Raw genomic sequence first — 71,570 nt, 5'->3', positions numbered from 1 at the left:
ATTTGTTTGCCAACCACGTTTGGAGACGTACATCACTCCAGCCAAGTTCTACACTTTGTGTTCATTCTCAGGATTGCAATATCGTGATATCATCTTTTGGTTTGGATTCCAGGATTCATCTGCAGCTGAGGCTTACCATGTTACTGATGTGCACTCAACCCCAATTATCCACGTGTGCTATACCCCTGGTGTATTCAGATTGTTGGGTAAAGCTCACCTCCTGGAATTATCCATTTTTTTTCCATGTATGGTGGACCAGCTTAGTTACATATAAGTATCTGGATGGATGCCGGCGATGCAGAAATCGGCCTTTTCTACATGCAATCATCTGGTCTCTTCGGGGTCTTGCCATTGCTGGAGCTCAGCTGTAGACCGAAGAGCTCACATCTCTTTCTTTCATCCAGTGACCCTCTGTGCTGCTTTCTTTTCATTTACGAGTATAAAAGAAGAGTACTCGCCTATGTTTGGTTACATTCGGCCTCGACTGCTAGGACAGCCTGACTAATAGGGACCTGTCATTACTTTGGGTGATAATGTACCTATTTCTTGTCCTCTATGAGAAGCCATTGCTCCTACCTTCAGGTGATCTGCATCCTAGGCAAAGGTGGTGTCTACCTAAGAGTGGCATTGTGGGTATTTCATGTCATTAGAGACTGCATAACTTACCCAAACAGCCCTCATATGTTTCTATCAACTTGTTATTACTTGAAATAAATATTCCTGACGTGAACAGCTTTGTGCATATAAACAGAAGGAAAAAGGAAGGAAGTAGGACTTGGTATTGTCCACCTGGTTTTGTTTCCCCTTTCATCAATGGTGTGCTCAGGGGTCTATTTATAAAGCTCAAATGCTGTTAAATGCGGAAGTTGACCCTCACTTTGCACAGTTAGATCTGCTACAGTATTGAAATAAACATGAAGAATTTTTTCTTTAATAAAAACCTTTTTCCATCCATTGATATTTCAGTGCAGCTGATCTCCTTGTGCCTCTTTTGGCTGCTTCCTATCTATATGCCCTCGTTCCGGCATCAGCTTGACTCCATTGCTCTGGGCCCCCTTCCTGATGGTCACAACAGTGGACCATGCTCGTGTAAAGTGTGTTGGCAAGCCTGCTTGTTGTTGCCACCCAGGGCAGTACTGATGTATGGGGTCCATTCCCATGTCCGACAGGGGCTGTCAGTGTCATACAGAGCAGCATCATTTCTAGGGTTGCCACCTCATCTCCTAAAATCTGGCCTGGCCAATCTAAAGCTCCTCTGAGCTTGATTGCTGAGAATTCTCCCAGGCCTAGGTTCAGACCTCGCCAGTCTACAGCTCCTCTGGACTTGATTGCTCAGGTTTCTATCAGGCAGCCAATAAACAGTTCCTCTGGGCTTGATTGCTTAGAATTCTCCCGGGCCTGGCCGATCTACAGCTCCTCTGGGCTCGGTTGCTCAGGTTTCTCCCAGAGCCGGGCCTGGCTAAATCACAGCTCCTTTAGTCTTGATTGCTGAGGATTCTCCTGGGCCTGCGCTTGGGCCTGGCTAATCTACAGCTCCTTTGAGTTTGATTCCTCAGGATTCTCCCAGGCCTGGGTCTGGCCAATCTACAGCACCTCTGGTCTTGATTGCTGAGGATTCTCCCAGGCTTGGGCTCAGGCCTGGCTAATTTACAGCTCCTCTGTGCTTGATTGCCCAGGTTTCTCCCGGGCCTGGCCAATCTACAGTTCCTCTGGGCTTGATTGCTCCGGATTCGCCCAGGCCTGGCCAATCTACAGCTACTTTGGGCCTGGCTGCTCAGGTTTTGTCAGGGCAGGAGCTGAGGAACGGACAGGCAGGCCTAACAATGTAACGCACTGGCTGACGACAACCACCACCCACAGACCAAAGTCCCTCAGGGCGCGGAGTCTAAGTCCCAGGCTGCCCTTCACCAGGGCCCCTGATGGTGGGGATGGACTTGACGCAGCCAGGAACCAGGTCGCGGCCCCCGAGACACCTCAGCTGCGGTAATGGCCGCCGCCAATGGCGTGTAGCTGGTGGAAGAGACAAAAGAGTAGTCAGACAAGCCGGGGTCAACAACAACAGGACAGAACAGTACAGGACAGCAGACGAGAATCACAGGTCACAAGCCGGGTTCAGCAACAGAGGGTCAGATCAAAGGAGAATACAAAGAATAGTCAAGACAAGCCAAATCAGATACCAGGAGAGTCACGAGAGTCAGAACAGAGTAACAGCAACACAAAGACACAAGACACAAGTGCAAAGAGCATGTGCGGGCCACAGGCTTATATGTCGCCAGCCACACCCCTCTGGAGGATGGACCACAGAAACCTGAAGGCATAAAAGGGCTCCCATCATGCACAGCAGAATCCAAGATGGACACCAGCACATGAAGTAACATAACCACAGGGAAAAGGTAGGACCTTGACAGGTTTCAACTGGGCTTGGCCAATCTACAGATCCTCTGGGCTTGATTGCTCAGGTTTTTCTCAGGCCTGGCCAGTCTACAGTTCCTCTGGGCTTGATTCATCGGGTTTTTCCCAGGCTTGGCCAATCTACAACTCCTCTGTGTTTGATTGCTCAGGTTTTGCCTGGGCCTAGCCAGTCTACAGTTCCTCTGGGCTTAATTGCTCAGGTTTTACCTGGGCATGGCCAATCTACAGTTCCTCTGGGCTTGATTGCTCAGGTTTCTCCCAGACTCTGGACTAGCCAATTTACAGCTCCTCTGGATTTGATTTCTCAGGTTTCTCCTGCACCCAGGCCTGGCCAATCTACAACTCCTCTGGGCTTGATTGCTGAAGATTCTCCCAGGCCCAGGCTTGGGCCTGGCCATTATACAGCTCCTCTGGGCTTGGTTGCTGAGGATTCTCCCAGGCCCAGGCTTGGGCCTGGCCAGTCTACAGCTCCTCTGGGCTGGATTGCTCAGATTTTGCCGGGGCCTGGCCAATCTACCGTTCCTCTGGGCTTGATTGCTCAGGATTGTCCCAGGCCCAGGCTTAGGCCTGACCAATCTAGGGCTTCTCAGAGCTTGATTGCCTAGGTTTCTCCCAGGCCCAGGCCTGGCCAATCTACAGCTCCTCTGGACTTTATTGCTCAGGTTTCCCCCAGACCTGGGGCTGGCCAATCTACAGCTCCTCTGGACTTGATTGCTCAGGTTTCTCCTAGACATGGGCCTGGCCAATCTACAGCTCCTCTGCTTTTGATTGCTCAGGTTTCTCCCAGGCCTGGGCCTGTCCAATCGGCAACTCATCTGGACTTGATTTGGACTTGATTGCCCGGGTTTTTCCCAGGCCTGGTCAATCTACAGTTCCTGTGGGCTTGATTGCTCAGGTTTCTCCCGGAACCAGGCCTGGTCAATCTATAAACTCCATGAACAGCTCTAGGATCCAGTGAGCAGGCACTATAATAACCAGAAACCCAAGACAGATATGATTCACATAAAAAAATGGGAATCCAATTGGGATGTTGGAAGGAAGACTGAGGTCAGGATCGGGGTAGGGGGGCACAGCGAGCACTGGGGCGTGACAGCTCCTCTTAAAGTATAGTGAGTGATTGAGAAGGTATATGGGAGTTATTCAGGAGCAGGGGCCTGTCAGGTAGGCTGTTTGGGGTCTCAGTCCCCACTGCTCAGGAAGAGTCCAAACAAGTATCTTCATGCCGGGATCACTAAGGATTATTTTATACTGAAAGCCACGCGTCTAAAACAACTTTTAAATGACACATTCAAATGCTACAGAGGAAGCCAATCAGTTGTGCTGTGGTGCTTATGTGTTAATGAGGAGAATGCTGATAGGAGGAGAGAGCATGGTGATGGAGAGCTTAGCTCTTGAGTCTGCTGCTGCTCCATTCAATGGCTGTTTGTGAAGAAGTCAGCTTTAAAGTGGAGCAAATGTTTCGATTTTGGTGAAAATCAGGTGGAAAAATGTTACAAGCGTAGCTGAACAAAAACAAATACTGGACCATCCTTATTTCAGTACAAAATATGTTTTATGCTGAAGCACTGAAACCACAAAGGATCACGTCTTATAGGCCTTGATGAAGCCATGAAAAATCAAGGAAACGTGTCGGGATATGGCGACAAGAAAGCATTTGTATTGTGTGTTTGTGTGTGTGTGGGGTTGGGCGGGGGTTGGGCGGGGGGTGATATGGAGGAGAGAATTTAAGATACTGCTGACCACCAATGATTGTTGGATTGCTGTGGGGTTGGGGTTTAAAGTTCCACTGACCACCACTTACTGTCAAATTTTTTTTTTTTTGGGGGGGGGAGGGTTTTAACTACTTACCTACCGGGCACATTTACCCTCTTCATGCCCAGGCCAATTTTTAGCTTTCAGCGCTGTCGAAATTTGAATGGCAATTGCACGGTCATGCAACACTGCGCCCAAACAAAATTTTTATCTTTTTTTTGAGACAGATAGAGCTTTCTTTTGGTGGTAGTTAATCACCTTTGAGCATTTTATTTTTGCTAAACAAACTAAAAAACACTGACTTTTTTTTTAAATTCTTTTCTTGGTTTCTGTTATAAAATTCTGTAAATAAGTAATTTTTCTCCTTCACTGATGTACAATAATGAGGCTGCAGGAATGGACACTAATAGGCTGCACTGATGGGCACTGATCGCCGGCAATGATGGGCACTGAAAGGCAGCACTCATATATGGCACTGATGGGCGGCACTGACTGGCACTGATTGGCGGCACTGATTGGAGCTGTTAGGCTGTACTGATGGGCACTGATAGGCGGCACTGACTGGCACTGATAGACGGTACTGACTGGCACTGATAGGCAGCACTGAAAGGCAGCTCTGATGGGCACTGATATGTGGCATTGATGTACACTGATGGGCTCTGGTATGTGGCATTGATTGGCATTGACAGGTGGCAATTATGGTCACTGACAGGTGGCACTGAGGGGGCTACACTGATCATCAGTGCCCTGATGATCAGTGTAGATGTCCCCTCTGAGGAATGCCGATTACCAGCTCTCCTCTCCTCACGTGCTGTCAGCATGAGGAGAGAACTGCTGATAACCAGCATTTCCTATTTACATGTGATCAGCTGTGATTGGACACAGCTGATCACATGATAGAGCCTACGCCATCAGTTCTTTACTGCGATCGGTGATCCTGGGACACAGTGGATCACCGATCGCCACACCGCACACCCCCAGGGGCACACATGTGCAACTGGAGCGTGAGGACATAATAAGACGTCCTCTCAGAACAAGAGAACCGCCGCCCACCCATCATTTTCTCATATGGCAGACGGGAGGCGGTTAAATGCCTCCAACCTACCAATGTTGTGACATTGTTTTTTTTTTTGTGGGGGGAGGGGGGGGGAATGGGTGCTTAATGTGCCACTGACCACTAATAACCATGGGATTGTTTTGGGATGTGGGAGGGAAGAATGTTTCAGGTTTATTTGTGACATTTAGCCATTGCACAGAATGCGATTGCACTTGGGCTAAGGGCAACTTTTAGGGCTCATGTACACTGCAGCTGATAAACTCACGTTTAGGAGCTGTTCAGCGTTTTTTTCAGCAGCCCCTGAACTCTCCCTAATGTTTTCCTGTGTGTCCGTGTACACATCGTCCTTTACAGGCAGTTGAGTTTACAGTCTTTTTTTTAAACGCAACAAACTTGCGTTCAGACGTCGATTTTATCAGTGTTTCAAATGCAAAATGCTTGTAAATGTAGCTAAACGCGTCTAAACACGGCAAATTGCGTTTATAAGCGTTTGCCATTTTTTTTAACTCTTCCAGTTCCCGATGCTGTCCAGAGCCTTTTTTCATCATAAAAAATGCATGCAAAGCGTTTTCAAGGTGCTCAGATGGACAAAACACTGAACACAGGATGTTCCTACCAAGCTTGTCACACATTGTAATGACCAATTCACACCTCAGACCTCTCCCACCCTTGGAAACAATAGATATGTTAATGACCATTCACACCTCAGACCTTTCCCACCCTTGGAAACAAAAGATATGTTAATGACCATTCACACCTCAGACCTCTCCCACCCTTGGAAACAAAAGATCTGTTAATGACCATTCACACCTCAGACCTCTCCCACCCTTGGAAACAAAAGATATGTTAATGACCAATTCACACCTCAGACCTCTCCCACCCTTGGAAACAATAGATATGTTAATGACCATTCACACCTCAGACCTCTCCCACCCTTGGAAACAAAAGATATGTTAATGACCATTCACACCTCAGACCTCTCCCACCCTTGGAAACAAAAGATATGTTAATGACTATTCACACCTCAATTTCCTCATGAAGACCCCCTGACAGGTGACCTTAATGATGCCACCAAACACCTTTCCCACCCTTGGAAACAAAAGATATGTTAATGAGCAACTCACACCTAAGCTAATCTCAACACATACTGCTGTCTCTGCTTCTACTCTCTGTATTTCCCTGAAACAGTCTGAAATAGTTAATAATTTACCACTTTTCAGTGCATTCTGGGCATTTGGGAGGTTCTCCTGTGCTTATCTTTAAAAAACGCTTCTAAACGCAAACACGCGTAAACGCGTTATGCAAACGCGGCTAAAAAGAGGTTTTTTAACCTACATTTTCCAGCAGTCAGTTTCCATCGTTCAGAAACGTCCCGTGTACATGGGGCCTTAAAGTCTCAGCTCACCTTCATTCCCGATTTAACCTCTTCAAAACTGGAACGTTTCTTAAACTCCCCCCAAAAAAAGTGGCAACTTAAGAGATCTCCTTGAGAAGTCCGCTTTACACATGTGGGGGGTGTTTGTACTATCCTGATGTCGGTATTTGACATGTTTTATAATAGAAAGCAAGAGAAACATCTTTTTTTTTTTTTTTTTTTTAATTTTCAGGCTTTTTGTTCATATTAAAAAATAATAATTAAATACAGCCAAAAGAAAGGTCTGTTATATGAAATGTATTTGTTGTATGACGGAGTCATTGTCAGTCAAGGTATCACAGAGTTGAAAACTTGTCAGGGCAGGGGCCGAGGAACGGACAGGCAGGCCTAACAATGTAACGCACTGGCTGACGGCAACCACCACCCACAGACCGAAGTCCCTCAGGGCGCGGAGTCTAAGTCCCAGGCTGCCCTTCACCAGGGCCCCTGATGGTGGGGATAGACTTGACGCAGCCAGGAACCAGGTCGCGGCCCCCGAGACACCTCAGCTGCGGTAATGGCCGCCGCCAATGGCGTGTAGCTAGTGGAAGAGACAAGAGAGTAGTCAGACAAGCCGGGTCAACAACAACAGGACAAAACAGTACAGGACAGCAGACGAGAATCACAGGTCACGAGCCGGGTTCAGCAACAGAGGGTCAGATCAAAGGAGAATACAAAGAATAGTCGAGTCAAAAGCCGAATCAGATACCAGGAGAGTCATGAGAGTCAGAACAGAGTAATAGCAACACCAAGACACAAGTGCAAAGAGCATGTGGGGGCCACAGGCTTATATGTCATCAGCCACTCCCCTCTGGGGGATGGATCTCAGAGACCTGAAGGCATAAAAGGATTCCCACCATGCACAGCAGAAATCCAAGATGGACGCCAGCACATGGAGTAACATAACCTCAGGGAAAAGGTAGGACCTTGACAAAACTAAACCAACGGCCTGGAAATGAAGGGGGTGAAAGATGGCAGACCTCCTCAAATGATTAAAGAGAAAAGGCAAAATTACAATAAGTTCTAGAAAAATAGGAAATACCGGAGGAAGACAGAAAAGTTACAGTGGGCCTAAGAAAGAAGAAGTGAGATAAAGAGGTTTCTAAATATAGTCGCTCTTGCTAAATTGAAATGATGTAAATAAAGCGAAATGAACAAAAAAACACAAACTAGATAAAAAATATGGAAGTCCGGACTTTGACTAGGCCACTCCAAAACCATCAATTTGTTTTTTTTCTGAGCCATTCAGAGGTGGACTTGGTGGCGTGTTTGGGATCATAGTCCTGCGGCATAACCCAAGTGTGCTTGAGCTGGAGCTCAGGAACTGATGGCCGGACATTCTCCTTCAGGATTTTCTGGTAGAGCGCAGGAATCATGGTTCCATCAATTATGGCAAGTCATCCAAAGTCTTGAAGCTGCAAAGCAGCCCCAGACCATCACAGTACCACCACCATGTTTCACTGTTGGTATGATGTTCTTTTTATGAAGTGCTGTGTTAGTTTTACTCCAGATGTAACGGGACGCACACCTTCCAGAAAGTTCAACTTTTGTCTCATCAGTCCACAGAATATTTGTCTAACAGTCTTCAGGATAATCAAGATGTTTTTGGCAAATGTGAGAGGAGCCTTTGTGTTCTTTTTGGTCAGCAGTGGCTTTGGCCTTGGAACTCTCCCATGGAGGCCATTCTTTCCCGGTCTCTTTCTCTTTCCAAAGCTTTAGAAATGGCTTTGTGACCCTTTCCAGACTGATACATGTCAATTATTTTGTTTCTCATCTATTCTTCAATTTCTTTAGTTTGCAGCATGATGTGTTGCTTTTTGAGATCTTTTTGTGTGCTTCACTTTGTCAGACAGGTTCTACTTAAAGCGGAGCTCCACCAAAAAGGGGAAGTTACGCTTTAAGGACTGCTCCCCCGCTCCCCATTAAGGATTGGCACCTTTGGGGGGCGGGGGGTGGGGGAGCGGGTACCCGAATTTGACAGGTACTCGCTCCCACTTCCAGTCCAGTCGCCTAGGCGATTGGAAAACGGAAGGTGTCCTCCCTCCCTGTAGTCTTTTGGGAAACATGACAGGTCCCAGAAGACTACAGGACCATTCATGAAGCGCAGGCTACTCACGCATGCACAGTTTGGGTACCCCGCTGTGAAGCCGCAAGCTATCACAGCTGGGTGCCCACACTGAAGATGCTGGCCTCCTGGAATACAGAACGGCCGGTGAAATGGGCTGCGGGGGGAAGCTACAGTTTTTGTAGCTGCTGACTTTTATTTTTTGACAGGGTGAGTGGAACTCCGCTTTAAAGTGTTACTAAACCCACAACACTACAATCAGTCTGTAGATGCAGTAAAGCGTGCTTGTTATACTCATTGTGGAACCTAAGGGGTTAATCCTCTGAATTGTGTAAAAGGGCTGCTTGATCCTGAATTCTGTGATCCTCCCCTTCTTCAAGTGTCCCCCTCTTATCTCCAGATAAGACATATCGTGTGGCGTCACTCTGCACATGCTCAGTTTGGTGTGTATTGCAAGGGAGGTTTTTTTTTTCCTTCGGAGAGTGTAAGTGATGAGCACAGGGCCAATCAGCACTGTCCAGACAGGGGTCAGGTGTCCTGCATCCTCCTAGAGGAGAATGAAAACTCCTCCTACAAGCTTTAACCAGTGCTTTGCTGGAAACTGATAGAAGTCACAAGACAAATATATACTGTGATGAGAAAAGGTATTTAGCAGTTTATATAAATGGTTAGCACTTCCTCCTGGCAGTACTCGGGTCGTTGGTTCGAATCCCAACCATGGCACCACCTGCCTGGAGTCTGCATGTTCTCCCTGTGCCTGCGTGGGTTTCATCTGGGTACTCCAGTTTCCTCCCACACTCCAAAGACATGCTGGTAGGTGAATTGGCTCCTGTCTAATTTGGCCCTAGTATGTGTATGTATGAATGTGAGTTAGGGACCTTATATTGTACACCCCTTGAGGGTTAGGGACTGATGTGAATGTACAATATATATGTAAAGCGCTGCGTAAATTGAAGGTGCTATATACAGTGAAGGAAATGCGTATTTGCTCCCCTGCTGATGTTGAATGTTTGCCCCTCACAGAGTAATGATCGGTCTAAAAATCGAATGTTCGGTGTATTGTAACACTGAGAGACAGAATACAACAACAAATTCAGCAGAAATGCGTCTAACAAATGATGACGGATCTGCATGTTCATGAGGGAAAGAAGGATTTGATCCCCTATCATTCAGCAGGATTTCTGGCTACCAGGTGTCTTTCATACAGGTAACAAGCTGAGAATAGAAGCAGTCTCTTAAAGGGAGTGCTGCTAATCTCATTGTGTTACCTGTATAAAAGACACCTGTCCACAGGAGCAATAAAACCATCAGATTCCAAACTCTCCACCATGGCAAAGACCAAAGAGCTGTCCAAGGATGTCAGGGACAAGATGGTAGACCTACACAAGGCTGGACTGGGCTACCAAACTATGGCCAAGCAGCTTGGTGAGAAGGTGACAACAGTTGGTGCAATCATTCACAAATGGAGGAAACACAAAACAAGTGTCAGTCTCCCTAGGTCTGGTGCACCATGCAAGACCTCCCCTCGTGGAGTGTCAATGATCATGAGAACAGTGAGGAATCATCCCAGAACTACACGTGAGGATCTTGTCAATGATCTCCAGGCAGCTGGGACCACAGTCACCAAGAAAACAACTGGTAACACACTACGCCGACAAGGACTGAAATCCTGCAGTGCCCGCAAGGTCCCTCTGCTCAAGAAAGCCCATGTCCAGGCCCGTCTGAAGTCTGCCACTGAACATCTGAATGATGCCGAGGAGGACTGGTGGGAAGTGTTGTGGTCAGATGAGACCAAAATCCAGCTCTTTGGCATCAACTCAACTCGCCGTGTTTGGAGGAGGAGGAATGCTGCCTATGACCCCAAGAACACCATCCCAACTGTGATACATGATGGTGGAAACATTCTGCTTTGGGGGTGTTTTTCTGCTAAGGGGACAGGACAACTGCACCGCATCAAAGGGACGATGGACGGGGCAATGTACAATCAAATCTTGGGTGAGAACCTTCTTCTCTCAGCCAGGGCATTGAAAATGGCTCGTGGATGGGTGTTCCAGCATGACAATGACCCAAAACACACGGCCAAGGCAACAAAGGAGCGGCTCAAGAAGAAGCACATTAAGGTCCTGGAGTGGCCTAGCCAGTCTCCAGACCTTCATCCGATTGAAAATCTATGAATGGAGCTGAAAGTTCGAGTTGCCAAACATCAGCCAACAAACCTTAATGACTTGAAGAGGATCTGCCAAGAAGAGTGGGCCAAAATCCCTCCTGAGATGTGTGCGAACCTGGGGGCCAACTCCAGGAAACGTCTGACCTCTGTGATTGCCAACAAGGGATTTGCCCCCAAGTACTAAGTCATGTTTTGTGAAGGAGATCAAATCCTTCTTTCCCTCATGAACATGCAGATCAGTCATCATTTGTTAGACGCATTTCTGCTGAATTTGTTGTTGTATTCTGTCTCTCAGTGTTACACCGAACATTCCATTGTTAGACCGATCATTTCTGTGTGAGGGGCGAACATTCCATTGTTAGACCGATCATTTCTGTGTGAGGGGCGAACATTCCATTGTTAGACCGATCATTTCTGTGTGAGGGGCGAACATTCCATTGTTAGACCGATCATTTCTGTGTGAGGGGCGAACATTCAACATCAGCAGGGGAGCAAATACACATTTCCTTCACTGTAAATACCTGAAATAAATAAAATAAAAAATATATTTACTAAAATAATTGCATTTCCATGTTCTGTGTACTGTGGGAGACCGGATATAGTGAATGCGGGGTCCGGGGTTTAGTAACGCTTTATGTGATATCTTGATTCAACAGGTCTGGCAGTAATCAGGCCTGGGTGTGGTAAGTGAAGTGTAACTCGGCTTTCCAAAAAATGTGGTTAATCCCGGTTCATTCATGATTTAGGAAGGGGGTGGGGATTACTGTTTTACATCACTGTCAATCTCCCCCTTTATCTCTGTAACCATTGGTTACATGTATTTGCTATTTCCCTCTAGCGTTCTCTAGAATTGTTACATTGCATCTCTTGTTACAAAGACCTATGAAACACCTGTAGACTCCTTAGCTCCATCTAGTGGCAGTAATATGGTATTTTGCTCATAATAAAAGAGTATTTGATTAGAAGAGAAAATAGCTTAACCCCTTCAAGTCCGGACACTTTCACCCCCCTTCCAGTCCGGACACTTTCCCCCCCTTCCAGTCTGGACACTTTCCCCCCCTTCCAGTCCGGACACTTTCACCCCCTTCCTGTCCGGACACTTCCCCCCCCCCCTTCCATTCTGGACACTTTCACCCCCTTCCTGTCCGGACACTTTCCCCCCCTTCCTGTCCGGACACTTTCCCCCCCTTCCAGTCCGGACACTTTCACCCCCTTCCTGTCCGGACACTTTCCCCCCCTTCCAGTCCAGATACTCCCCCCCCTTCCAGTCTGGACACTTTCCCCCCCTTCCAGTCCGGACACTTTCCCCCCCTTCCAGTCCGGACACTTCCCCCCCTTCCAGTCCGGAAACTTTCACCCCCTTCCAGTCCGGACACTTTCCCCCCCCTTCCAGTCCGGACACTTTCCCCGCCTTCCAGTCCGGACACTTTCACCCCCTTCCAGTCCGGACACTTCCCCCCCCTTCCAGTCCGGACACTTTCATCCCCTTCCAGTCCGGACACTCTCCCCCCCTTCCAGTCCGGACACTTTCCCCCCCTTCCAGTCCGGACACTTTCATCCCCTTCCAGTCCGGACACTCTCCCCCCCTTCCACTCCGGACACTTTCACCCCCTTCCAGTCCGGACACTTTCCCCCCTTCCAGTCCGGACACTCTCACCCCCCTTCCTGTCCGAACACCTTCACCCCCTTCCAGTCCGGACACTTTCCCCCCCTTCCAGTCCGGACACTTTCCCCCCCTTCCAGTCCGAACACTTCCCCCCCTTCCAGTCCAGGCCAATTTTCAGCTTTCAGCGCTATCACACTTTGAATGACAATTGCGCAGTCATGCAACACTGTACCCGTATGAATTTTTGAGCATTTTTTTGAGACAGATAAAGCTTTATTTTGGTGGTATTTATTCACCGCTGGGATTTTTATTTTTTTGCTATATAAATGAAAAAGTCCCAGGGAGCACGCACAGGCAGTGCATGCGGGAGGATGTTTATAAATGGCCACCCGCCCCTGCACTGCTCCCATCCGGCCGTTTATATACATGGGCCTGATGGGAAGTGGTTAAAGAACATAAATTTTTGCCCAAAAAGAAGTGAAACCCCCAAATACAGAGTATTGTGATCAGCATTACAATCTCTTTGGGGTTCAGTAATAAAAACGTCAGTCTAATGAATTTTTTGCCCATCACAGATGAAGAGCCGACAGTTCCCAGTTCCTCATTGTAGGCCTGCGAAGGTTCATGTTTTAGTCGTTCTTCTTTTTTATGATGAAGGTGCTGGCAGATGAGTCTCTGAGACGTGTTCCTGAGGAATTCACAGAAGCGTGATCGGGGGAGGTGTGACTGATCCTCAAAAATACTTTCTCTGCGGGCGTTCCTCTTCCCGCCTGAGAAAGCTGGAGGTGCGGGGCTTCCCCTCCTCCTCTCTCATCTCCTGTTTATTAATCTTGGCTCCAAAAACCGGATTCATCTCTTTTGTCACTGAGCCCTCGCTGTGTTCTTTGTTTAATTACCTGAATATAAAAGCTCAGCGTCACGCGGCACGGAAAAGACAGCAAACAAAGCTGGAGCCAAAGTGGGGCAATGTCCTCCAGAAGACAGCTAGACCATTGCTGCATCTAGGAGATGGAACCCCATAGAACCAGAATCAGTGAGGGGAGCCCAACCATAAAATGATCTCCTGAAATCCTAACTCTCCTCTCCTGAAATACTCTGCGCTGCTGGAGGACTCGGCTCCTTCCTCTATAACTCTCCTCTCCTGAAATACTCTGCGCTGCTGGAGGACTCCGCTCCTTCCTCTATAACTCTCCTCTCCTGAAATACTCTGCGCTGCTGGAGGACTCGGCTCCTTCCTCTATAACTCCTCTCCTGAAATACTCTGCACTGCTGGAGGACTCGGCTCCTTCCTCTATAACTCCTCTCCTGAAATACTCTGCTCTGCTGGAGGACTCCGCTCCTTCCTCTATAACTCTCCTGAAATACTCTGCGCTGCTGGAGGACTCCGCTCCTTCCTCTATAACTCCTCTCCTGAAATACTCTGCGCTGCTGGAGGACTCCGCTCCTTCCTCTATAACTCTCCTCTCCTGAAATACTCTGCACTGCTGGAGGACTCCGCTCCTTCCTCTATAACTCCTCTCCTGAAATACTCTGCACTGCTGGAGGACTCCGCTCCTTCCTCTATAACTCCTCTCCTGAAATACTCTGCGCTGCTGGAGGACTCCGCTCCTTCCTCTATAACTCTCCTCTCCTGAAATACTCTGCGCTGCTGGAGGACTCCGCTCCTTCCTCTATAACTCTCCTCTCCTGAAATACTCTGCACTGCTGGAGGACTCCGCTCCTTCCTCTATAACTCCCCTGAAATACTCTGCGCTGCTGGAGGACTCCGCTCCTTCCTCTATAACTCCTCTCCTGAAATACTCTGCTCTGCTGGAGGACTCCGCTCCTTCCTCTATAACTCTCCTCTCCTGAAATACTCTGCGCTGCTGGAGGACTCCTCTCCTTCCTCTATAACTCTCCTCTCCTGAAATACTCTGCGCTGCTGGAGGACTCCTCTCCTTCCTCTATAACTCTCCTCTCCTGAAATACTCTGCGCTGCTGGAGGACTCCTCTCCTTCCTCTATCACTCTCCTCTCCTGAAATACTCTGCGCTGCTGGAGGACTCCGCTCCTTCCTCTATCACTCTCCTCTCATCCTCTGCACTGCTAGAGGACTCCTCTCCTTCCTCTATAACTCTCCTCTCATCCTCTGCACTGCTGGAGGACTCGGCTCCTTCCTCTATAACTCTCCTCTCCTGAAATACTCTGCGCTGCTGGAGGACTCCGCTCCTTCCTCTATAACTCTCCTCTCCTGAAATACTCTGCGCTGCTGGAGGACTCCTCTCCTTCCTCTATAACTCTCCTCTCCTGAAATACTCTGCACTGCTGGAGGACTCCTCTCCTTCCTCTATCACTCTCCTCTCCTGAAATACTCTGCACTGCTAGAGGACTCCTCTCCTTCCTCTATAACTCTCCTCTCCTGAAATACTCTGCACTGCTGGAGGACTCCGCTCCTTCCTCTGTAACTCTTCTCTCCTGCAATACTCTGCACTGCTGGTAGATTCTGCTCTGTCCTCTATCTATTTTACAGTATCTCTCCTCTCCTTTTGGATTTCCAAAATATATTAGAATGTGTTTTTAGCACATTTTTAAAACTCAATTTGTATTTTGCTGTTTTTTTCTGTGAGTTTTCTGTAGCTCCCTCCTAGATAGCTAGGGGGAGCTAGAGTAAAATTGTTAGAGACTGAGCAGCAGCCTGTAGAGATAGTCAGATCGAGGGTCAAATTTAGGTCAGGGCTGAGAGGCTCTGCAGACCAGCTCTCTGGAACTTCCCCCTGCTCTAGAATTTCGGAGAAGATTCTAGAAGCAGTGGGAGGATGTGAGGAGTGGCTGGTTTTCAATCTCAAGGGATCCTGGCCAATCCCTAGCAAGATGCTTGACATGGGGCCAGGGCAGCTCTTAAAAGTGACTCAGCCTGCTCAGCAGCAGGAGAGTTTGGGGGAAAGATGGAAAATTGAGGCTGGAGGGCCTGGGAGGGGGCCCAGATGGGAAGGGGCACACCTACAGGCAGATGAGCTGGAAAGGAGGAAAGCGCAGGACCTCATCAGCCCCCAGAGCGAGGAACACCTGTGCAGCAAGGAAGGAGTGGCCCAGAAGAAGGCCTGAGAGCAGCTACTGACCCAGCATCTCATAGAAGGAGGACTGAGAGCAGCTACTGACCCAGCATCTCATAGAAGGAGGACTGAGAGCAGCTACTGACCCAGCATCTCATAGAAGGAGGCCCGAGAGCAGCTACTGACCCAGCATCTCATAGAAGGAGGACTGAGAGCAGCTACTGACCCAGCATCTCATAGAAGGAGGACTGAGAGCAGCTACTGACCCAGCATCTCATAGAAGGAGGACTGAGAGCAGCTACTGACCCAGCATCTCATAGAAGGAGGCCCGAGAGCAGCTACTGACCCAGCATCTCATAGAAGGAGGCCCGAGAGCAGCTACTGACCCAGCATCTCATAGAAGGAGGCCCGAGAGCAGCTACTGACCCAGCATCTCATAGAAGGAGGCCCGAGAGCAGCTACTGACCCAGCATCTCATAGAAGGAGGACTGAGAGCAGCTACTGACCCAGCATCTCATAGAAGGAGGACTGAGAGCAGCTACTGACCCAGCATCTCATAGAAGGAGGACTGAGTGAGTAGACCTGCCCTCCCCTGGGCCAGTAAGCAAAAGCAGCGCTCTGGAGAGAAACTGGATTAGCTGCTACCTGGAACTGTCTTCCTCTGAAAGTGACAGGCAACGGATCCCCGGCCCAGGAATTCACCCAGAACAGTCTAGGGTGGTGCAACAGGAGATGCTGGCGAGCTCCCTAGAAGATTTTTTCTGTAAATAGACTTAAACCTGCATTTTCTTTTACAATTTTTAAAAATACGTTTTTAATTTTTTATTCTGTTGTTTGCTGCATGTTCTTAATTATTTTTTTCACTTTTTTTTCCTGGAGGGGGGGGGGGGGGGGGGGCAGTGGATGGTGTCAGTAGAGCAGTGGACAGTGTCAGTAGGGCAGTGGATGTTGTCAGTAGAGCAGTGGATGGTGTCAGTAGAGCAGTGGACAGTGTCAGTAGGGCAGTGGATGTTGTCAGTAGAGCAGTGGACGGTGTCAGTAGGGCAGTGGATGTTGTCAGTAGGGCAGTGGATGTTGTCAGTAGAGCAGTGGATGGTGTCAGTAGAGCAGTGGATGGTGTCAGTAGAGCAGTGGACAGTGTCAGTAGGGCAGTGGATGTTGTCAGTAGAGCAGTGGACGGTGTCAGTAGAGCAGTGGATGGTGTCAGTAGAGCAGTGGATGTTGTCAGTAGAGCAGTGGATGTTGTCAGTAGAGCAGTGGACGGTGTCAGTAGGGCAGTGGATGTTGTCAGTAGAGCAGTGGACGGTGTCAGTAGAGCAGTGGACGGTGTCAGTAGGGCAGTGGATGTTGTCAGTAGGGCAGTGGATGTTGTCAGTAGAGCAGTGGATGGTGTCAGTAGAGCAGTGGACAGTGTCAGTAGGGCAGTGGATGTTGTCAGTAGAGCAGTGGACGGTGTCAGTAGAGCAGTGGATGGTGTCAGTAGAGCAGTGGATGTTGTCAGTAGAGCAGTGGATGTTGTCAGTAGAGCAGTGGACGGTGTCAGTAGGGCAGTGGATGTTGTCAGTAGAGCAGTGGACGGTGTCAGTAGGGCAGTGGATGGTGTCAGTAGGGCAGTGGATGTTGTCAGTAGAGCAGTGGACGGTGTCAGTATGGCAGTGGATGGTGTCAGTAGAGCAGTGGACGGTGTCAGTAGGGCAGTGGATGGTGTCAGTAGGGCAGTGGATGTTGTCAGTAGAGCAGTGGATGGTGTCAGTAGGGCAGTGGATGGTGTCAGTAGGGCAGTGGATGTTGTCAGTAGGGCAGTGGATGTTGTCAGTAGAGCAGTGGACGGTGTCAGTAGGGCAGTGGACGGTGTCAGTAGGGCAGTGGATGGTGTCAGTAGGGCAGTGGATGTTGTCAGTAGGGCAGTGGATGTTGTCAGTAGAGCAGTGGACGGTGTCAGTAGGGCAGTGGACGGTGTCAGTAGGGCAGTGGATGTTGTCAGTAGAGCAGTGGACAGTGTCAGTAGAGCAGTGGACGGTGTCAGTAGGGCAGTGGACGGTGTCAGTAGGGCAGTGGATGGTGTCAGTAGAGCAGTGGACGGTGTCAGTAGGGCAGTGGACGGTGTCAGTAGGGCAGTGGATGGTGTCAGTAGTTTTTTATTATTATTTTATTTTTTAATTTTTAGAATTTTATTTTTTGAAGGCGCTTTGATGAAATGTCGGGGGTCTAGCGGACCCGCTCATTCACACAGTAAGCACAAGAAAACATGTGCGAATAAGTGCTTAATTTTCTTATATAAGTTTTTAAAATGTTTTAATTTATTTTTTACATTTTTTCATTATTTGTTGCAATTTTTTTTAATAGTTTCATTTTTTATTACAATTTTTTAACAGCCTGCTTGAGGGCTTTGCTGAAATATCAGGGGTCAGCAATAGATAATAAGAAAAAAGCTTTTATTAAATATGAAAATGAAGGAAGGCGATCATCGTTTACACATTACAAAGAATAGAACAATTAACAATATAATATAAAAAGGAGCATAGGGGGGGCTCTTGTCCATAATTGGGGGGTGGTACTGACAAAGCTCCAGATGATCCACATTGGCTCACAATTGATATGATCCAGAAGTATTTAGACAGAATAAAGGTGAATAAAGCCCCTGGACCGGATGGCATACACCCACGGGGGCCTTAAAGAATTCAGCTCTGTCATCTCACAGCCATTGTTTTTCATTTTTAGGGACTCTTTAATGACTGACATAGTACCACTGGATTGGCGTAAGGCCAATGTGGGGCCAATATTTAAAAAGGGGTCAAAATCTTTCCCAAGTAATTATAGACCTGTTAGTGTAACTTCTATAGTTGGGAAGATACTGGAGAGTTTAATAAAAGACCACAGAGAGGAGTTCTTGCTGGAAACAAATATTTTAAGCAACAGACAGCATGGATTCATGAAAGACAGAAGTTGTCACACAAATCTGATTTCTTTTTATGAGGAGGTGAGCAAAACCTTGGACAGAGGGGTGATGGTGGACGTGGTATACTTGGACAGAGGGGTGGCGGTGGACGTGGTATACTTGGACAGAGGGGTGGCGGTGTATGTGGTATACTTGGATAGAGGGGTGGCGGTGGACGTGGTATACTTGGACAGAGGGGTGGGGGTGGACGTGGTATACTTGGACAGAGGGGTGGCGGTGGGCGTGGTATACTTGGACAGAGGGGTGTTGGTGGACATGGTATACTTGGACAGAGGGGTGGCGGTGGACGTGGTATACTTGGACAGAGGGGTGGCGGTGTATGTGGTATACTTGGATAGAGGGGTGGCGGTGTATGTGGTATACTTGGAGAGAGGGGTGGCGGTGTATGTGGTATACTTGGACAGGGGGTGGCGGTGGACGTGGTATACTTGGACAGAGGGGTGGCGGTGGACGTGGTATACTTGGACAGAGGGGTGGTGGTGGACGTGGTATACTTGGACAGAGGGGTGGTGGTGGATGTGGTATACTTGGACAGAGGGGTGGCGGTGGACGTGGTATACTTGGACAGAGGGGTGGTGGTGGACGTGGTATACTTGGACAGAGGGGTGGCGGTGGACATGGTATACTTGGACAGAGGGGTGGTGGTGGATGTGGTATACTTGGACAGAGGGGTGGCGGTGGACGTGTTATACTTGTACGGAGGGGTGGTGGTGGATGTGGTATACTTGGACAGAGGGGTGGCGGTGGACGTGGTATACTTGGACAGAGGGGTGGTGGTGGACGTGGTATACTTGGACAGAGGGGTGGCGGTGGACATGGTATACTTGGACAGAGGGGTGGCGGTGGACGTGTTATACTTGTACGGAGGGGTGGTGGTGGACGTGGTATACTTGTACAGAGGGGTGGTGGTGGACGTGGTATACTTGTACAGAGGGGTGGTGGTGGACGTGGTATACTTGGATTTTGCAAAAGCGTTTAACACAGTTCCCCACACATGGCTAATGTGTAAGGTAAAGTCTACGGGCTGGAAAAATCTGAATGTAAATGGATAGAAAACTGGCTAAAAGATGGTATTCAGAGAGTAACGAGTCAAGGATGTTATATTCACAAAGGACAGCCAAGTCCATTTTAGGGCCATAGTTTTGGAATGGGATGTCCAACCATCTCATGCAGGTGTGCCAGTCAGATGTCTACAAAGTTTTGGCCACATGTTGTATATTTCACATCCTTGACTCTGCTGGGCAGGCTTTCTACAAGATTTTGAAGGGTGTCTGTGGGAATTTGTATCCATTTGTGAGGTCAGGTACGTATGCTAGAGGAGACCTGGCTCGCAATTTTTGGAGTGTATCTGTGGGAATTTGTGTCCAATCTGCCAAAAGAATATTTTTGAGGTCAGGTACTGATGTGGGATGAGAAGTCTAGAGTCACAATTGAGGTTCCAGTTCATCCCAAAGGTGCTAAGTTGGATTGAGGTCAGGCCACTCAGGTTTCTTCACACCAAACTAAACACCTCACGTCTTTATAGAGCTGGCTCCACTCTTCAGCAAAATCTTTTCACCAAATGTTGGAGTGAGCCTGTTGGAATTTATGTCGAGTCGACCAAAAGAACATTTGTAAGGTCAGGTACTGATGATGAATGAGAAGACAGAGTCTCGTGGTCACAACTGAGGTTCATATTCATCCCAAAGGTGTTCGGTAGGGTTGAGGTCATACCTCTCAAGTTCCTTTACACCAAACTGATCAAACCATGTCTATACAGAGCTCTCTCCACTTTTCTGGGAAGGCTTTCCACCTAATTTTGGAGTGTATCTGTGGGAATTTGTGTCCACTATGCCAAAAGAAATTCTGAAGGACCCTGTCACGTACCTGATGGGAGACTGAAATGACGAGGTCGGCCTCACTTGTGTCACTAGCCCTGACCCCACTGGAGTTGGAACAGAGGGAGTGTAGGGACCAGGGGGACAAGAGCGCCAGTAGATGTTGTTTGCAGCTCTTGCAGATGATGACCTTGGAAGACTGATGATATTCTGATTCAGGCACAGTAGTAACCAGCAGAGCGGGTTTTGTAGATCGCCAGGCTTGCACCAGAGCAAGGCAGGTAGCCAGGGAAAGAGACAGGAGCAGTGTCATAGGAATAGCTAGGGTCATCAATGGGCGGACAGCACGGTACAGAAACAGAAGCAAAGCCAAGGTCAGGAGCAGAGCCGAAGTCAGAAACCAGTATCAATCAGGAGAGCAATCAGAGTCAAGTCAGGAACAAGCCGGGTCAGCAACAAAGGAATCACACAGGAACAAGTAGGACACGGGGGAGCTGAAGACCAGTCAGCACCTATCATGGGCAGAGGCACTCTTTAAATAGCCCGTCTGGAGCCAATCTTCGCCGTACGTGTGCATGTGCTCGATCGCGCATTTCCGCGCGCATGCGCACAACCGACCACTCCTCTCCAGCCGTTTCTGTGCGCATTTCTATTCACGATTCATCTCACCGGAAATCCCTTACAGACCCTCTGCACACTGGTATATACCCTTTCAAGCAGACTATGCAATAAATAGGGACACATATTGCAATAGATGCTTAAGCTGGCCAACTGCGTCAACGTAATCCCTCTATGGCCCGTCCTACTCTGCTCTGCCTACTGTGGACACAATGCTAATGTAAGGGAAAAGACAAAGTGGGGCAGAGCTACCAGGTCTAGGTCTGGCTACTCACTATGCCAAAAGAACATTAGTGAGGTCAGGTACTCATGGTGGGTGACAAGACCAAGCCTCGGGGCCACAGCCGAGGTTCCAAATCAAGTCAAAGGTGTTCGGCAGGTTTGAGGTCAAGCCACTCAAGTTCCTTCACACCAAAATAATGAGACCATGTCTATATAGAGTTTTCTCCACTCTTCCGTGAAGGCTTTCCACCATATTTTAAATTGTATTTGTGGGATTTGTGTCCAATCAGGCAAAAGAACATTTATGAGGACAGGTACCGATGAAGACCAGGGTCCCAATTGGAGTTCCCAATCATCCCAAAGGTGTTCAGTAGGGTTGAGGCCAGGGTTCTGTGCAGGACACTCAAGTTCCTCAACACCAAACTCCTGAAAATACGTGTTCATGGAGCTGGCTTTGTACACAGGGGCAGTCGTGCTGGAATAGAAAAGGGTCTTCAAAAGTTTGGGAGCAAATCATTGTCTAAAATGTCTCTGTAGGCTGTATTATTACCAGTACCCTTGACAGGAAATGTCTGAACTTCATCGTTTTGACGGATGTCATATACTGTAGTGATATCGTGGATGTGATGGTCAAGTGTCACAAATGTTTGACCACGTAGCATAATACTAAGGTGTGTAAAACTCCAAAAACACTTTCATGTCTTGTCTTGCATTTTTTTTCTTCGGTAGCTCTCTCCATTGCCAATGCCAGTGTCACCCATCATCACGATACAGAGTGACAAAAGCCCAAGCCGCCCAAAGTCCGATATCTTCAACGAGAGGCTTCTACTGGCTCAGACTGTGTTCCGGATGGGAGAGGGGAGCGATCAGGACAGGTGAGAGAAACAGATAAAGCAACATGACAGCCAAAGCTCCACTGGTAGGGAATTACGGAAAAGAAGGCAGCTTAGTCATACAGTAGGTGCTCTTGGGAGTAGGAAGAGGTCGTGGCAGGGACGGCATTGACAATGGCCCATTGGCTTTGTCTTCCTATAGGAAAATTGCTGCTGTTTCCTCTATGGAATAATAGCCAACCTATGAGAAGGTGCTTTAATGGGCCAATGAAATAACTGCAATGTCCCGTCCTCAAGGACGATCTGCTACTGCACAAACATAGCCCAATGGGACTGTAGTTTGGACCACGGTGCATCAAATCTTGGGTAGGGTAGGAAGCATAGAGAGCACGAGGCGTAGGAAGAATTCTTAGGAATGTGAGGTGTGAATTCCACACATAGGCAGAAGAATCTACAGCCGACATAAACACATAACACAACTATACGAGAGTCACCCGGCTAACAGTCAGGTGTTGTCTGCTCTGTCTCTTCACAGCGCGCCCAACAGTACAGGAGCCATTGACAACAAGATCGAACAAGCTATGGTAAGGAACTGTACCACCACAAAGATCATGGTCATCATATGTCTGTCCCATCCTGTATATTCCTGTACTGACCCCTCGCACAGCGCTGTCACCTCACCTCCATCCCGTCCTGTATATCTATATTCCTGTACTGACCCCTCACACAGCGCTGTCACCTCACCTCCATCCCGTCCTGTATATCTATATTCCTGTACTGACCCCTCACACAGCGCTGTCACCGCACCTCCATCCCGTCCTGTATATCTGTATTCCTGTACTGACCCCTCGCACAGCGCTGTCACCGCACCTCCATCCCGTCCTGTATATCTGTATTCCTGTACTGACCCCTCACACCGCGCTGTCACCGCACCCCCATCCTGTCCTGTATATTCCTGTACTGACCCCTCACACAGCGCTGTCACCGCACCCCCATCCCGTCCTGTATATCTATATTCCTGTACTGACCCCTCACACAGCGCTGTCACCGCACCTCCATCCCGTCCTGTATATCTATATTCCTGTACTGACCCCTCACACAGCGCTGTCACCGCACCTCCATCCCGCCCTGTATATCTATATTCCTGTACTGACCCCTCACACAGCGCTGTCACCGCACCTCCATCCCGTCCTGTATATCTATATTCCTGTACTGACCCCTCGCACAGCGTGGTCACCGCACCTCCATCCCGTCCTGTATATCTATATTCCTGTACTGACCCCTCGCACAGCGCTGTCACCGCACCTCCATCCCGCCCTGTATATCTATATTCCTGTACTGACCCCTCACACAGCGCTGTCATTACACCCCCATCCCGTCCTGTATATCTATATTCCTGTACTGACCCCTCACACAGCGCCGTCACCGCCCCTCCATCCCGTCCTGTATATCTATATTCCTGTACTGACCCCTCACACAGCGCCGTCACCGCCCCTCCATCCCGTCCTGTATATCTATATTCCTGTACTGACCCCTCACACAGCGCTATCACCGCACCCCCATCCCGTCCTGTATATCTATATTCCTGTACTGACCCCTCACACAGCGCTGTCACCGCACCTCCATCCCGTCCTGTATATCTATATTCCTGTACTGACCCCTCACACAGCGCTGTCACCGCACCCCCATCCCATCCTGTATATCTATATTCCTGTACTGACCCCTCACACAGCGCTGTCACCGCACCCCCATCCCATCCTGTATATTCCTGTACTGACCCCTTACACAGCGCTGTCACCGCACCCCCATCCCATCCTGTATATCTATATTCCTGTACTGACCCCTCACACAGCGCTGTCACCGCACCTCCATCCCGTCCTGTATATCTATATTCCTGTACTGACCCCTCGCACAGCGCTGTCACCGCACCTCCATCCCGCCCTGTATATCTATATTCCTGTACTGACCCCTCACACAGCGCTGTCATTACACCCCCATCCCGTCCTGTATATCTATATTCCTGTACTGACCCCTCACACAGCGCCGTCACCGCCCCTCCATCCCGTCCTGTATATCTATATTCCTGTACTGACCCCTCACACAGCGCTGTCACCGCACCCCCATCCCATCCTGTATATCTATATTCCTGTACTGACCCCTCACACAGCGCTGTCACCGCACCCCCATCCCATCCTGTATATCTATATTCCTGTACTGACCCCTCACACAGCGCTGTCACCGCACCCCCATCCCGTCCTGTATATCTATATTCCTGTACTGACCCCTCACACAGCGCTGTCACCGCACCCCCATCCCGTCCTGTATATCTATATTCCTGTACTGACCCCTCACACAGCGCTGTCATTGCACCTCCATCCCATCCTGTATATTCCTGTACTGACCCCTCACACAGCACTGTCATTGCACCTCCATCTTGTCCTGTATTTTTCTACTATTACAATACAAATTCATTGACTTTCTACTTTCGCTCAGGACCTGGTAAAAACTCACCTCCTGTTTGCCGTACGCGAGGAAGTAGAGGCTTTAAAAGAGCAAATTAAGGACCTTACAGAACGGAACAGCCATTTGGAACATGAAAATAATCTTTTGAGGACGCTCGCTACGCCGCAGCAGCTGTCTGAACTCAGCGTCCGGATGAAGGCTTTAAGGAAAGGAGTGTGAGTTGACCACGATGGAAGCGATTGGTGGCCTCCATACCATTTTCCGATCACGTCGGAGGTAGAAGATAGTGGGGGGGGGGGAAGCCCCTTCTACTACAGCTACCTAAGTACGGAGGAGAGCAATGCATACCGAGCAATGACCCCTCCATGCCCCCCCCGGTGTGGGTCTCTATTGTAGGGGGGATGCCAATGGATGTAATGAATTTTGCAATAAGTGACTAGACTTTACTTACCCAAATTCTGCCAGCACCAGTTTACTAATCGCCTCGTATTGGAAATGGATTTGCTGTTCAGAACTCTGCAGCCTGCTGGTGCCTTAATGGAAGAGATGAGCAAATGCACGAATCACCCCCCCCCCAAATCACTTGCCATTACATTCATAATCAGAGGGTTTCTTTTAGAAGGATGGGTCCCCACGGTCCTTCTACTGTTATTAAGGGGTGTGATTATAAAAAAATTCACAGAGATATTCTTGTTGGAAAATTGCGTGTACATTTATTTTGTGTTAGTGGCCACAAAATTGGATAATATTAGGCTATTTTCTCTCCAGGTTGAATGTTATTCAGTCATAAGAAAAAGAGAGTGGTTCAGGAAAATACCAGGTAATGCCACTAGATGGAGCTGGTGGTCATCGGAAATATGAATTAATTAACTCAGCTCATCAGCTCCATCTAGTGGACCTGATGATCATTGGACTATTTTCTCTCCAGGTTGAATGCTATTCATTCATGAGAAAATGGAGTCATTCGGAAAAATATCACATAATGCCACTGGATGGAGCTGGTGGTCATGAGAAATATGCATTTATTAACACTTCATTTATTTTCTCTCCAGGTTGAATGCTATTCAGTCATAAAAAAACAGAGTTGCTCAGGAAAATACCGCATAATGCCACTAGATGGAACTGATGGTCTTAGGAAATATGTATTTATTTCCTATGATCATCGGCGCCATCTAGTGGCCATATTGAAGCATATTCCTCATCCACTCTATTCTGTGTGAATGAATAATGTTCAACCTGGAGAGAAAATATTCACTCGATTTTGCCCTTACTCACGCAGAATGAATGTACTTTTCACAGGATGAATAGCTCCTGAATTTTTCTTCTAAATACACTCCTAGTTGTTCTTGGGACATAGATGTACAGCTACAAATTTCATCTGTATTGCCATCTGCTGGTGAAATCTCGTATTGCAGGGAGACCATGAAATGGCTCTTTATGGAACCTACAAGCCAGAGGTCAGTCCTCCCAAGTCATATTAGGAGCAGGATGGGAGAAGGTGACTTTCAGAAGTAAGGACCAGTTTCTATTATGGCATAGAAGGGTCCAAACGAGTGATGTAGGTGTGATCAACCAGAGGATATGAAGAAATTAAAGCGAAGATCCGGTTTCCAAAAAAAAAAAAAAACTGTATCTGCTGACTTTTAATATAAAGGACACTTACCTGTCCAGTCATCCAGCGATGTCCGCACCCTAGCTGGTTTCCTTAATCGGCTTCGGATGCTGGTGCCGGCATCTTTACATAGCGGACGTGATTGGCTGCACAGTTTTCTGGGACCTGTGATGTGTCCCAGAAGGCTACATGGGAAAGAGGAGGGGCCAAAGATTGCCGCGGCGAACTCAGCCAGAAATGGGAGCGGGTATCTGTCCCCACTCCTCCCGAAAATGTGCCAAATGTGGCAGTGGAAGGGGGAAGATGCCAACAAGCGAAACTTCCCCTTTTGGGTGGAATTCCACTTTAAGTACAAGGGCTCTGTGCTGTATATAAAGAGGAAAAAAGAGAATTCTATCACAAAAGTCAATTAAAAAAAAGAAAGCAGTCTGTTCAAATGTGAGGGAACATCCGTGATGGCAGTTGGTCCTGTTGTTCCTTGTGGTCAAGGGTATGCCACAACTGTAGAAAACATAAGAAAGCAAGAGAAGGGAGCATAGACGTAATGCATTAAAGGGCAATTCAACTAACCCACTGCCATAAAACATGTATGCGTTGGCCTGCATGCACATGTGCATCCATGGAGTTACAAGATTGAGATGTGAGAACACGTGCACTGCACATTCCCAGCACACTGACTGATGGCTCCTGGTCTCCATTTGTGAGAGTCAGCAGGACGTACTCCTGGTCATGTGTCCACTGTGAGAGCCACCTCCATCTCCCAAGGGCAGAACCCAGTTAAAGGGCAAGAAGGGGTTAATACAAGCAGTAAATGAGTCACAACCCACCCAGGAGCAGCGCGCCTCCTTCCAACCCACCCAGGAGCAGTGCGCCTCTTTCCATTCCTCCTAGGAGCCACACATCTCCTTCCAACCCACCCAGGGGCAGCTGGCCTCCTTCCAACCTACCTAGGAGCAGGGCGGCTCCCTCCAACCCACCCAAAAGCAGTAAGCCTCTTAAAACCCACTAAGGAGCAGCGTGCCTCCTACCTTTCCTCCCAGGAGCAGCACGGCTCCTTCCAACCCACTCATGAGCAGCGGGCATATTTCCAACCCACCTAGGAACAGGGCGCTTCCTTCCAACCCACCTAGGAGCTGCACGCCTTCTTCTAACCCTCCCAGGAGCAGTACGCCTCCTTTCATTCCTCCCAGGAGCAGCACGCCTCCTTCCAACAGACCCGGGAGCAGCAGGCCTCCTTTCAACCCTTTCAGAAGCAGGGCACCTCCTTTCAACCCACCTAGGAGCAGCACCCTTCCTTCCAACCCAACCAGGAGCAGTGGGCCTCCTTCCAACCCACTCAGGAGCAGGTCACCTCCTTCCAACCCACTCAGGAGCAGCACGCCTCCTTCAAACCCACCCAGGAAGCAGCACGCCTTCTTCCAGCTAACCCAGGAGAAGTGTTCCTCTTTCCAACCCACCCAGGAGCAGTGTTCCTCCTTTCAATCCACTCAAGAGCAGTGTTCCTCCTACCAACCCACCCAGGAGCAGTGTTCAATCCTTCCAACCCACCCAGGAGCAGTGTTCAATCCTTCCAACCCTCCAGTGTTCCTACTTCTAACCCACCCAGGAGCAGTGTGCCTCTTTCTAAGGTGCTTCCTAAAATGCCAGGTGATTCATACAGGTGGCCACCATTAGCCTCGATGTGCGGTTTGCAGCTGTTGTACCATGGGCCTTAGTTGCACTGCTTCAAGATCATCCTCTGCAAGCTGTGTACTGCTTTTATACATTATTAATTTTGTTTTTTAATATGTTAGGTCTGTGCGCACTTCTCTTGCTTTCTTATCATAACCAACCAGAGCATCAGATGTCAGTTTCATTTTCCAGATGGTTCCTTTCTCTCGTCTCTAGCAGATGATATCATCCAGATCCAATGAATGACATCCTCTGTTATGTCTGGATCCTGTTTTTTTTCCTCCTGCTAAATCATAGCTGCCAGTACAGCGCAAGCCAACAGGCTGCATTCTCGAGAACAGCAGCCAAACTCAGAAAATGTTGTAACATTGCTGGTTGATGAGTCTAATGTCAAGTTCACTTGTAGCTTTGGATAATGGAGGAGGACAGAAGAGGCAACTACTGACCCTGTTGTTCTAATAACGAAGGTCTTAGAGTATTTTCGAAAGTTGATGAAGTGTGCACAAAGCCCAATCTTTTAAGTTTTGAATACTGGTGAAGAGTCTTGGTGACCATCGTCGAGGGAAAATTACAAATGCGGTAATGTTTTTCTAATCTTCTTATGGAAACACCTGTTCTGAGAGGACTTCCCCAAATTTGGGGAGATTTCCTTTGGCTTGTTGTATCTACAAGATGGGAAAGTAAGAGAAATCTCCTTAATGGACACAGGTGGCTACAAAAACCCAACAGTGTCAGATGTTGGGTTTATTTTCCAGATGGTTCCATTCTGTTGACTCTAGCAGAAGATGTCATCAAGACCTAATGAATGGCATCCTCTCTTATGTCTGGATCCCATTTTTTCCTCCTGCTTAATCATAGCAAACCAACAGGCTGCATTCTCATGAATTTCAGCCAAACCTAGAAAATGTATTGTCTTTGCTGGTTGGTGGGTCTACTATGAAGGCCACCTGTAGCTTTGGATAACGGACAAAGACAGCACAGGCAACTACTGACCCTGTCGTTCTAATAACAAAGGTCTTAAGAGTATTTTGGAGGTTGATGTTGAAGAGTGCATAAAGCACAATCTTTTTTTTTAATGTTTGTATACTAGTGAAGCGTTAGGATATCTTTCACCATTTGTCTTGGTGACCATCATCACTGGGACTGAAAATTACAAAACTGAAATGTTTTTCTAATTTTTCCATTGGGGACACTTGTTCTGAGGGATCTTCCCAGCTTTGGAGAGATTTCCTCCCAGTAGTTGTATCTACAGAATGGGAAGTTAAGAGAAATCTCCATAAGGGGACACGGATGACCAAAAACCCAACAGTGGTTGTAACCCTTCTCTATTCTTTCCAGAGTGGATAAAAAAATTGGCTTTAGATACCATTTAAGTCTTTATTCCAGAAAGGCTGTACATTTAAAGCCCAGCTCCAGGCACAATAAAGCAGGTTTACATGCTGTTGCCACAAAAGCGACCCCCTGCCAAGTTGGCTTTAGTCTACTTTTATCAAATCTGCTCATTTATATGTCAGGATTAGTGGAGCTCCAGCTGTATCACTGGCCCGCTTTGATGTAAGCACCGCAGATCTAGTAGACCCCAACATTATGGTTGCGTGTCCCAGTCTCCCTCTCTTTCTGGCCATTCGCAAAACACACAGCCCCAGGCTTCAGTCTGTGAAAAGCCAAGAGTAGAGGGGGTGAAGAAGCAACCTCAGTGTTGGGGTCTATGAGAGCGGGTCAGAAGTACATAGGGGAGCTTTACTAATACCAGTATGTAAAGGAACAGATTTGCCTAATGTAGACAAAGCCAACATAACAAAGATTGCTTTTGAGGTAGAGGAATGTTGATCTGCTTTAGGTTTATTGTGCCTGTGGTCGAGGTTTAAATTTAATCTGGCATGAGAAAATGTTGCACCTGGTATTATTAGGTAACTGATGGCACCATAAAATGGAGCAGTGTACAAATATCTCACTTTGTGCCAAGTAGGTGCTCCAGAACACTACTTGAATCCCACTGGTCCTTGAGTACTGAAAAACAATCTAGATATTTCAGTGACCAAATAGGAGCTGTCGCATTGCATTGTGGGGTCACCAGGTTGTGTCTGAGCTTTGAATATGCAGTTTTTTGCATATTGAGCAATGGGTATGAAAACTCTTCAGATTCCTTAGAGATAATTTTACGAAGCTGGAGTACCTGATGGTGGCTACTATTACCTATTAATGTTAATTTGTCTCTATTTTCCCATGATGATTCAGTTAAGGGCCTACTGAGTTTTTTTTTAAATGGTAGCTGTATGAAGATTAAATCAAGGACACCTGACCATTACACCTACTAAATATGGGCAAAATATTTGGACAGCCTTCCATTTTGGATGATTGTACACTTTCAACCTTGTGGTAACAGTTTGGGAGAGGCCCTTTTCTGTATGACTGTACCCCTGTGTACCAAACCAGCTCCATAAAGAACTGGTTTGATGAGCTTAGTGTAGAGGAACTCAAGTGGCCTACATGGAGCCCTGATCTCAACCCTACTGAACACCTTTGAGAAGACTTGGATCACCAATCGCAGGCCAAGTCTTTTCATCCAGCATCGTCACCTGACCTCACAAATACCCTTCTGGCTGAATATCTCACAGATACACTCCAAAATCTTTTGGAAAGCCTCCCCAGAAGAGTAGAGCTAGCTCCATAAAGACATGGTTTGAATAGTTTTGTGTGGAGGAACTCGAGTGGCCTGCATAGAGCCCTGATCTCAACCCTACTGAGCACCTTCGGAATGCCAATTGTGAGTCAAGTCTTCTCATGCAACATCACAACTTGACCTCACAAATGCTTTTATGACTGAATGTGCACAAATTCCAACAGACATAGTACAACATTTTGTGGAACGCCTTCACAGAAGAGTGGAGCCAGCTTCGTAAAGACATGGTTTGATGACTTTAGTGAGAAGGAACTTGAGTGGCTTGAACAAAGCCCTGACCTCAACCCTATTTGAACACCTTTGCAATGCCGATTGTGAGCCATGTCTTCTCATCCATTATCACTACTTGACCTCACAAATGCTCTTATGACTGAAAGTGCTTAAATTCCCACAGGGATAGTCCAAAATTTTGTAGAATGCCTTCCGAGAAGAGTGGAGCCAGTTCCATAAAGACATGGTTTGATGAGTTTGGTGAGGAGGAACTTGAGTGAATTGCACAAAGCCCTGACCTCAACCCTATTTGAACACCTTTGCAATGCCAATTGTAAGCCAGGTCTTCTCATCCATTATTATTATTTTACAGGATTTATATAGCGCCAACAGTTTGCGCAGCGCTTTACAAAATGAAGGCAGACATTACAGTTACAATACAATTTGATACAAGAAGAAACAGAAGGCCTTGCTCATTAGAGCTTACAATCTAAGAGGAAGGGTTATCACTACTTGACCTCACAAATGCTCCTATGGCTGAATGTGCTCAGATTCCCACAGGGATAGTCCAAAACGTTGTGGAACACCTTCCCAGAAGAGTGGAGCCAGCTCCATAAAGACGTGGTTTGATGAGTTTGTTGGGTAGGAACTCAAGTCGCTTATATGGAACCCTGACCTCAACCCTACTTGAACACCTTTGGAATGACGATTGTGAGCCATGTCTTCTCTTCCAACATCACTACTTGACCTCACAAATACCCTTATGGCTGAATCGGAAAAAACATTCCTGCAGACACACTTCGAAGTCTTGTGATCAACCTTCTCAGAAGAATTGAGACTGTTATAGCTTACTCCATATTAATGCCCATGGTTTTGAAATGAGATGTTGTCCAGCAAGTTCATATAGGTGTGATGGTCAGGTTTCCACCAACTTTTGTCCATGTATTCCAAACAAAATGGAGTTGCAGAGACGTATGGGTGCCGTTACACATCACACTTCCAAAATATACTAAAAGCTTTATATCTGGAAGAAGCCATTTTAGAGTCTAACTCTTGCTGCACAGCATTATATTTGCTACTACAACACAGGTACTGTTTGATGAGATTGTTGATCATGATTAATGTATTAACACTGTACTTAATCAACTATTCAAGGCAGGAGTGAAGAGGTTAACTGTCCCGTCTGCCTGACACTGCCGCAGTTTTTCCGCTGCCCCACTAAAACTCGATACGGCACTTTTAGCTTACTAGCGCAAAATAGACGCTGGGTTTTAAGGGAGAGTTAACAGAACAATGATATTGGTACACTAGGCTTATTAATTAAAGACAATTATGTCCTCGCTTACACTCCTGAGAGTCTTTTAGGTCTTTACCATGTTGTTAATAGCCTTGGATGGAATTCCCAGAGAAAACATGCCCTGCCCCTCTTTTTAAATTTTCAATATGTTGACGGCGTGCCATCAATGGGCTGTCCTCACTTATTTGTCTATTAGTCTCCTGTCACCCCCTGACTTCAAACTCAGGACTACCAGCCAATCAGATTCTGTTGATGTGTACATGCCAATGGAAGGAAAAAGCAGATGGTAGACCTTCTCAATGTACTGATGTTTTTTTTTTACTGCCAATCAGCATGCTGGCGGTGTGTTTTTGACTTGTGATGAGCTACAGTGTGGACCCAATCCAGTTTGGCCCACACCTACGGAATGCAGGCCTCCCGCCCAATTTATTGTAGAAAGCAGGCCACCAGCCAAATCCGTTGCGGAAAGTAGGCCACCAGTCCAGGCAGATGCAGAAAGTAGGCCACCAGCCCAATCATTTGCAGAAAGCTGTCTGCCAGCCCAACCAGTTGCAGAAAACAGGCCACAGCCCAATCAGTTGTGAAAAGCAGGCCACAGTCCAGTCAGTTAAGAAAAGCAGGCCACCAGCCCACTCAGTTAAGAAAAGCAGGCCACCAGCCCACTCAGTTAAGAAAAGCAGGCCACCAGCCCAATCAGTTAAGAAAAGCAGGCCACCAGCCCAATCAGTTAAGAAAAGCAGGCTACCAGCCCAATCAGTTAAGAAAAGCAGGCTACCAGCCCAATCAGTTGTGAAAAGCAGGCCACAGTCCAGTCAGTTAAGAAAAGCAGGCCACCAGCCCAATCAGTTGCGAAAAGCAGGCTACTAGCCCAGTCAGTTACGAAAAGCAGGCTACCAGCCCAGTCAGTTGCGAAAAGCAGGCCACCAGCCCAGTCAGTTGCGAAAAGCAGGCCACCAGTCCAATCCGTTATGGAAATCAGGCTACCAGCCCAACCCATTAAGAAAGGCAGGCCACCAACCCAACCAGTTGCGGAAAGCCGGCCACCAGCCTCATTAGTTACAGAAAACAGGCCACCAGCCCAATCACTTGCAGAAAGCAGGACACCAGCCCAATCAGCTTCAAAAAGCAAACCATGAGCCCAGTCAGTTGCGGAAAGCAGGCCACCAGCCCAATAAGTTGCTGAAAGCAGGCTGCCGGCCCCATCAACTGCACAAAACAAAGGGGCCATATTCGTTCTTGACCTAATATGGTCCCATGTGTTTGGGTAATTGGCATCAGCCAGCATCCTTGCCTTACTGCCAGTGAAGGGGCAGGGATGCTGGCTGATGTCACTTACCCAGAATTCCTTGCTGACTGGGCTGGCGGCCTTCTGGTATGTGACAGTCACCCATAGGTTTGGCCCAAACTTTAGCTCATCGTTGTTTTTGGACAAACTGTAGTGCTACAGCACCACCATAGACCAACTCGTTCAAAATATTATAGAAATCAACAATTATATTAAATATTAAAACATCAAATGTAATCAGTATTTAAAATTCCATACCTTCCCCCCAAGCTTCTATGGATTTCTTACAATGTGGGGCCCCCAGACTGTACTCCATATTCAAGTGGCTTACCATTCTAGCATCCCTTGCCTGGGTGTGGGCATTGGCGTCTATACCTCCGGGTACATCCTGCGCTATTAACAACGATGGTCATTCCTACAAACAAATGTTTTTATGAATGTAACTGTACTGATGAATAAACTATTTTTCTACTACCCAAACAAAGTTCTTGCTTATGACTTCTTATATAACATTTGCACACGCCTCATTCACACAGGCTTCAAGCGCTTTAGCCCCATTTCTTTTAATGCTTCCAAGTGCCAGGTAGTGCCAACAATGTCAAGTGGACAGGACAGTGTATACATACATGTTAGCTTCACATCAAAAACTTTGATTGGAATCGTCCATTTACGTATCTCCCGAAGTCTGGCTGAAAAACTCCCAGAGATGGCATCTTCCTTTCCAGCCTTGTTGCTACGATGTTGCCAAGAGACTCCCAGCTCTTATTGTTCGCTTTCACCATCACAGGAACGAGCTCTCAGGTGCTACTGCATCAAGGGTGAGAAAGCGATTGTGAGGGGGTTAGAATTAGAGAAAGCGCTTGCTCCTGTGATGGTCGGGGTGAGCAGTAAGAGCTGGGAGTCTCTTAGCAACGCCCTAGCAACAAGGAAAGGATGGGATGATGCCATCTCTTGGAGTTTTTCAGTCAGGCTTCTGTCCTGCCTTGTTGCTAAGACACTACCAGCCAATTCAAACCCCTTCACATGCATTCTTTCTCCCCCGTTGCAACAGCTTGGAGCTCAACAAAGCTGTGATTTATTTATTTATTTATCGAGTTTATATAGCGCCAAAGGGTTTGCTCAGCGCTGTACAATAGAGGGGGGACAATACATGAAACAGAACAGTAACATCAAACAGTACACAAGGGGTAAGAGGGCCCTACTCTTTCGAGCTTACAATCTAGGAGGGAGGGGGTAGTGGTACAGGAGGAAGTGGCTGTGGGGGATGGAGTGGTAGGAGGAGGGAAGGGCAGCGGCTGTTAGGTGAGGGTGGGGTAGGCTTCCCTGAAGAGGTGGGTTTTCAGGGAGCGCCTGAAAGTGAGGAGGGAAGGTGACAGTCTGATGGATTGGGGTAGTGAGTTCCAGAGGATGGGGGAGGACCTGGAGAAGTCTTGCAGTCGTGCGTGGGAGGAGGAGACCAGGGAGCAAGATAGAAGGAGGTCCTGTGAAGAGCGAAGGGTACGGGTAGGGTGGTACCTGGGAATCAGGTTGGTGAGGTAGTTAGGGGCAGTGTTGTGAATGGCTTTGTAGGTCAGAGTGAGCAGTTTGAATTTAATGCGTTGGGCAATGGGGAGCCAGTGGAGGGATTGGCAGAGGGGGGTGGCAGAGGAGGAGCGGCTGGTGAGGTGGATGAGTCTGGCCGCTGAGTTCAGGATGGTCTGAAGTGGGGAGAGCCTGCACTGGGGTAGGCCGGTGAGGAGGGAGTTGCAGTAGTCCAGGCGTGAGATAATCAGGGAGTGTACGAGTAGTTTAGTGGTGTCTGGGGTAAGGAAGGAGCGTATCTTGGCGATGTTCCAGAGGTGGAGCCTGCATGTGTTTGTAAGTGATTTAACATGAGGTTGAAAGGAAAGGTTTGAGTCCAGAATGACGCCAAGAACCTTGGCTTGCTGGGCGGGATTGATGGTGGTGGTGTTGGTAGTGATGGAAAGGATGGGGGGGGGTGCGGGAAGGGGGAAGACGAGAAGCTCGGTTTTGGAGAGGTTGAGCTTCAGGAAATGGAGCGACATCCAGTCAGAGATGTCGTTTAGGAGGTGAGTGATGCGGGCGGAGAATGTGGGGGTGAGGTGAGGGGTGGATAGGTAGATTTGAGTATCATCAGCGTAGAGGTGGTAATTGAAGCCGTGGGAGTGTATGAGTTTGCCAAGGGAGGAGGTGTAGATGGAGAAGAGAAGGGGTCCAAGGACAGAGCCCTGGGGGACCCCAACAGAGAGGGGGAGGGAAGAGGAGGTGGCATCGTTGTAGGAAACGCTGAAGGAGCGTTGGGATAGATAGGGATGTGATAAATGAGATAGTGGACCACACATTTGCAGGGTTTGAGATGCGATGATATGGATGTGCGGTAATGGCTGGTAGTGTCTTAACAACATCCTAGCAACAAGGCAGGATGGGATGATGGCAGGCCAGTTGGGCTTGTGGAGGTTTGTAAATGGCCTACACCTATATTAAGGGCATTAACCAACTACGGTTGGTTAATGCCCTTACCTGTAATGGCATTTTTTTTTTGGTAAAGGTGAACTGTGCCTTTAAGTGGGCAGTCAGTAGGGGCAGTACAAACAAAGATCAAACGTCTATTTTTACCGCCTGTGTGAGATGGCTGAAAGGGTTAGTTCACCTTTGCAAAAACAACTGCCTATGCAGGTAAGGGACGTCTGTAGATAAAAACAAATTGTGCAGCTTTGACTAAAGATGGAGAGAACCCGTGTTGTAGGTGTACGCCTGACTGGAATACTCCCAGGGTGTCGTTAGGATGTTGCTAATGGTGGCCTAGTCACCCCTTGCCATAGGTGTAAGCCTGACTGGGATACTCCTGGAACGTTGCTAGGATGTTGTTAAGAGAGACCTAGTCATCTCTTGCTACGGGAGTGAGCCTGACTGGATACTCCCAGGACAATGCTAAAGGTGGCCTAGTCATCCCTTGCTATAGGTGTAGGTCATTTACTTACCTCCTGAAGCCTAACTAGAACACTCCTGGGACGTTGCTAGGAGAGGCCTAGTCATCCCTTGTGATAGGTGTAAGCCTTACTGGAATTCTTCCAGAACATTGCTAAGAGAGGCCTAGTCATCCCTTGATACAGGTGTAGACCATTTACTTACCTCCCAAAGCCTGACTGGAATACCCCCAGGATGTTGCTAGGACATTACTAAGAGAGGCCTAGTCATCCCCTGCTATAGGTGTGAGCCTGACTAGAATAGTCCCAGAATGTTGCTAGGACATTGCTAAGAGAGGACTACAGTGCCTTGAAAAAGTATTCCTACCAAGTGAAATTTTCCACGTCATGTGACAACCAAAACCGTCAATGTATTTTTTTGGGATTGGATGTGATAGATCGACACAAAGTGGCACATAATTGTGAAGTGCACGGAAAATGAGAAATGGTTTCCAACATTTGTGACCAATAAATCTGTGAAAAGTGTGGTGGCATTTGTATTCAGCCCCCCGGAGTCCATACTTTGTAGGACCCCCTTTGGCTGCAATTCCAGCTGCAAGTCTTTTTGGGGATGTCTCTCCCAGCTTTGCACATCTAGAGAGGGACATTTCTGCCCATTCTTCTTTGCAGAATCGCTCATCTCTGTCAGATTGGATGGAGAGCGTCTGTTGACAGCAATTGTCACGTCTTGCCACAGATTCTCCATTGGATTTCAGTCTGGACTGTGACTGGGCCATTCTAACACATGAAGATGCTTTGATCTGAACCATTCCATTGTAGCTCTGGCTGGATGTTTCGGGTCGTTGTCCTGCTGGAAGGGGAACCTTCGCCCCGGTCTCATGTCTTTAGCAGACTCTAACAGGTCTTCTTCTAAGATTGCCCTGTATTTGGCTTCATCCATCTTCCCATCAACTCTGACCAGCTTCCCTGTCCCTGCTGGAGAAAAGCATCCCCACCACATGATGCTGCCACCACCATGTTTCACGGTGGATGGATTGTTTGCCAAGGGTGATGCGCAGTGTTAGTTTTCCACCACACATAGCGTTTTGCTTTTAGGCCAAAAAGTTAAATTTTGGTCTCCTCTGACCAGAGCCTCTTCTTCCACATGTTTGCTGTGTCCCCCACATGGCTTCTCACAAACTGCAAACGGGACTTCTTATGGCTTTCCTCCAACAATGGCTTTCTTCTTGCCACTCTTCCTTAAAGGCCAGATTTGTGGAGTGACGACTAATAGTTGTCCTGTGGACAGATTCTCCCCCCTGAGCTGTGGATCTCTGCAGCTTCTCCAGAGTTCCCATGGGCCTCTTGGCTGCTTCTCTGATGAATGCTCTCCTTGCCTGGCCTGATGGATGGACAGCTATGTCTTGGTAGGTTTGCAGTTGTACCATACTCTTTCCATTTTCGGATGATGGATTGAACAGTGCTCCGTGGGAGGTTCAAAGCTTGGGAGATTTATTTATAACCTAACCCTGCTTTAACCTTCTCCACAACTTTATCCCTGACCTGTCTGATGTGTTCCTTGGCCTTCATGATGTTGTTTGTTCACTAATGTTCTCTAACGAACCTCTGAAGGCTTCACAGAACAGCTGGATTTATACTGAGATCACATGACACACAGGTGGACTCTATTTACTAATTAGGTGACTAATGAAGGCAATTGGTTCCACTAGATTTTAGTTAGGGGCATCAGAATTAAGAGGGCTGAATACAAATGTATGCCACACTTTTCAGATATTTATTAGTAAAACATTTTGAAAAACATTTCTCATTTTCCTTCCTCTTCACAATTATGTGCCACTTTGTGTCGGTCTATCACATAAAATCCCAATAAAATACATTTAGGTTTTTGGCTGTAACATGACAAAATGGGGAACATTTCAAGGAAGGGGGAGGAAGACTTTTTTAAGGCACTGTAGTTGTCCCTTGCTATAGGTGTAAACCTGACTGGAATACTCCCAGAACGTTGCTAGGATGTTGCTAAGGGAGACCTAGTCATCCCTTGCTATAGGTGTAGGCCATTTACTTACCTCCTGAAGCGTAACTAGAATACTCCCAGGATGTTGCTAAGAGAGGCCTAGTCATCCCTTGATATAGATGTAGCCATTTACTTACCTTTCAAAACCTGTCTGGAATACTCCCAGAATGCTGCCAGGACATTGCTAAGGGAGGTTTAATCATCCCTTGTTATATTTGTAGGTCATTTAGTTACCTTCTGAAGCCTGACTGGAATACTCCTAGGACGTTGCTAGGATGTTGCTAAGTGAGGTCTTATCATTACTGCTCACCTCACATAGCGTCATCCTTATTACAGACAGGCTTTAGGAGGTACCAAAATGGCCTACAACTAGCAAGGGCATTATTCAACTTTAATCAGAGCTGTTCTGATTAAGTGTAAGAATGACTGGAATACTCCCAGAATGTTGCTAGGATGTTGCTAAGAGGGGCCTAGTCATCCCTTGCTATACGTGTAGACCATTTACTTACCTCCTGAAGCCTGACTAAAATACTCCCAGGATGTTGCTAAGAGAGGCGTAGTCATCCCTTGATATGTGTGTAGGCCATTTACCTACCTCCTGGAGCCTGACTGAAAAACTCCCAGGATGTTGCTAAGAGAGGCCTAGTCATTACTGCTCACCTGTAACGACTGTAATGACTAGGCCTCACTTATCAACATCCTTAGCAACGTCCTGAGAGTATTCCAGTTAGGCTTCAGGAGGTACCTAAATGGCCTACACCTATAGCAAGGGCATTATTCAACTTTAATCAGAGCTGCATAGTTTTTATCTACAGACACCCCTTACCTGCATAGTAGTTTTTTAGGGTAACAGTGAACTAACCCTTTAACACCTTGCCAACCGCAGTATAGTCGAATGACGGCTACAGCGAGGTTGTCCAGTTGTGGGAGGGCATCATATGACTTCCTCCCAGAACACGCCCTCCCGCACGCATCCAGTGATCTCCGTGATCGCGGTATCCTACGGACACAGCTGATCACGTGATGTGGTAAAAGGCCAATCACAGCGGCCTTTTACTACGTGATCAGCCGTGTCCAATGACACATCACATCACCGGTAAATGCAGTTGCCGGTTATCGGCTGCACTTTCCTCACGCTGTCAACTAGAAATTGTTAGAGGACAGATCGGCACCGATCATCTGGGCACTGATGATCAGTGCCCAGCAGTGCCTAGTAGTTCCACCCACCTGTGCCCAGCAGTGCCACCCACCAGTGTCCAGCAGTGCCACCCATCAGTGCCCAGTAGTGCCGCCAGTCAGTGTCCAGCAGTGCCACCCATCATTGCTGCCTATCAGTGCCCATCATTGTTGCATATCAGTGCAGCACATAAGTGCCGCCTATCAGTGCTGCCTACCCGTGCCCATCAGTTCTGCCTATCCATGCCACTTGTCAGTGCCCATCAGTGCCGCCCATCAGTGCCTAGTAGTTCCACCCATCAGTGCCCAGTAGTGCTGCCAGTCAGTGTCCAGCAGTGCCACGCATCATTGCTGCCTATCAGTGCCCATCATTGTTGCATATCAGTGCAGCACATAAGTGCTGCCTATCCGTGCCCATCAGTTCTGCCTATCCATGCCACCTCATCAGTGCCACCTATCAGTGCCCATCAGTTCTGCCTATCCATGCCACCTCATCAGTGCCACCTATCAGTGCCCATCAGTGCTGCCTATCAGTGCAGCTTTATCAACGCACATCAGTGAAGGAGAAAAATGACCTGCTTGCAAAATTTTATAATAGAAACAAAGAAAAACTTTTTTTTTTAAATTTTGTGCTTTTTTTTGTTTATAGCGCAAAAAATAAACAACCAGCGTCCATTAAATATTACCAAATGAAAGCTCTATTTGTGGGAAAAAATGATAAAAATTTCATCTGGGTAAAATGTTGCATGACTGTGCAATTGTCATTCAAAGTGCGACAGCGCTGACAGCTGAAAATTGGCCTGGACAGGAAGGGGGTAGAAGTGCCCGGTAGGCATGAAGGGGGTATAAGTGTCCTGTAGGCAGGAAGGGGGTAGAAGTGCCCGGTAGGCAGAAAGGGGGTAGAAGTGCCCTGTAGGCAGGAAGGGGGTAGAAGTGCCCTGTAGGCAGGAAGGGGGTAGAAGTGCCCGGTAGGCAGGAAGGGGGTAGAAGTGCCCGTAGGCATGAAGGGGATATAAGTGCCCGGTAGGCGAGGGGCAGGAAGGGGGTAGAAGTGCCCGGTAGGCAGGAAGGGGGTAGAAGTGCCCGGTAGGCGAGGGGCAGGAAGGGGGTAGAAGTGCCCGGTAGGCAGGACGGGGGTAGAAGTGCCCGAGAGGCGAGGGGCAGGAAGGGGGTAGAAGTGCCCGGTAGGCATGAAGGGGGTATAAGTGCCCGGTAGGCGAGGGGTTAAGTTGCGTCAGTAAATAAAGACATAGTGAGCCGCTATGAACAATAATGAATAAACGCTCCAGCTATGGTTGTAGGCCAGAAAGCTCCTTGCCCTAAGTACTCCACATCCGTCGTTCCCCCATCCTGCCCTGTTGCTATACCGACGCTACCATTCCTCAAGGCTCACCTCCGCCATCACAAGGGCGCGCTCTCTCCCTCTCGGATTCCAAACCCTAGACGTGTTCTCTCACATCCGTCGCAGTGGCTCTGAGCTCAGGGTCGTGGTGATGAAGTAAAAAGCGCCGTGTTTGAATCTGAGCGTGCTCTTGTGATGGCGGCGAGCGTTGAGGATGAGAGTGTCGGCATAGCAACATCCTAGCAACAGGGCAGGACAGGGGGGAACGCCAGCTATGAGCGTTTTTTAGGGAGGCATACGGATTGGGGAAATGGCCAACAGCGATAGCTGTTTATACCGTCCATGGCGTCATTGGTTATTTTTATCTATCGCCGCACTCCTAAGTGCATCGGCAGCTTTTTTGCAAACGTGAGCTAACCCTCGTCCTTTCCTTGTGCCTTTGCTGTATTCTATTCACATTTCCTGTAATATAATGATGGTGATCCTGCCATGAAGGGTGTTATACGGTGACAACGCTCTGTCCCCATCTCCCAATTGTACTCCTGTGTTGTCACCGTTACATGATGACCATTTTGCAGGTATCGTGCACCGCTGTCACCATCAGGAAACCCTGAAGGGCAGGAAGTGGCTGCATTATACAGAGATAAAGGATGGAAAATGTTAAAACAAGGCTTCTGTTTAGGATTTGTTTATGATACACAGAGCACAGAACAAACTAGAACATTCACAATGTCAGTTATATAACACAAGGAACACACCCAACCCTCATATTTACATTATATATTATACACCGCCATCCACGACCTCTTAGTCTCCCACTCCCTCAACCTCCTAGCGGTCACTGAAACCTGGATCCAAGCCACTGATTCCTCCTCCCCTGCTGCCCTCTCCCATGGAGGCCTCGTCTGGACCCACTCACCCAGACCAAGCGGCCGCAGAGCGGTGGGGTCGGTATGCTCCTGCCACCGCTGAGCACCTTCCAGGTCCTCCCTATCCTTCTCCTCCTTCGAGGCTCACTGCATCCGGCTCTTCTCTCCCACCCCCCTGATGATTGCAGTACTCTATCGGCCTCCTGGTTCTGCATCCCTCTGCCTAGACGACTTTGCCGCCTGGCTTCCCTTTTTCCTCTCCTCCGAGCTACCGACCATCATCCTAGGGGACTTCAACATCCCAATCAATGCCAACAGCCCGGCTACTTTCCAACTCCTCCTCCTAACCTCTTCCTTCACGCTCACACAGCACACTCAGTCCTCCACCCACACCAATGGAAACACCCTGGATCTCGTTTTCTCCCACCTCTGCACCCCCCCCCCCAGACTTCACTAACACCCCCTTCCTCCTCTCTGACCACCACTTCCTCACATTCTCCATCTCCCCCTCCCTTAACTCCCCCCCCCCAAAGCGTCCAACCATCACCCATAACCTCCGCAACCTGAACCCGACCCATCTGCACCCAGCAGCTGACCGTCTGTAGGACAGTATCCTCCCTCTGTCCCTCTGTCATGCCCTGACCTGGCCACTACTGTGTACAACGACTCACTGTCGGCTGCCCTCGACTCCCTGGCACCCCTAACCACGCGTAATGTCAGACCCCGACCGCTTCAACCCTGGCAAAACGACCATACAAAATGTCTCAAACTACGCAGTCGCGTGCTGGAGCGCTTATGGCGCAAAACCAGATCTCCTTGCGCGTTCTCCCTCTACAAAGCCGTCTTCCTCACCTACACCACCTCCCTCCATGCCGCCAAACAAGCCTACTTTGTAACCCTCATCAACACCCTCTCCACCTGTCCTCGCCGGTTCTTCTCCACTTTCAAATCCCTGCTCTCTCCCCCCCACCCCCACCCAGTACCTCTCTCACCGCCCACGAGATTGCCAACCATTTCCAAAACAAGATTGACGCGATCCGTAAGGACATTGTCAACTCACAATCTACCTCTCCACCCTGCCCCCCTCCCTCCATCAACCCCTCAACCCTTCCCTCCTCCGACCTCATAGCCGCACTACCCCCCACTATGCCCAACGCCCGAACACTATCACCTCCCCAACGCTCCGCTCCTTCAGCCCAGCTACCCCTGAGGAGGTCTCTAAGGTCTTCACTGAAGCCCGCCTCACCACCTGCCCCCTGGACCCTATCCCCTCACAGCTCCTCCAGTAACCCCCCCTCCCCCATCATTCGCTCCCTCACCCACATCTTCAATCTCTCCCTCTCCACTGGCACATTCCCCTCCCCTCTAAAGCACGCGCACATCACCCCCATACTCAAAAATCCCTCCCTTGACCCCACTGACCTAAACAACCTTAGACCCATCTCCCTGCTACCATTCACTTCCAAGCTCCTTGAATGCCTGGCCTACAATCGCCTAAGCGCCCACCTCACCGATAACAACCTCCTTGATCCTCTACAGTCTGGCTTCCGTCCACTACACTCCACCGAAACCGCCCTACTTAAAATCACCAGCGACCTGCTAACCGCCAAAGTTAATGGCCACTACTCTGTCCTCCTGCTCCTTGACCTCTCTGCAGCCTTCGACATTGTCGACCACCCTCTCGTCCTTACTAAACTGCACTCCTTTGGCATCAGGGACGCTGCTCTCTCCTGGTTCTCCTCCTACCTATCCCAACGCTCCTTCAGTGTCACCTATAACACTACCACCTCCCCCACTCTGTAGGGGTCCCCCAAGGTTCTGTCCTCGGACCCCTCCTCTTCTCCATCTATACCTCCTCCCTTGGCAAACTAATACACTCCCACAGCTTCAATTACCACCTCTATGCCGACGACCCACAAATTTACCTCTCCACCCCCCACCTCACCCCCTCACTCTCCGCCCACCTCCTGAAAGACATATCAGACTGGATGTCACTCCATTTCCTCAAATTAAACCTTTCCAAAACCAAGCTCCTGGTCTCCCCCCCCCATGCTCTCCATCACTACTAGCAAGGCCACCATCAATCCCACCCCACATGCCAAAGTCCTGGGTGTCACCTTGGACTCAAACCTTTCCTTCCAACCCCATGTCCAATCACTATCAAAGTCATGCAGGCTCCGCCTCTGCAACATCTCCAAGAGACGTACGTTCCTCATCCCAGACACTACTAAACAACTCGTACACTCCCTCATCATCTCACGCCTGGACTACTGCAACTCCCTTCTCACTGGCCTACCCAAACATACGCTATCCCCACTCCAGTCTATCCTGAACTCAGCGGCTAGACTCATCCACCAACCGCTCCACATCTGCCTCCCCCCTCTGCCAATCCCTTCACTGGCTCCCGATTGCCCAACGCATCAAATTCAAACTGCTAACTCTGACCTACAAAGCCATTCACAACGCCGCCCCGAACTACATAACTGACCTGATACCCAAATACCACCCTACCCGTGCCCTCTGCTGCTCACAGGACCTCCTACTCTCTAGCTCCCTGGTCTCCACCTCCCATGCCCGATTGCAGGACTTCTCCAGGACTTCCCCCATCCTCTGGAACACCCTACCCCAATCCATCAGACTGTCACCAACCCTCCTCACCTTCAGGCACACCCTGAAAATCCACCTCTTCAGGGAAGCCTACCCCACCCTCACCTAACTGACCTCATCCACTCCATTCCCTACAGCCATTTCCTCCTGTACCACTTTCCCATCCCTCCTAGATTGTAAGCTCGAAAGAGCAGGGCCCTCGAACCCCTCGTGTTTTGTATTGTTATTGTCTTCTCATGTTCTGTCCCCCCGCTATTGTACAGCGCTGAGCAAACCCTTTGGCGCTATATAAATACTGTATAATAATAATAATATAGGGCTGGTGGCCATGGGCTCCTCCGCCATCTTGGTTCCTGGAACCTGATCCTGCAAATGAAAAAAAAAAAATTAATTCTTTCAAATCCGAACCTGGCATAAAATTCTCAGAGAAAGAGTAAAGTATCACCTTCAGTCCGCTTTTGATCATCCCAGCATGTGGAGAAAGTGAAGTAAACAAAACGCATTGCCAGCACTTAAGATGGCCACAGCGTTTCCAGCGTCTTTCACAGATTGACGTCTTCCGGTCCAGACAGGAAGTAGAGAAACTTCGTTCTTGGTTGGTGGTCTGAGCCAGAAGGGGAAATTATTATCTTCTCATGAGGAACATGGACTTGGAGGATCCCGCATGACGAGGAACACGTCTCCGTCCCTAGGACAAAGAGGGCACAGGTGGTGTGGGAGACTTTGCCCTCACATAAAATGGCCGTCAGCTCTTCCTCTTGTCCCCGCCCACAGCAGTATTTTCCGGTCCAGGCAGGACGTGAGGAATATCTTTCCTTCCCGCCTCCATCATTGTTTCTGTCTGCAGCAAGGAGATCCGGAGGAGGAGGAAAGACGGCGAGGTGAGTAGGGGGCACCGGCCCGGGGGTGATGAGGTCTGCAGGACCCACCCCGAGGGCAGCGAGTGGCCCGGGAGGGAAGGAGTCTGCATGCACATAGTAATGAGGGGCCCCGGAGAATGACGAAGGGTCCTGGGGGGAGCACAAAGTGTGATGAGGGCCCTTGGGGAGGGGCCACAGAGTGTGACTAGGGGTCCCTGGGAGGGGCCACAGAGTGTGACTAGGGGTCCCTGGGAGGGGCCACAGAGTGTGACGAGGGGTCCTGGGGAGGGGCCACAGAGTGTGATGAGGGGTCCTGTGGAGGGACCACACAGTGACGAGGGGTCCTGGGGGGGGGGCCACATAGAGTGACGAGGGGCCACAGAGTAAGGAGTCCTGGGGGGGCACGAAGAGTGATGAGGGGTCCTGGGGGTGCAGAGAGAGTAATAAGGGTCTTTGGGTGACCCTGGAGAGTGTTGGGGGGTATTGGGAAGCCAGAAAGTGTTATGGGGTTTGGGGGGGGGGGGGGTGCGCGTGGAGAGTGTTCCTAGGGGGCAACAGAAAGCAAGGGGTCCTGGGGGGGGGGGTAGTGATGGAAGTTCTGGGGGGGCCACAAAGAGTGATAAGGGTCTCTGAGGGGGGCACAAAGGTTGATGATGGTCTTTGAAGGACGCTAGAGAGTGTTGAGGGGTATTGGTGGCCCACAGAGTGTTGAGGGTTCCTGGGGGGGCCACAAAGAGTGAGTGTTCCATGGGGGGGGGGGGGGGGCACAGAGAATAAGGGGTCTTTGGGGGACCTTGGAAAATGATGAGCGATCCCTGAGGGCACAGAGTAATAAGGGTCTTTGGGGGGACTCTAGAGAGTGATGAGGGGTCCTAGGGGATCCAGAGAGAGATGAGGGGTCTTTGGAGGGCCTTGGAGACTGATGAGGGGTCCTGGGGGGGGGGGGGGGTGCTTGGCACAGGGTGAGAATCCTGGGGTGACCTCAGAGAGTGATGAGGGAGGAAGGCAAGGAAGAGCGATGAGGGTGCTGGGTGGGGGGATTGGGGTCAACTCAGAGTAATGATGGTCCTGGGGGAGGCCAGGAAGAGTAATGAATCGGGGGGCGGGGGGGGGTGGTAGTGGCAGCAATGAAGTGTAATTGTTTTGGGGGGATTCCGGAGAGTGGTAATGGTCCGGGAGGGGGGAGCACGAACAGTAATGTGGGGATGGGAGATCCTAGAGACTTGTGGGACTCTAAGGAATATTGAGACCTGGGGGGGACCCTTCGAGAGTGATGAGGGTACTTGGGAGGGGGGATGAACAACGAGGGGATGGAGGATTCTAGACTGGTGGGATTCTAGAGAATATTGAGACCTGGGGGGGACCCTCGAGAGTAATGAGGGTTCTAAGGGACTCAGGCCAGGTATGGTGGACGGGCTCACTAGCTGTTATGGGGTCATGATGTTGATACTTTGTTCCTCGCAGAACCATCTAAGCAAACAAAATGGCCGACAGCGATGATGAATACGACCGCCGCCGCAGAGACAAGTTCCGGAGGGAGAGGAGCGACTACGATCGTTCCAGAGAGCGGGACGAGAGGAGGAGAGACGACTGGAGCGACAGGTGATGGTCATAGCCTGAGAGGGCGCCACTGAAAGGAATGGATACCAGAAGCACTTTGCCCGATGTGGAACTATCGTGGTTGTTGGAAGGGGGAAGCCATGGCAGCCAATGGGAGGTAGCGGCAGCGTGCGGTCAGGTTTCACGTCGCTGGTTTTATGTGGAGGAAGGCAGAGTACCTCAGAGGGAAGGGAGGGGGGTGTTAGCCCAGCCAGATCCCGGAAGGCAGAGAACCCGCGACTGGTCGCTGCTTTGTCCTGGAGTGGTGTCCATAGAGGTTTCATTTTGCTGGAGAGGACAGGGTGGGGGAGGTGCAGCGGACAATCTCAATAAATTGACTCCTCTCATCCAGGCTCCACCCACGGTACTAGACTGGCCCATGCACTTTCCTCCCCCCTATCCTCTGGTGGTCACGGGCTCTTTGACATCATGGGGTACAATGCGGGGCCGAAAGCCCTGCATTGAACATGAGAACACAGAGGGACCGTGCACCACCAGAGTTGGGATCCGGTAAGTAAAACTGCTTTTCTGTTCCTCTACACCAGGGGTAGGCAACATGTGGCTCTCTAGCTGTTGTGGAACTACATTTCCCATGAGGCATTGCAAAGATTACAAAACTGACAGTTACAGCTATGACTTGCAGAGGCATGATGGGACTTGTAGTCCTGCGGCTCTCAGGTTGCTTACCCTTGCTCTATACCTAACCCTTGCAGTGTGGGGGCCTACTGCAGAGGAGGGTCTTCACCTTCCCCCGGAGATGGGCTGTAAGTCCCCGGTCACACTGTGTGCAACTTGGCATGCGATTTGCATGCCACACGACTTGTAATTGCGGACAATGGGGTGCGACTTGCCATGCGATCTGCAATCGGTCATATTGGTGCGGTTTACGACTTGGTCGGAGCCGCACTGATTTCTAAAGCAGCACATGCATTACTTTTGCTGCGTTTTGCATAGACATCTGTGTCAGACGTCTTGCATATCGCACCTCAAATTGGAGTGTCCTCCGACTCCATGTAAGTCGCACAATTTTAAATTGGGGATCGGTGTGTCCGGGGTGTTTGAGCAGAGTTCTGGCTCCTGCTACCTCCCAAAAAAATAATTAAAAGTCAGCAGCTACAAATACTATGGCGAACTGAGCCGGAAGTGGGAGTGGGTACCTGTCAATACCAGGTACCTTCGCCCCCCCTCCCACCAAAAGGTGCAGAACGTGGCAGCGGAGGTAAAATAGTGGAGCTTCTACTTTTGAGTGGATCTCTGCTTTGAGGCTGTAGTTGCACAGTCAGACGTTTTATTGCATTTTAAAACACCTGTCACTGCAAACAATTGCTTCCTGTCACATTCACACTGCAGCACTGGAGCCACGCTAAAATTCAGCCAAGCTGCATTATCTCAGTGCAGCATCACATGGCACTGTGCAGCATCACATGGCACTGTGCAGCATCACATGGCACTGTGCAGCATCACATGGCACTGTGCAGCATCACATGGCACTGTGCAGCATCACGAATGAAGTGTATGTTTTGTACATTTCAAATAAAGTTTGTCCAAAAGAAACAAAAACTGAGTCATGTGATGTACTGAATCACACACCACACCGCCCCCTAGCACATTTGAGAGCGGACAGGTAAAGCACTCCAGAAGCTGCCTGCTCTTGTGTGAATGGCTCTAAAGCACGGGTGTCAAATGGGCGGCCCTCCAGCTGTTGCCAAACTACAAGTCCCATGAGGCATTGCAAGATTGACCATTACAAGCATGACTCCCAAAGGCAGAGGTATGATGGGACTTGTAGTTTCGCAACAGCTGGAGGGCCGCCAGTTTGACACCCCTGTTCTAAAGGGCATCTCCTCCAGGATCCTTCCTAACATCCTCTCTGCTCCTTCTGCCCCCATTGCACTTTTCTGCATTTCCTTAGACTCCTCCGACCACCCAGGTCTGCCGGCGCACCGATCCGCCCTGGAAGCTGTGTAGCAGCATAATGGTGCAACAGCATGCGGTCGCGGTCATTGATCAGCACAGTCGTGACCGTGCTGACCAATGAGAACTTCAGCTTCCAGGACAAAAAAAAGACCCTCATTGGCCAGTTCTGTCACGTGATCTCAAGGATTTGCACACATTATGCTGCTCAGTACTCAGCCCCGGAAGTTGTGTAGCAGCATGGCTTAAGGTCATGTGACAGAGCTGGCCAATTGGGGTCTTTTCTTGTGTCCTGGAAGTAAGCAGACTGTCATTGGTCAGCACTCTCACATGACTGCTCTGACCAGCGACACACATTTATGCTGCTACACAGCTTCTGGGGCCGAGTACGGGTCGGTACACTAGCAGATCCGGGCAGCTGGGGCCGAGTACGGGTCGGTACACTAGCAGATCCGGGCAGCTGGGGCCGAGTACGGGTCGGTACACTAGCAGATCCGGGCAGCTGGGGCCGAGTACGGGTCGGTACACTAGCAGATCCGGGCAGCTGGGGCCGAGTACGGGTCGGTACACTAGCAGATCCGGGCAGCTGGGGCCGAGTACGGGTCGGTACACTAGCAGATCCGGGCAGCTGGGGCCGAGTACGGGTCGGTACACTAGCAGATCCGGGCAGCTGGGGCCGAGTACGGGTCGGTACACTAGCAGATCCGGGCAGCTGGGGCCGAGTACGGGTCGGTACACTAGCAGATCCGGGCAGCTGGGGCCGAGTACGGGTCGGTACACTAGCAGATCCGGGCAGCTGGGGCCGAGTACGGGTCGGTACACTAGCAGATCCGGGCAGCTGGGGCCGAGTACGGGTCGGTACACTAGCAGATCCGGGCAGCTGGGGCCGAGTACGGGTCGGTACACTAGCAGATCCGGGCAGCTGGGGCCGAGTACGGGTCGGTACACTAGCAGATCCGGGCAGCGGGTGAGTCTAAGGAAATGGATAAGTGCAGTGCGCACAGGAGGGGAGTTGAGGCTGTTGGGAAGTAATCCTAATTTATTGTAGGCGGAGGTTCCCTTTAACCTGGCCATACATGTACATATGACATTTGCTCAGCCCAAGAAGTATTCATAGATTCCCCCATTCCCATTGGATGAAGGATTCTCCCGCTGCCGGCTTTTGTATTCTGACCGCCGGCACCCACGGCTGTCGCTATACTTGATCAGTGACCTCAGAGAAGTGGGAACACCGGTCTTGTATGGAGGTCATTAGGGGCGCTGAGCCCTGGAAATGCTGCATTTTTGGCAAAAAGACAACTAACTGACATTTCTAACAGACATTTCTGCCGGGACGTCCGCTTTAGGCTCATGAAGTTGAGAGGAAAAGCAATGTCACTGTGTTGTCATTTTCATGGTTTGTCTTGTGTTGTGTCCTGCAGGGAATGGGACCGAGGACGGGAGAGGAGGAGCCGAGAGTACCGCGACTATGACAGGAGCAGAAGGGAGAGGTTCTCTCCTCCGCGCCATGAGATGAGCCCCCCTCAGAAGCGGATGAGAAGAGACTGGTGAGGGCCATACCACTGTGCATTGTGTGGGGGGGTTGGGCCATCTGTCCGCCTATGTGCGGCGGGGGGGTTTGGCCATCCGCCTGTGCGGGGAGCTAGGGGGGCCAGCCTTGTCCGCCTGTGTGCGGGGAGGGAGGGGGGGCCAGCCTTGTCCGCCTGTGTGCGGGAAGGGAGGGGGGGGGGGGCCAGCCTTGTCCGCCTGTGTGCGGGAAGGGAGGGGGGGGGGGGCCAGCCTTGTCCGCCTGTGTGCGGGAAGGGAGGGGGGGGCCAGCCTTGTCCGCCTGTGTGCGGGAAGGGGGGGGGCCAGCCTTGTCCGCCTGTGTGCGGGGAGGGAGGAGGGGGGGCCAGCCTTGTCCGCCTGTGTGCGAGGAGGGGGGGCCAGCCTTGTCCGCCTGTGTGCGAGGAGGGGGGGGCCAGCCTTGTCCGCCTGTGTGCGAGGAGGGGGGGGCCAGCCTTGTCCGCCTGTGTGCGAGGAGGGGGGGGCCAGCCTTGTCCGCCTGTGTGCGAGGAGGGGGGGGCCAGCCTTGTCCGCCTGTGTGCGAGGAGGGGGGGGCCAGCCTTGTCCGCCTGTGTGCGAGGAGGGGGGGGCCAGCCTTGTCCGCCTGTGTGCGAGGAGGGGGGGGCCAGCCTTGTCCGCCTGTGTGCGAGGAGGGGGGGGGCCAGCCTTGTCCGCCTGTGTGCGGGGAGGGAGGAGGGGGGGGCCAGCCTTGTCCGCCTGTGTGCGGGGAGGGAGGAGGGGGGGGCCAGCCTTGTCCGCCTGTGTGCGGGGAGGGAGGAGGGGGGGGCCAGCCTTGTCCGCCTGTGTGCGGGGAGGGAGGAGGGGGGGGGCCAGCCTTGTCCGCCTGTGTGCGGGGAGCGAGGAGGGGGGGGCCAGCCTTGTCCGCCTGTGTGCGGGGAGGGGGGGGCCCAGCCTTGTCCGCCTGTGTGCGGGGAGGGGGGGGGGCCAGCCTTGTCCGCCTGTGTGCGAGGAGGGGGGGGCCAGCCTTGTCCGCCCCCCCGTGTGTGTGTGTGTGTGTGTGGGTGGGAAGGGGGGGGGGGGGGGGAAGGTTGGGCAGCCGTGTCTGTGCGTGTGGGGGCAGCTGTGTCCGCCTGTGTGTGTGGGGGAGAGGGGGGGGGGGGTTGGGCAGCCGTGCCCGTACTGCATATGGATGCAGCCATGTGGGGGTCCAGCTGTGTCCGCCAGTGTGGGGGGCAGGGGCAACCGTGTCCGCCCCCTCATGCGTGGGGGGGGGCGGCGGCCATGTCCGCCCCCTTGTGCGTGGGGGGGCTGGCCGCGTGCGTGCAAGTGTGTGTGTGTGTGAGAGACACGGCGCCGCTGAGAATTTGTCCCAAACACCATGCCGTGGTATTGTTGATCTGAGTTTTTTTCCTAGGGACGATCACAGCTCTGACCCGTATCACAGCGGCTACGACATGCCCTATTCTGGTACTTCCGGTGGCCCAGCCTACGGTCCTCCTCAGCCATGGGGACATCCCGACATGCATGTCATGCAGCATCCTGGTATCCCCATACAGGCAAGGTAAGGGGGCTGTAAGACGTGTATATATTTTTATGAATTTGCTTGAATTGGCTGCACAGACTATACTGTAGTGTAATGTGTTCAAATATCGCCTTCCCATTTTGTAGTTTTGTGAGGTTTTTTTTCTGTTTCTGTTTTGTTGAGCAGATTTAATGACTACCTTGGCGACACAACAGAGAGGGAATCCCTCTCTCCCTCTCCCGTTGTCACCGGTGCTCTCTTCAAGCATCTTAGACTTTGTGCGTTTTGCTGCACGTGGATCTGTCCCCCCCCCCCCCATCATTTTTCCTGTGAAGGACAGAGAACAGAACAGCTTGGCCATCTATTGTTCCGTGTGCTGTGACACCTGCAGCAATCGGACCTGAGAAAACGTGTGGGAGCAGCAGATGGTGTATTGTTACTGCGGGCTTGGAGGGGGGAGGATGTACGGGAGTGCCAACGTGTTCACTAGTGAGATTGAATCTTTTATTAAATAATCCATTAAAGTACAAATGGGGGACGGTAATCCTATCTGTTCCAGACACGGCGATCCGTAGCTGTGACTATTGTCGGCAGAAAGGAAGCCACTCCCATTGCTTTCATGTATTATGTATTCCAATGGTTTCATCTCATTTCTTCCAGTGTTTGCTTTGTATCTTCTTCAGGTTGGCTGCTTTACACTGCTGGATTTAAAGTGTCGGTACACCCATATTAACCCCTCGCCTACCAGGCACTTGTACCCCCATGTACACCCATATTAACCCCTCGCCTACCAGGCACTTGTACCCCCATGTACACCCATATTAACCCCTCGCCTACCAGGCACTTGTACCCCCATGTACACCCATATTAACCCCTCGCCTACCAGGCACTTGTACCCCCATGTACACCCATATTAACCCCTCACCTACCAGGCACTTGTACCCCCATGTACACCCATATTAACCTCTCGCCTACCAGGCACTTGTACCCCCATGTACACCCATATTAACCCCTCGCCTACCAGGCGCTTGTACCCCCATGTACACCCATATTAACCCCTCGCCTACCAGGCGCTTGTACCCCCATGTACACCCATATTAACCCCTCGCCTACCAGGCGCTTGTACCCCCATGTACACCCATATTAACCCCTCGCCTACCAGGCGCTTATACCCCCATGTATACCCATATTAACCCCTCGCCTACCAGGCGCTTGTACCCCCATGTACACCCATATTAACCCCTCGCCTACCAGGCGCTTGTACCCCCATGTACACCCTTATTAACCCCTCGCCTACCAGGCGCTTGTACCCCCATGTACACCCATATTAACCCCTCGCCTACCAGGCGCTTGTACCCCCATGTACACCCATATTAACCCCTCGCCTACCAGGCGCTTGTACCCCCATGTACACCCATATTAACCCCTCGCCTACCAGGCGCTTGTACCCCCATGTACACCCATATTAACCCCTCGCCTACCAGGCGCTTGTACCCCCATGTACACCCATATTAACCCCTCGCCTACCAGGCGCTTGTACCCCCATGTACACCCATATTAACCCCTCGCCTACCAGGCGCTTGTACCCCCATGTACACCCATATTAACCCCTCGCCTACCAGGCGCTTGTACCCCCATGTACACCCATATTAACCCCTCGCCTACCAGGCGCTTGTACCCCCATGTACACCCATATTAACCCCTCGCCTACCAGGCGCTTGTACCCCCATGTACACCCATATTAACCCCTCGCCTACCAGGCGCTTGTACCCCCATGTACACCCATATTAACCCCTCGCCTACCAGGCGCTTGTACCCCCATGTACACCCATATTAACCCCTCGCCTACCAGGCACTTGTACCCCCATGTACACCCATATTAACCCCTCGCCTACCAGGCACTTGTACCCCCATGTACACCCATATTAACCCCTCGCCTACCAGGCACTTGTACACCCATATTAACCCCTCGCCTACCAGGCACTTGTACACCCATATTAACCCCTCGCCTACCAGGCACTTGTACACCCATATTAACCCCTCGCCTACCAGGCACTTGTACCCCCATATTAACCCCTCGCCTACCAGGCACTTGTACCCCCATGTACACCCATATTAACCCCTCGCCTACCAGGCACTTGTACCCCCATGTACACCCATATTAACCCCTCGCCTACCAGGCACTTGTACCCCCATGTACACCTATATTAACCCCTCGCCTACCAGGCACTTGTACACCCATATTAACCCCTCGCCTACCAGGCACTTGTACACCCATATTAACCCCTCGCCTACCAGGCACTTGTACCCCCTTCCCGTCCAGGCCAATTTTCAGCTTTCAGAGCTGTCGCACTTTGACAATTGCGCGGTCATACATATGAAATTTTTATCATTTTCTTTGTGACAGAGCTTTCTTTTGGTGGTCTTTAACTTTTTTTCTTTTTTGACAAACCAAAAACAACTGAAAATTTTGAAAAAAATTAAGTTTTCTTCTTAGTTTTTGTTATACAATTTTGTAAATAAGTTATTTTTCTCCTTCACTGATGTGATCTAATGAGGCTGCAGTGATGGGCACTGATAGGTGGCACTGAAGGGTATTGACAGGCATCACTGATGGGCACTGATAGTCAGCACTGAAAGCAGCTCAGATGGGCACTGATATGTGGCATTGATGTGCACTGGTAGGCATTGATATGTGGCACTGATGAGCACTGACAGGTGGCACTGCTGAGACTACACTGATCAGGGCACACTGATTATCAGTGTACTTGTCCCCTCCGCGGAATGCCGATTACTGGCTCTCCTCTCCTCTGTCAGTGTGACTGGTAGGCACTGATATGTGGCACTGATGAGCACTGACCGTTTCATTGATTGACACTGATAGGTGGCACTGCTGGGGCTACACTGATCATCAGTGCCCTTGTCCCCTCCGTGGAATGCCGATTACTGGCTCTCCTCTTTTCTGTCAGTGTGACTGGTAGGCATTGATATGTGGCACTGATGAGCACTGACAGGTGGCACTGCTGAGACTACACTGATCATCAGGGCACACTGATGATCAGTGTACTTGTCCCCTCCACGGAATGCCGATTACTGGCTCTCCTCTCCTCTGTCAGTGTGACTGGTAGGCACTGATATGTGGCACTGATGAGCACTGACCGTTTCATTGATTGACACTGATAGGTGGCACTGCTGGGGCTACACTGATCATCAGTGCCCTTGTCCCCTCCGTGGAATGCCGATTACTGGCTCTCCTCTTTTCTGTCAGTGTGACTGGTAGGCATTGATATGTGGCACTGATGAGCACTGACAGGTGGCACTGCTGAGACTACACTGATCATCAGGGCACACTGATGATCAGTGTACTTGTCCCCTCCACGGAATGCCGATTACTGGCTCTCCTCTCCTCTGTCAGTGTGACTGGTAGGCACTGATATGTGGCACTGATTAGCACTGACAGTTGGCATTGATTGACACTGACAGGTGGCACTGATGGGGCTACACTGATGATCAGTGCTCTGATGATCAGTGTACATGTCCCCTCTGAGGAATGCCGATTACCGGCTCTCCTCTCCTCCTCTGTCAGCGTGACAGCTCGAGAGGAGAGAAATGCTGATAACCGGCATTTCATTATTTACATGCGATCAGCTGTGATTGGACACAGCTGATCACATGACCGATCCGACGTCTTCGGCTCTTTCCATTGATCCGCTGTGTCCGAAGGACACAGCGCAGCATCGATCGCCACGCTGCGCGCCCCTGGAGCCACGGATGCGCGGTTAGAGTAGGAGGACGTCATGACGTCGTCCCAGAACGAGAGAACTGCCTTGCGCTGCGCCCGTCATTTCCTCATATGGTGGGCGGGAGGCGGATAAAATATTACATACAATGGATATAGAAAAGAATCGCCCCTCTCTAAAATAACATTTTTGTTGCTTTGCAGCCTAAAATAAAGACTGACACTGTTTTTGTTTTATCCAGCTGTATTAACTCAGGGCAACTTACAACATCCAAGTGAAAGGATAGCACCAACGTGTCGGGAAAACAAAATGCAGAAATATTCAAAAACTGAATCACTGAGTTGGGAAAAGGATCACCCCCCCCCTCCTAAAAATGACTGGTAAACATAATCAGGTGTAGCTAATCACCTTCTCAATGGCACACAAAGCCATTTGGCTTGCAACTGTTATTAGCTGTGGTTATTGTAGCAGGAAAAATGGACGGGGAAAAATACAATCAAATTCTGGAGGAAAATCTGCTGCCCTCTGCCAGAAGGTTGTCAATGGGAAGAAGGTTTACCTTCCAACATGGAGATGACCCAAAGCAAACAGCAAAAATGAGCCCATGGTGGTTGGAGAAGAAAGAGGTGACTGTCCTTGCATGGCCTAGTCAGAGCTCAGACTTCAACCCCATTGAAAATCTGTGGAATGACTTGAAGACTGTAGTCCACACGGTCACCATCAAATGTAACTGAAGTTGAGCAGCTCTGCAAAGAAGAGCGTGGAAATATCGCAAAGTCTAGATGTGAAAAGTTAGTAGAGACATCCCAACAGACTAAAGGCTGGAATTAAAGCAAAAGGTGGTTCAGCAAAATACTGAAACGAGGGGGTCCTTTTTTTCCAGCACAGTGATTCTGTTTTTTTTGTTTTTTTTTTCTGACATGTTGATGTTATATCTTTCACTTGGATGTTATAAGTTGCACTTGCACATAAATACAGCTGGATAAAACAAAAACTGTGTCTGTCTTCATTTCAGGCTGCAAAGCAACAAAATGTAATTATTTTAAAGGGGGACAATTCTTTTCTTGAACCTAAAACCATATACAGTGGGTAACGTATTCTCTGTGTCAATTCTTATCAGTTATCCCTATGTTGTAATTATCGAATGATCCTGCCAGTGGCTTCAGCTTCCTTATGACAATGAGATCAGGGAACGTCCTGGATTCAGCTGCTTCCCTTATGACAACTAAGATCAGGATACTTCCTGCTTTCACCTTTCTCCCATTTGATGACAATGGGAAGACCAGGGTACTTCCTAGTTAGTCTCCTCCCTTTATAATGACGAGAAGACCAGAGTACTTCCTGAGTTCAGCTTCCTCCCTTATGGTGGAAAAGAGAAGACCGGGACACTTCCTGCTTTCAGCTTCTTCCTTTGACAACAGGGAGACCAGGCTATTTCCTGGTTTCATCTTCTTCCCTTTTGACAGCAATGAGAAGACCAGGGTACTTCCTGATTTCAACTTTTCCTTTGATAATGAGAAGACCAGATTACTTCCTGGTTTCATCTTCCTCCCTTTCGATGACAATGGGAAGACCAGGTTACTTCCTGATTTTTAACGTCCTCCCTTATGAGAACAAGACCGAGGTACTTCTGATTTTTAACTTCCTCTCTTGTGATGACAATGAAAAAAATAGGGTACCTCCTTATTACAGTTTTCTTCCTTATGAGTAGAAAACCCAGGTATTTTCTGGTTTCAGATTCTTCGCTTATGGCAGCACGGAGACCAGAGTACTTCCTTCCTTATGATGACAACCAAAAAACTAGGGGTGCTTCCTGGTTTCAGCTTCCTTCTTCATGACAATAAGACCTGGTTACTTCCTGCTTTCAACTCCTTCTCTTATGTGACGACGTCAAGGCCAGATTCCATCTCCGTTTCAGCTTCCTCCTTATGGAAATGACAAAACTAGGATACTTCTCCCTTTGGTGGCAACAAGAAGAGCAGGGTAGTTTCTGCTTTCAACTTCTTTCCTTATGTGACAACGACAAGACCAGAGTACTTCCCGGTTTTTCTCCTTTATGGCAACGAGAAGACCAGGGTAGTCCCTGGTTTAAACTTCTTCCTTTGTGATGACAATGACAAGAGCAGGGTACTTCCTGGTTTCTGCTTATGGAAATGAAAAGACCAGTGTACTTCCTGGTCTCAACTTCTCCTTTTGACGACAAAGGGTACTTCATTGTCTCATCTTCCTCCCTTTTGATGACAAAGAGAAGACCCAGGGTGCTTCCTGGTTTCATCTTCCTCCCTTTGGACGACAAAGAGAAGACCCAGGGTGCTTCCTGGTTTCATCTTCCTCCCTTTTGATGAAAATGAGAAGACCGGAGTACTTCCTGGTTTCATCTTCCTCCCTTTTGATGACAAAGAGAAGACCCAGGGTGCTTCCTGGTTTCATCTTCCTCCCTTATGAAGAAAACAAGACCATGATATTTTCTGGTTTCATCTCCTAACAAGGATTTTCTGGTTTCAACTTTTTTCCTTTTTGACAACGAGAAGACCAGATTACTTCCTGGTTTCATTTTCCTCACCTATGATGGGAAGACCAGAGTACATCCTGGTATCATAAAGGAGGAAGATGAAAATGAGAACACCAGGGTATTTCCTGTTTTCACCTTCCTCCTATGACAATGTCCTCCCTTGTGATGACCATGAGAGGACCAGGGTACCTTCTGACTTCAACATCCTCCTTTGTGATGACCATGAGAGGACCAGGGTACCTTCTGACTTCAACATCCTCCCTTGTGATGACCATGAGAGGACCAGGGTACCTTCTGTACCTTCTGACTTCAACATCCTCCCTTGTGATGACCATGAGAGGACCAGGGTACCTTCTGACTTCAACATCCTCCTTTGTGATGACCATGAGAGGACCAGGGTACCTTCTGACTTCAACATCCTCCTTTGTGATGACCATGAGAGGACCAGGGTACCTTCTGACTTCAACATCCTCCCTTGTGATGACCATGAGAGGACCAGGGTACCTTCTGACTTCAACATTCTCCCTTGTGATGACCATGAGAGGACCAGGGTACCTTCTGACTTCAACATCCTCCCTTGTGATGACCATGAGAGGACCAGGGTACCTTCTGTACCTTCTGACTTCAACATCCTCCCTTGTGATGACCATGAGAGGACCAGGGTACCTTCTGACTTCAACATCCTCCTTTGTGATGACCATGAGAGGACCAGGGTACCTTCTGACTTCAACATCCTCCCTTGTGATGACCATGAGAGGACCAGGGTACCTTCTGACTTCAACATTCTCCCTTGTGATGACCATGAGAGGACCAGGGTACCTTCTGACTTCAACATCCTCCCTTGTGATGACCATGAGAGGACCAGGGTACCTTCTGACTTCAACATCCTCCCTTGTGATGACAACCAGAAGACCAGGATACTTCCTGGTTCTCATTAAGCTGCTCTGCGCTACTGTAGTATTTTTAGAGTGCCGTAAGGATGTGATTCTATAGGCAGACATGTCTCCTGACCAGCCCCTAGTTATCGATTGATAGCAGCTTCTGTATTGAGTATCCATGTCAATACAGCTAAGATTAGGGTGATGAGTATCTTCCTGAGACTTCGCCTGAGGTGGGGGAAGAAGAGCCGACCAAGTGCAAATGCAACCACTGATAAAGGTTCTCGGTGCTCAGGTCTAATAGTCCATCGCTAGGCCCGGGCAAGAGGGTATGCCTCTGCTCCCTCTGGGTATCTTGGTCCCGGCTGTGGCAGACGAAGGAGTGGTGGGAATCGCTGGCTTGGTTAGTATAAGTGGGCTGTGGGACAAAGCAACAGTGACGCAGATTGTACAGCATTCATAAAGTATTCATTCTAATCAGTTGTCGCTGTCCCTCCAGGCTGGGGAACCTACACGATGTAGACTTGGGGACTCCTGCCCCAGTGATGAAAACCTTCAAAGAGTTCCTGCTGTCCTTGGAGGACACAGTGGACGAGACGGAAGCCGTCAGACGCTACAATGAGTACAAATTGGAGTTCAGACGTCAGCAGATGCAGGACTTCTTCCTGGCCCATAAAGACGAGGAATGGTACGTGGTGTGCCCCTATCTGCCTGTCCTCTTCTCTCTCAATCCCTCTTTTTTTTTTTTCCATCTGTCTGTCATCTCACTGTCACCCTCTCTTTCTCTTTATGAAAGGGACCCTGTCACCGACTTAAGAAAATTGCAGGTAAGGGCTGGTTCACACCCGAATTGTACAGGAACACGGTCCATGATCTGTGGTGTCAAAAGGAATATATTGACACCTACAGAAAATCACCCACCTGGTGTGTTTGAACACAGTGTGGGAAAGGGAAACGAAAATGGTTTCCCACACCACATTCTGGTGTGAACGAACATCACAGGCACAGAAATCCAGTGTAAAAGATGCTTACTTGTTTTCTACAAATGTGTTCACTTGGAATGTGACTTCTTTGGAAAGGGTTTCCTAACACATTCCCCTTCTACCTTCTGAGAGTTTATATCCACTTCAGCCCCAAGACATTTCTGGCACTTTTTTTGGTGTGTGGTGTCCTTTTTTTTTTTTTTTTTTTTTATTTTTGCAGAGGCCCTAGAGAATAAAATTGTGTTTTTTGCATTTTTTTCCCCACAGTGGTTTTTCAAACGCAATTTTTGGGGATAAAAATATTTTTTATAGTTTATTAAAAAAAAAACTAAAACCATAACTCAGGGTTTTTTTTTTTTTTCTTTTTGTTTTGCAGAGGCCCTAGAGAATAAAATTTGTGTTTTTTTTGCATTTTTTCCCACAGTGGTTTTTCAAACGCAATTTTTAGGGATAAAAATATATTTTTTATAGTTAATTTAAAAAAAAAAAAACTAAAACCATAACCCGAATTTTTTTTTTTTTTTTTTGTTTTGGTAAAATATAAAAGATGTTATGCCGAGTAAATAGATACCAAACATGTCGTGCTTTAAAATTGCTCCCGCCCATGCAACGCTGACAAATGAAGTACATTTTAACATTCATAGGTGATGCTTTTACATGTTACCACTTCAGGTTTGCAGAGGAGGTCTGGTGCTAGAAGTATTGCCCATGATCTGACGATTGTGGCAATACCTCACATTGACTGTACCGACACAGGTGTTTGCACAGGGGGCACTTTAATGTTTTTTGTGTTTTTTTTAATTTCTTACTCATTCTATTCCTGTCACAAGGAATCTAAGCATCCCCTGGAACAGCAATAGACACGTGACCGGTACTCTATAGGGGGATCTGGGGTCTGAGACACTTTTGAAGGTTGTTTTCCGCTCCCCATGGCTCAGTGTCTAACCTGCTCCGTGAATCCACATGGGAGCTAACACACTCATTGACTCTTTATACACTGACACTAATTGCAATTTAAAAAGCCACAAATGTAGGAAATTAACCTTTTTATTTGTCATTGTAACGTGTGTGTACCAAGGCCAAGCATTCCAGGGGAGCGTGTAGCTATATCTCATTCATACACACACATATATGTATGTATGTGTATATAATCTTACACCCCATAGACATGCTGCTAAATGATGATATGTGACAGGTTCTCTTTATTGTTGCCCTCCTTCCTATGTCATCATCTCCTCTTCCCTCCCCCCCTTTTTATTTTCTGTCTCTACATTCTCTGTATCAATGACAATGTATAGATATATTATGTTCTCTGATGTCATGTTTTCTCCCTGTAACCTAAACGCACTTCTCTCCTTCTCCGAAGACGCTCAAGGTGCGGAAATCCTCCTCCTGGCGCCAGTTTATATATTTTTTTTTGTTTTTTTTTTTTCCCTTGTTCGTCTTATTTTTGCGACGCTAGCCAGTCAGGTTTTTTTGTTTTCTCTAGTTTTGAAACGTGTGAGGATTAGCTAGAGCAGGTCGCAGCAGCAGGGGAGGACAAAAAAAATGTCAATGTAAAACCAAATCAAAGTTAAAAAAAAAAAAAAAAAACACAAAAAAGTCCTGTGGATATTGGTGGTAAAATGTTTTGTTCGGAAACTGCTGCACGCGGTATGATCCAGGTAAAACCCGGGGTGATGTGATTGGTCTGATCTAATCCCATGTCTTGGGGTGGGGAGGAGTGATTTGGGAGGGGGGGGAGGGGTGTGATCTGATGAATGTTACCGTGAGTCAATGATGTATGGGAGATGTGACTGTTGTTGTATCTGAATTGGTAACCTGCTTGATTGGAGGGTGTATGGCGGTGTGGAGAGGGTCAGTACATGAAAAACTGCTACTTCAGTTTTCTGCGATTGGGCTGCATGATCCCACAGGCTGCGTCCTGCAGTGAGCTTCCCCTACTCTCCCCATCCTGCTGTGTCCCTTTAAAGTGCATTTAAATCTGACCTCCGGCTTTCCCGCCAATCTCGCACAGATGTACCGGCTCCTCTCCTGGTCTGCAGTGACCTACCTCTGATGTCACTGCACACTGTGGGCTTCTCACAATGTGCATTAGAAGCTGCAGCAACTTGGGTAGAGCTCCGCCTCATTTCCTGGCAGGAGGACGCCCAGCATCAACTGGCGCTTTCCTCCTCGGCGTAAGTGTTCCTGACCCCGCCCCTTTCAATAAATGGTTTTCTGTTCTATCAGTCACTGAGGCTCAGCATCACATGTGGGCCTTACCTAGGGTGGTCTACAGCAGCAGTCCCCAACCTCACAGGCACCAGGGACTGACCGCGCAGAAAACAACCCCTCCACAAATCGGGGGGAGGGGGATGCAGCATGTCACCTGGGAGGGGCAGGACAATTTGGTGTTTCGATCCTATAGACCAGTGCTCTCCAAACTGCAGCCTGTGGGCCAGATGTGGTCCTTTGATTGCCTTCATCTGGCCCTTGGAGCACTATTCCCCACCACTGACCCCGAGGACGAGGCACGGTTCTTCCCACTGAAAGAAACAATGGGGCACTATGTCCCCCCCACTGACACCAATGATGGGGCAAGATTCCTCCCACTGACACCAATGATGGGGCACTATGTCCCCCCCACTGACACCAATGATGGGGCAAGATTCCTCCCACTGACACCAATGATGGGGCACTATGTCCCCCCCACTGACACCAATGATGGGGCAAGATTCCTCCCACTGACACCAATGATGGGGCACTATGTCCCCCCCACTGACACCAATGATGGGGCAAGATTCCTCCCACTGACACCAATGATGGGGCACTATGTCCCCCCTACTGACACCAATGATGGGGCACTATTCCTCCCACTGACACCAATGATGGGGCACTATTCCTCCCACTGACACCAATGATGGGGCAAGATTCCTCCCACTGACACCAATGATGGGGCACTATGTCCCCCCCACTGACACCAATGATGGGGCAAGATTCCTCCCACTGACACCAATGATGGGGCACTATGTCCCCCCCCCCACTGACACCAATGATGGGGCACTATGTCGTCCCCCCCCCCCCCCACTGACGCCAATGATGGGGCACTATGTCCCCGTCCCCCCCACTGACACCAATGATGGGGCACTATGTCTCTTCCCCCCCCCCCCCCCCCCACTGACGCCAATGATGGGGCACTATGTCCCCTCCCCCACTGACACGAATGCCGGGGTACTATGCCCACCCCCCCCACTGACACGAATGCCGGGGCACTATGCCCACCCCCCCCACTGACACGAATGCCGGGGCACTATGCCCACCCCCCCCACTGACACGAATGCCGGGGCACTATGCCCACCCCCACCCCCCCTCTAACACGAATGCCGGGGCACTGTTCCTCCCGCAGACCCCAAGGACGGGGCACTATTCCTCCCACTGGCGCCAGTCAGGCTAGGGAGGAAAGAGCTAAATGATGCTGAACGTCCTCCAGCCAGGAAATGAGGCAGAGCTCTATCCGACTTGCTGCGGCTTGTAATGCACATCGTGAAGAAGCAAATTTCTGTGCCGGAGAGGAGCCTGTGCAAGACTGAAGGGAAGGCTGGAGGCAGGTCTGGACTTGGGCAGCCTTGTCCTTGAGACAATGTACTTATCCTTTTAGCTCCATGTCTCCTGGCCTGACCTCACCCACCCTCCCCCTTCACAGATGTATACCGACCGCTGTGTTTCTGCTGCAAGTCTTCACTGGTGCCGTCCGCAGTCACCTCTGGCCTTTGGACGCAGGCCCATAGAAGTCTGTGGGGTATTCATGTACAGGTGCAGCCAGGACGGTGGAGACTTGGCGGAACCTCGGCCATCCAATGGAGGTAAGTGTGCATCTGTGGAAGGGGTGAGTAGGTCAGGTCAGATCAGGGGATGGCAGCAAAAAGTGCACTTCTCCTTTAAGCATCGGCAGGATGGGCTCCCACTTTGTACTGAAGGATGTGGAGAGCTATGATGGTGAAAGTGGAATTGTCTAGTTATGTTCTTGTATGTTGTCACCCTCCACTGGTCTCATAGTCTTCTTTCCTGTCCCCATCACCTTCTCTCTCTCTCCCTCCATGTCTCTCTCCGCACGCACCATCTTTTCTGCAGGTTCCGCTCCAAGTATCACCCGGATGAGGTGGGCCGCCACAAACAGGAGTCCCTGGCAGCCTTGCGCAATAGGCTCAATGCTTTCCTCTATCTGATGGACAACGGGTGGTTGACAGAGATCCTGCTGGATGTGGAGAGGGCGCCATCAATCATCAAAGTGCTGGATGCAGGTAATGTCCTTCACCCCACTGATGTAGAAGACCGATTTATTCTGACCTGTCCTGGTCATGATCATGGGCAGCACAGTGGCTAAGTGGTTAGCACTTCTGCCTGGCAGTACTCGGGTCGCCAGTTCAAATCCCAACCACGGCACCACCTGCCTGGAGTTTGCATGTTCTCCGTATGCCTGCGTGGGTTTCCTCCCACACTCCAAAGACATGCTGGCAGGTTAATTGGCTCCTGTCTAAATTGTCCCTAGTATGTGTATGTATGAATGTGAGTTAGAGACCTTAGATTGTACGCCCCTTGAGGGTCGGGGACCTTAGATTGTACGCCCCTTGAGGGTCGGGGACCTTAGATTGTACGCCCCTTGAGGGTCGGGGACCTTAGATTGTACGCCCCTTGAGGGTCGGGGACCTTAGATTGTACGCCCCTTGAGGGTCGGGGACCTTAGATTGTACGCCCCTTGAGGGTCGGGGACCTTAGATTGTACGCCCCTTGAGGGTCGAGGACCTTAGCTTGGACGCCCCTTGAGGGTCGGGGACCTTAGCTTGGACGCCCCTTGAGAGTCAGGGACCTTAGCTTGGACGCCCCTTGAGGGTCGGGGACCTTAGCTTGGACGCCCCTTGAGGGTCGGGGACCTTAGCTTGGACGCCCCTTGAGGGTCGGGGACCTTAGCTTGGACGCCCCTTGAGGGTCGGGGACCTTAGCTTGGACGCCCCTTGAGGGTCGGGGACCGATGTGAATGTACAATATATATGTAAAGCGTGGCGTAAATTGATGGCACTATATAAGTACCTGAAATAAATGGGGACGTGTTGGCCTTCCTTAATCTTTTGTTGTCTGTCGGTCACAGCTGTCATAAAAATGGAGGGAGGAACGGAAATCGACTTGAAGATTTTAGACGAGGAGGAAGAGCAGGCCAAAAGGGAAGCAGCCAAGAAAGAGGCCGCCAAGAAGGAGGAAGGCCGAACCTCCGACGGGGCCGCCAAACCGGCCGAAGAGAAAGAGGCGTCTGCTAAGGTGGGAGCCATGATAATGACCCTGGTGCCGTTTCGCCCGTTTACTGCATTTTGTTGTCCGTTTATTTTAACTCCACCTCCATCACGATTCACTGGACAGGAAACGCAAGACGAGAGTTCAAGGGCTCCTTCAAGTAGAATGCAGTGACTGGAGGTGTTTTTCCGCGCTTGACAAATGCCATTCACTGCTGTTACCTGTGTGCCCTGTTGGCACTGCAATGCAGCCTGGAGGTGTGGTGCGGTGAGCGGCGGTAAAATGCAGATGTGTAGCAACAGTCTGTAAAATCCCAATCCCTCCTCCCGCCTGTCATATAAAGAAATGACGGGCGCAAGGCGGTTCTCTCGTTCTGCACTGATGGGCACCTATCAGTGCAGCCTATCAGTGCCCATCAATGCAGCCTTATTAGCGCATATCAGTGAAGGAGAAAAATCACTTATTTACAAAATTTATAACAAAAACGAAAACGTTTTTGTTATAAATTTTTAGTTGGTTTTTGGTTTGTTTAGCAAAAAATAAAAACCCCCGAGGTGATTAAATACCACCAAACAAAAGCTCTATCTGTCTCAAAAAAAATGATAAAAATGTCATATGGGTACAGTGTTGCATGACCGCGCAATTGTCATTCAAAGTGTGACAGCGCTGAAAGCTGAAAATTGGCCTGGGCGGGAAGGGGGTGGAAGTGCCCGGTGGGCGGGAAGGGGGTGGAAGTGCCCGGTGGGCGGGAAGGGGGTACAAGTGCCCGGTGGGCGGGAAGGGGGTACAAGTGCCCGGTGGGCGGGAAGGGGGTACAAGTGCCCGGTGGGCGGGAAGGGGGTACAAGTGCCCGGTGGGCGGGAAGGGGGTATAAGCATTTATTCACACACAGGTCAGTGTGATCAAATGCTTTTCTTTTTTAAGCCTCTGGATTACTATATCATAGAGCCGAATAAAGCCGATCCGGTCTGTGCTCAGCTCTGATCAGCCGGTGAAAATCCCGGCTGGTTGATCGGGAACCCCTTGGTGGGATGGGAGATCCTGGTAAAGCTGCCGAGGATGGAGGGGGAGGGGGGTGGTGCATGTTTAACCTGGAAGAAGAAAAAAAGCTGTCCTGATCATTAGGAAATGTTCCTGCTCTTCTCCTGTTGACTGTTCTCAGTGTCTGGGGCTGCAGCGGGGATCACACAGATGTTCTCTTCTGACTGTTCTCAGTGTCTGGGGCTGCAGCGGGGATCACACAGATGTTCTATTCTGACTGTTTCAGGTCCTGGGGCTGCAGCGGGGATCACACAGATGTTCTATTCTGACTGTTTCAGGTCCTGGGGCTGCAGCGGGGATCACACAGATGTTCTATTCTGACTGTTTCAGGTTCTGGGGCTGCAGCGGGGATCACACAGATGTTCTATTCTGACTGTTTCAGGTCCTGGGGCTGCAGCGGGGATCACACAGATGTTCTATTCTGACTGTTTCAGGTCCTGGGGCTGCAGCGGGGATCACACAGATGTTCTATTCTGACTGTTTCAGGTCCTGGGGCTGCAGCGGGGATCACTCAGATGTTCTATTCTGACTGTTTCAGGTTCTGGGGCTGCAGCGGGGATCACTCAGATGTTCTATTCTGACTGTTTCAGGTTCTATGGCTGCAGCGGGGATCACACAGATGGTCTATTCTGACTGTTTTAGGTCCTGGGGCTGCATTTTGTTTGCTCACCCGTTACAAAGGATATAAACAACACTTTTTGTCATTCAGGGAGCTCAACTCACAACCGTTTACTGCTTTGCTCAGTGTGGAGTAGTTTTATTGAGAAGCTGTTCTAATTTGTCTCCTAGACTGATACAGAGAAGGAGGGGGAAGTGGAGGAAAAACCAGCCAAACCCGAAGAGGAAGAAGAGCGGAAGGTGGAGAAGGAGGAACCGGAGCGGGAGACCAGAAAGGTACAATGGAGCTTTTTATATCTACTGCTAGCCGCTGTGTCCTCATATAACTCCCGGCAGGGAACAGGGATGTTCAGGTTAAAGCTGGAGGAGGGGTGACGGGGTAGCTCCCTCGATTGGACCTTGACCAGGAAAGGGGATTTTTCTGTATAGACCATGGTTGGGGTGAGATTTCTCTGTATGGACCACTATCTGGGTGAGGGAAGATCTCTCTGCATGAGCCATTTTCGGGATGAGGGGACATCTCTGCATGGTCCATGTTGGAGGTGATGGAACATCTCTCTGTATGGGCCATACTTGGGATTAGGTGACGTCTCTCTGTATGGTCCAGGGTTGGGGTGAGGCGACATCTCTGTATAGTCCATGGTTGGGGTGAGGAGATATCTCTCTGTATGGTACATGGTTGGGGTGAGGAGATATCTCTCTGTATGGTACATGGTTGGGGTGAGGAGATATCTCTCTGTATGGTACATGGTTGGGGTGAGGAGATATCTCTGTATGGGCCATGGTTGCGGTGGGGGGACATCTCTCTGTATGGGCCATGGTTGCGGTGAGGGGACATCTCTCTGTATGGGCCATGGTTGCGGTGATTGGACATCTCTCTGTATGGGCCATGGTTGCGGTGGGGGGACATCTCTCTGTATGGGCCATGGTTGCGGTGAGGGGACATCTCTCTGTATGGGCCATGGTTGCGGTGAGGGGACATCTCTCTGTATGGGCCATGGTCGCGGTGAGGGGACATCTCTCTGTATGGGCCATGGTCGGGGTGAGGAGACATCTCTCTGTATGGGCCATGGTCGGGGTGAGGAGACATCTCTCTGTATGGGCCATGGTCGGGGTGAGGAGACATCTCTCTGTATGGGCCATGGGGCCATGGTCGCGGTGAGGGGACATCTCTCTCTGCACGGGCTATGGTCGCGGTGAGGGGACATCTCTCTCTGCACGGGTCAGGGTGAGGGCGCATATCTCTGCACGGGTCAGGGTGAGGGCGCATATCTCTGCACGGGTCAGGGTGAGGGCGCATATCTCTGCACGGGTCAGGGCGTAAGGGCATATCTCTGCACGGGTCAGGGCGTGGGGGCACATGTCTCTGCACGGGTCAGGGCGTGGGGGCACATGTCTCTGTACGGGCCGTAGATAGTAATGACCAAATAAATATCACAATGGTCACATTCTCCTCACACAACTACAGACAGGGAAGAGGGATATTCAGGTTACACCAGGGATACTGCAGGAATAAGGGGAGACTTCCCTTTATGGGGCATGGTTGGGGTGAGGGCAGAGCTGCCTGTATGGACTGTATACAGTAATGACTGTATGGATTTCTGGACTGACTTCTTTCAGAACTCCAGACAGAAAAGTGTTGTTCAGGTAACAGAGGTGAGGAGAGACCTGTGCGTGGGCCGTGGTCAGGGTGAGGAGAGACCTGTGCGTGGGCCGTGGTCGGGGTGAGGAGAGACCTGTGCGTGGGCCGTGGTCGGGGTGAGGAGAGACCTGTGCGTGGGCCGTGGTCGGGGTGAGGCGAGACCTGTGCGTGGGCCGTGGTCGGGGTGAGGCGAGACCTGTGCGTGGGCCGTGGTCGGGGTGAGGCGAGACCTGTGCGTGGGGGTCGGGGTGAGGCGAGACCTGTGCGTGGGTCGGGGTGAGGCGAGACCTGTGCGTGGGTCGGGGTGAGGCGAGACCTGTGCGTGGGTCGGGGTGAGGCGAGACCTGTGCGTGGGTCGGGGTGAGGCGAGACCTGTGCGTGGGTCGGGGTGAGGCGAGACCTGTGCGTGGGTCGGGGTGAGGCGAGACCTGTGCGTGGGTCGGGGTGAGGCGAGACCTGTGCGTGGGTCGGGGTGAGGCGAGACCTGTGCGTGGGTCGGGGTGAGGCGAGACCTGTGCGTGGGTCGGGGTGAGGCGAGACCTGTGCGTGGGTCGGGGTGAGGCGAGACCTGTGCGTGGGTCGGGGTGAGGCGAGACCTGTGCGTGGGTCGGGGTGAGGCGAGACCTGTGCGTGGGTCGGGGTGAGGCGAGACCTGTGCGTGGGTCGGGGTGAGGCGAGACCTGTGCGTGGGTCGGGGTGAGGCGAGACCTGTGCGTGGGTCGGGGTGAGGCGAGACCTGTGCGTGGGTCGGGGTGAGGCGAGACCTGTGCGTGGGTCGGTCGGGGTGAGGCGAGACCTGTGCGTGGGTCGGGGTGAGGCGAGGCGAGACCTGTGCGTGGGCCGGGGTCGGGGTGAGGCGAGACCTGTGCGTGGGCCGGGGTCGGGGTGAGGCGAGACCTGTGCGTGGGCCGGGGTCGGGGTGAGGCGAGACCTGTGCGTGGGCCGGGGTCGGGGTGAGGCGAGACCTGTGCGTGGGCCGTGGTCGGGGTGAGGCGAGACCTGTGCGTGGGCCGTGGTCGGGGTGAGGCGAGACCTGTGCGTGGGCCGTGGTCGGGGTGAGGCGAGACCTGTGCGTGGGCCGTGGTCGGGGTGAGGCGAGACCTGTGCGTGGGCCGGGGTCGGGGTGAGGAGAGACCTGCGCGTGGGCCGTGGTATGGTAATGACCAAACGGGATCTCCTACTACTTATGGCTAACCTTTCCCCTGCGTGTGGGCCGGGGTGAGGCGAGATCTGCGTGTGGGCCGGGGTGAGGCGAGATCTGCGTGTGGGCCGGGGTGAGGCGAGACCTGCGTGTGGGCCATGGCTGGTAATGACCAATCGGGATCTCCTACTACTTATGGCTAACCTTTCCCCTGCAGCTTTGTATGTTCAGCAGTAAACCAATTACACTGATAAGTCAAAATGTTGTTAAACTTCCCAATATCTTTGTCCTCCCTTCTGCCCCTCCCAAGGAGCTACCTCCTGGGAAGGCTACGTCACCAGAACTTTCCTGGGAACTTCTGTAGCATTTCATGAAATCTTGGGAATTGGTACATTATTCTCTTCTATCACTTGTGTTGTCAGGTGACAGAAGCTCAGCTAGGTGTACACTAACAAGCTGCAGCTCCTTGGGTTGAGCATGCTCTTTAGGTAATTTAGCCCAGTTTATGTTTTTTGTTCTATTTTGCTATTGCTTGGTAATGCCACTAAAGCCACGGCAAAACCAAAGCACTGGATCTGGCATGGATGTCATTGGTGGGCTGACCCCAGAGGACAATGAAGAAGCCAGTCACTGATGACGGATGTGGGGTGGATGGAGCTATGGGGTTTGGGAAAACGTATATTGGTTCAAGTAGTGTGCAAATGTTGTTGTTATTATATTGCGTTTATATAGCGCCAAAGGGTTTACTCAGCGCTGTACGATAGAGGGGGGGGGGACAGGGCCCTACTCTAATGTTCTGTTTTTTAGATCAACGCTGGTGGTTAATTTTAGTGTATTTTATTACTTTCCTTTAATTCTTTTTACCCCAGTCACATACATTCCTTTCTGTCTAACAGATCTATATGGGAAAGTTAAAAAATAAAAAAAAGGGGGGGGGGGGGGAATTCCTTGTGGGGAGTATTTTTTATTCTTTTTTTTACCCACTGAAGATTCTGTTTTTGTTTTTGGTTTTTTTCTTCTGTAGAAAGCTTTCTGGGAGTCCATTATACTCGTGTGATTTGTGGTTTTTTTTCTATTTTGCAGTCGACCAAGAGAAAGAGGAAGCGCAGCGGGGACAGCGATGATGGCAGCGATTCGGAGTCTGGATCGGGCTCTGAACCCGGCAGCCCCAAACCGGAGAGAGAGAGTCGTGAAAGAGAAAGCCGGGACAGGGAGAGTCGGGAAAGAGAGCGAGAGAGTCGTGAAAGAGAGCGAGAGAGCCGGGACAGGGAGAGTCGGGAAAGAGAGCGAGAGAGCCGGGACAGGGAGAGTCGGGAAAGAGAGCGAGAGAGCCGGGACAGAGAGAGCCGGGACAGGGAGAGTCGAGAGAGGGACAGGGAGAGCCGGGAAAAAGAGCGAGAGAGCCGGGAAAGAGAGCGAGAGAGCCGGGAGAAGGACACTCAGCGGGAGAAGGAGACGCAGCGGGAGAAGGAGAGTCAAGGGCAGAATGGGAGAGGTGAGTCCTGCCTGGAACATACATTCTGTATAGTAAATCTATAGTTTACCCAACTTTGGCCAAACTTTTGCGATGGTCGGTAAGCCCAGAGATACACTGGCAATGAAATCTTTGCTGCTGAGAGATTGAAGTACCTGTTGGCTGTGAACTCATTTGCAGAACACTGCCATCAGTATGGGGGGGAGGGTGCAGAATGTGGTGCAGCTCTGTATAGAAACCAATCGGCTTCCAGGTGCTATTGCCAAAGCTTAGTGATCCTAAAGAGAAAAACAGTTTTACCGTAAAGCATCGCTTGCATCATCCTAGACCAGGGGTGGGCAAACTTTTTGACTTGAGGACCGCAATGGGTTCATATATTGGACCCGGGGGCCGGACCAAGAGTAGATGAATGATGTGTATGTGTCATCCATAGTAAGCATAGTAATTAATCCCCCATAGTAATTCATCCCCCATATAGTAATTCATCCCCCATATAGTAATTCATCCCCCATATAGTAATTCATCCCCCATAGTAATTCATCCCCCATATAGTAATTAATCCCCCATATAGTAATTCATCCCCCATATAGTAATTCATCCCCCCCTATAGTAATTCATCCCCCCCTATAGTAATTCATCCCCCCCTATAGTAATTCATCCCCCCCTATAGTAATTCATCCCCCCCTATAGTAATTCATCCCCCCCCCTATAGTAATTCATCCCCCCCCCTATAGTAATTCATCCCCCCCCCTATAGTAATTCA

General features: G+C 50.0%; 2 protein-coding genes across 3 annotated transcripts in view; both read left to right on the top strand.

Moving 5' to 3' along the window:
- Positions 1-33,658, top strand: part of LOC149428935 (TSC22 domain family protein 4-like) — a 52,716-nt gene extending 19,058 nt beyond the window's left edge. Inside the window, exons 3-5 of the mRNA XM_089666919.1 lie at positions 21,850-21,995; positions 22,489-22,537; positions 24,447-33,658. Coding sequence (XP_089523045.1) covers positions 21,850-21,995; positions 22,489-22,537; positions 24,447-24,635 — 384 coding nt within the window. The 3' untranslated portion in view covers positions 24,636-33,658. The remainder of the gene's footprint in view (positions 1-21,849; positions 21,996-22,488; positions 22,538-24,446) is intronic.
- Positions 33,659-44,834: 11,176 nt separating this feature from the next.
- LOC149428934 (serrate RNA effector molecule homolog B-like) lies at positions 44,835-70,887 on the top strand. Of its 2 annotated transcripts, none has more exons than XM_089666922.1 (9): positions 44,835-44,990; positions 46,434-46,571; positions 49,904-50,029; positions 51,415-51,549; positions 59,140-59,328; positions 63,737-63,906; positions 64,752-64,918; positions 66,722-66,826; positions 70,417-70,887. In XM_089666922.1, the coding sequence occupies exons 2-9, from the start codon at positions 46,453-46,455 to the stop codon at positions 70,870-70,872; spliced, it is 1,467 nt and encodes a 488-aa protein (XP_089523048.1). In that variant the 5' UTR covers positions 44,835-44,990; positions 46,434-46,452; the 3' UTR covers positions 70,873-70,887. The 2 variants fall into 2 exon arrangements, with proteins under 2 accessions (XP_089523048.1, XP_089523047.1); XM_089666921.1 differs by having other exon boundaries at positions 51,403-51,549.
- The last annotated feature ends 683 nt before the right edge of the window (positions 70,888-71,570 follow it).

The sequence above is a fragment of the Staurois parvus genome, unplaced genomic scaffold (assembly GCF_062004578.1).
Source record: "Staurois parvus isolate SC_StPar_1 unplaced genomic scaffold, SC_StPar_1.0 ptg002912l, whole genome shotgun sequence".
NCBI classification, from domain to species: domain Eukaryota; kingdom Metazoa; phylum Chordata; class Amphibia; order Anura; family Ranidae; genus Staurois; species Staurois parvus.
Note: the sequence above shows the minus strand (reverse complement) of the source record. Positions and strands in the feature narration are given on the sequence as shown.

What these genes read in the sequence shown, in the direction of transcription:
- LOC149428934 (XM_089666921.1), top strand. Translation starts at nt 46,453, where the DNA reads ATGGCCGACAGCGATGATGAATACGACCGCCGCCGCAGAGACAAGTTC. An exon ending in GGTATCCCCATACAGGCAAG is followed by an intron (nt 51,550 to 59,139) that starts GTAAGGGGGCTG and finishes CTGTCCCTCCAG; the next exon opens with GCTGGGGAACCTACACGATG. An exon ending in CGGAGCGGGAGACCAGAAAG is followed by an intron (nt 66,827 to 70,416) that starts GTACAATGGAGC and finishes TCTATTTTGCAG; the next exon opens with TCGACCAAGAGAAAGAGGAA.